This window comes from Rissa tridactyla, chromosome 5 (genome assembly GCF_028500815.1).
Source record: "Rissa tridactyla isolate bRisTri1 chromosome 5, bRisTri1.patW.cur.20221130, whole genome shotgun sequence".
NCBI lineage: Eukaryota > Metazoa > Chordata > Aves > Charadriiformes > Laridae > Rissa > Rissa tridactyla.
This window is the reverse complement of record NC_071470.1, coordinates 41308705-41375573: the sequence shown is the minus strand read 5'-3', so window position 1 is coordinate 41375573 and position 66869 is coordinate 41308705. Positions and strand designations below refer to the sequence as shown.

Below are 66869 nucleotides of genomic sequence, written 5' to 3'. Positions count from 1 at the left end.
AGCGTGGCCAGCTGGTCAGGGGAGGTGATTCTCCCCCTCTACTCCACTCTCGTGAAACCCCACCTGGAGTACTGCGTCCAATTCTGGAGGCCCTACTACAAGAGAGATATGGACGTGCTGGAACGTGTCCAGAGAAGGGCCACCAGGATGATCAGAGGGCTGGAGCACCTCTCCTATGAGGACAGACTGAGAAAGTTGGGGTTGTTCATTCTGGAGAAAAGAAGGCTCCCAGGAGACCTTATAGTGGCCTACCAGTATCTTAAGGGGGCCTACAAGAAAGCTGGTGAGGGACTTTATAGGATGTCGGGTAATGGTAGGACCAGAGGGAATGGATTAAAACTAGAGATGGGACGATTCACACTGGACGTTAGAAAGTTTTCACCATGAGGGTGGTGAGACACTGGAACAGGTTGCCCAGAGAGGTGGTGGAAGCCCCATTCCTGGAAGTTTTTAAGGCCAGGCTGGATGGGGCTCTGAGCAACATGATCTAGTGGGAGGTGTCCCTGCCCATGGCAGGGGGGTTGGAACTAGATGATCTTTGAGGTCCCTTCCAACCCTAACAATTCTACGATTCCATGATTCTATGGTTCTAACTGTCAGTACTTTGTACAAATACATTTTTAGTAAAGACATCAGAAACTTGTAATGATGTTTAATAACTTATGAATATATTGATAATGAATCAGGGCAGCCCAAAGCAACAAAAAGCAAAGCCAGACCAGTGAGAAAGTGTTCAAGGGGACAAAGTAACACTTGGTGAAACACTTGCTGGGTGCACTGCCTTCTCCTGCCATGATAACACCGCCATTTCCCTTGTGAAAGGTGAAGAAAAAAATCAACTTCCTGCTTTTATTTTATTTATTTATTAAAAAACCAAACCCTAAACCTGTCTAAGAACCTTTCCTATCGTCCTGTTGCACGTCCTTCCCCTCCTTTGTAAATCTGAGCTGATGACGGTGCACCATCTCGTCTCCAAAGCCTTGCTGCCAGACTGCCTTGCTCACACTCGTCTGTGCGGGGCTATTAGTCGCCCCCAGCCCTCAGGAGGGGTCCAGCCTCAAGGACTGCTCTGGTCTCCTCCCCTTTCTTTCTCTGGAAAGTGCAACGCGGTTAGGGAAGAGCTCCCTGGGGAAAGGGCAGCTTTAGCATGCCCTGGGAGGGGGATGACACTGTTCTCCAGCACAGTCTCCTCTCATCTGCCAGCGGGGCCTGCCAGGGCCAAGAGCAGCTTCAAGGTCCTCTGTCCCACGCCTTGATGGGCTGGGGACATGGAGGTGGGCCGGGGATGTGGAGATGGGCTGAGACATGGAGATGAGTGGGGACGTAGAAATGGTTTGGAGACGTGGATATAGGCTTGGACATACAGACAGGCTTAGACCTGGAGATGGGTGGTGGACATGGAGATGTGCGGGGCTATAGAGATGGGCTTTGACATTGACATGAGCTGGGGACATGGAGGTGGGTTGGGATATTGTGACAGGTTGGGACATGGCAATGGGTTTGGTATGTCGAGCTTGGCTGAGGCACGGAGATGGGCTGGGAGAGGGAGACGGGTTGGGAGACGGAGACAGGGGGTCAGACCCAGCACAGGAGCAGGCAGGATGGGGCATCCCCATCCCTGGAGAGGTGTGCTGGTCCTGGATATGCACACCCATGGGACACACAACCTCAGCAAACATGGACGCCCACCCATGGGACAAGACACCAGGGGACACGCAGCTGGCACACAGGGACACCAGGGACACTCACACCCATCATGAGATCATTTCAGATTTATTGATGGAGCCAGGGCCGCGGTGGTGCAGCGGCGCTGATGCAGTGGTGGCCGGGGCTCTCAGGGACACTGGCTCCACAGACGACCAGCGCTGGGTCCAGCTCAGCGTCGGCTTCGGCGCGTCCCACGCCGCCGGCGGCTCCCATACCGGCGTCGGCTCGTCCTACGCCGGCGTCGGCTCCTCCCGTACCGGCGTCGACGGTGGCTGTGGTGGCGGCTGGGGCTTTGGTGTCGGCGGCGTCGGCTCCTGCTGCGGCTCCTGCTGCGCCGGGCGCGGGCCATGCTGGTGCTGGACGAGTGCAGTGTCCGGCCACCCCGTGCTGCTGGGGGTCACGCTCTGCGCCCTGCTTTATAGGGGTGCCGGGGCGAGGCGCGTTACCTGCCCAACCTCAGTGACATCACAATGTCCCCACGGTGCCGCCTGGCTACCCGTGGCCTCCATGGCTACCGGCCTGCCCCAGTCCCCAGGAGGAGGACATCCCCCTGCACCAGCACCAGCCCCACATCACCGCCACATGGGCTGGGCTGGTCGGGCAAATCCTGCCCCCGGGACAGGAGCCGGGGGCTGAGCCGGGCTCGGTGGGGTGAATTGTCGCTGCAGGGCTCTGGACCAAACTGGGAAGGAATTTAAAAGGAACGGGAACTGTCAGTACTTTGGACAAATACATTTTTAGCAAAGACATCGGAAACTTGTAATGATGTTTAATAACTTATGAATATATTGATAATGAATCAGGGCAGCCCAAAGCAACAGAAAGCAAAGCCAGACCAGTGAGAAAGTGTTCAAGAGGACAAAGTAGCACTTGGTGAAACACTTGCTGGGTGCACTGCCTTCTCCTGCCATGATAACACCGCCATTTCCCTTGTGAAAAATGAGGAAAAAAACCAACTTCCTGCTTTTATTTTATCTATTTATTAAAAAAACCCAAACCCTAAACCTGTCTAAGGACCTTTCCTATCGTCCTGTTGCATGTCCTTCCCCTCCTTTGTAAATCTGAGCTGATGACGGTGCACCATCTCGTCTCCAAAGCCTTGCTGCCAGACTGCCTTGCTCACACTCGTCTGTGCGGGGCCATTAGTTGCCCCCAGCCCTCAGGAGGGGTCCAGCCTCAAGGACTGCTCTGGTCTCCTCCCCTTTCTTTCTCTGGAAAGTGCAACGCGGTTAGGGAAGAGCTCCCTGGGGAAAGGGCAGCTTTAGCATGCCCTGGGAGGGGGATGACACTGTTCTCCAGCACAGTCTCCTCTCATCTGCCAGCGGGGCCTGCCAGGGCCAAGAGCAGCTTCAAGGTCCTCTGTCCCACGCCTTGATGGGCTGGGGACATGGAGGTGGGCCGGGGATGTGGAGATGGGCTGAGACATGGAGATGAGTGGGGACGTAGAAATGGTTTGGAGACATGGATACAGGCTTGGACATAGAGACACACTTGGACCTGGAGGTGGGTTGGGGACATGGAGATGAGCTGGGGACATGGAGATGGGTGGTGGACATGGAGATGTGCGGCGCTATAGAGATGGGCTTTGACATTGACATGAGCTGGGGACATGGAGATGGGTTGGGATATTGAGACAGGTTGGGACATGGCAATGGGTTTGGTATGTCGAGCTTGGCTGAGGCACGGAGATGGGCTGGGAGAGGGAGACGGGTTGGGAGACGGAGACAGGGGGTCAGACCCAGCACAGGAGCAGGCAGGATGGGGCATCCCCATCCCTGGAGAGGTGTGCTGGTCCTGGACATGCACACCCATGGGACACACACTCCCAGCAAACATGGATGCCCACCCATGGGACAAGACACCAGGGGACACGCAGCTGGCACACAGGGACACCAGGGACACTCACACCCATCATGAGATCATTTCAGATTTATTGATGGAGCCAGGGCCGCGGTGGTGCAGCGGCGCTGATGCAGTGGTGGCCGGGGCTCTCAGGGACACTGGCTCCACAGACGGCCAGCGCTGGGTCCAGCTCAGCGTCGGCTTCGGCGCGTCCCACGCCGCCGGCGGCTCCCATACCGGCGTCGGCTCGTCCTACGCCGGCGTCGGCTCCTCCCGTACCGGCGTCGACGGTGGCTGTGGTGGCGGCTGGGGCTTCGGTGTCGGCGGCGTCGGCTCCTGCTGCGGCTCCTGCTGCGCCGGGCGCGGGCCATGCTGGTGCTGGACGAGTGCAGTGTCCGGCCACCCCGTGCTGCTGGGGGTCACGCTCTGCGCCCTGCTTTATAGGGGTGCCGGGGCGAGGCGCGTTACCTGCCCAACCTCAGTGACATCACAATGTCCCCACGGTGCCGCCTGGCTACCCGTGGCCTCCATGGCTACTGGCCGGCCCCAGTCGCCGCAGCAGCACTGGCCGCATGTCACCAGCACCGTGTTAAAAACCTGACACCATAATGGGAAGAGATGTCTTGAGCACGGGTATTTTTTTAACTATCCCATTTTATGAAAGTGAATAATCAGCATTTTCTCCACTGTTACAGATGTCGTGATGCCCCAAGTGCAGCTTTTTCAGGGGCTTTGCCTGTCAGCTCTCATTCCCTGCAGTTAAAGCCCTGACAGTGCTTAAGAAAAGGCCCATTTAGAAGATGTCCTTCCAGTCAGGAGTTTTCCAGGGTCGCTGCCGAGTACGTCAATACCATCATCTGACTCCTCCACTCCATTATTGTGAGACACCACCTGGAGTACTGCATCCAGCTCTGGGGCCCTCAACATAAGAAGGACATGGACCTGTTTGAGCAAGTTCAGAGGAGGGCCACAAAGATGATCAGAGGGCTGAGCCTATGAAGACAGGCTGAGAGAGTTGGGGCTGTTCAGCCTGGAGAAGAGAAGGCTCCAGAGAGACTTTGTAGAAGCCTTCCAGTACCTAAAGCAGGACTACAGGAAAGATGGGGAGGGACTATTTACAAGGGCAGGTAGTAATAGGACAAGGGGTAATGGCTTTAAACTGAAAGAGGGGAGATTTAGATTAGATATCAGGAAGAAATTCTTCACTCTGGGGGTGGGGAGGCACTGGAACAGGTTGCCCAGAGAAGCTGTGGATGCCCCATCCCTGGAAGTGTTCAAGGCCAGGCTGGATGGGACTTTGAACAACCTGGTCTAGTGGGAGGTGTCCCATGGCAGGGGGGTTGGAACTAGATGATCTTTAAGGTCCCTTCCAACCTGAACCATTCAGTCCCAAAGTTTATTCAGAGGTTTCGATTGGACGTCACAGAGGGTACCTAACTTTGCATAGCATGTGAAAAGAAAAAATGTCTTATGTGTTCTTTTGCAATTGCTCACTTAGACATAAGATAGCAAAAAAATATAACTTCTGGGCCAAAGTCGAGTGAAGAGTCTATCCCAAACTAACCTTGGGTCATTACAATGCTAAAATACACACCCTGTTGTGAATAATGAGCATGCTAATCAGGTAACCTCTCTAAAACTTTTATATGCGAGCTTGGCTGCATATGTATAGTTAGGCGTGGTGAATGAACCATTATTACCCAATTGGCTCTATTTTATCCTTATAAATATTGAGCGGTGGGAAACCCACTGTGGCGTGCTGGCTGCTGTTAAATGCCCGGCACCCAATTCTGCAGAACTGAAATAAAAACAAATATCTCGGCTTGGTGTGTCAATTGGCTCTCCCAGACCGGGTGAAGAACTCTCATTTAGGGATCAAGAAGGGGAACCTGGGCATGCTGGACCCGTGGGAGCTTGGAGGCTGTTGGTGATGCTGGGCTTGCACGCTGCTGGCAGGGGGGTGGTTGGGGCCACTGAGGGCTGCGAGGGGCACACATCACCCCAGAGCTGGGAAGGAGCCCCAGCCATGTCTGTCCCAGGTGCCCGTCGCTGCCTTGTCCCCCTTTTAGAGGGGAAGGAGCAACCCCTGGGCACCATCCCCAGCTCCTCCACCCTGCCCTGGGACGGGAGGGAGATGGGGGTCCACTTCCATGCTGCCCCCTCCCCACACCCTGCCCTGTTCTGCGAGGGCTGGGCACGGGATGGTGTCCGGGGCCGTGCAAGGGCTGGGGATGACACATGGAGTCCATGCAAGGGCTGGGGTGGGACTGGTGCATGGGCTGCATCCCGCAGCACCCACTCATGCCCCACAGCTCCCCCTTGGCACCGCACAGCCGCCCCTGGCCATTGGCCTCTCCACGTTACTGGCCATGTTGCTCATCGCAGGGACTTGGTTAGAAAAGTTTTACACTACAAGTGAGTTAATAAAAGTCTTTCTTTCCCCCGCCTGCCCCGCTGCAGCAAATGGTGATAAATGGCTTCCATATGGTCCCCATAAAGGCAGCGAGTGCCACATGCCTCTCCCCTCTGCCCCAGCCGTAAGCAAATAAATTAAAGCAATTACTGCTGCAGCTCGTCTGGCTGTTAATGAGCCGCAAGGAGCGGCTGAGAGCTCCTGACGCGTCCCGAAAGCTGGAAATGTCAGCATCGCTCTTAAATGCAGCGCTGTGAAGGCTGCCAGGTGCTGGAGCCCCCCAGGGCTATGGGCTGGTGGCTGGAGGGGGAGCGGGGTACTCTGTGGAAGGGGAAAGGGGTGCTCTGGGGAAGGGGAGCACGGTGCTCTGGGGTGTGAGAGCTGGCTATGCAGAGTGGATGCTCCCGGGCTGGGCCAGGTTTGTTCCCCTGCCAGCGTTGTTCCCAGCCGGGAGAGTCCCCAGACCCCTTGGTCCCTCTGTGGGAGCCAGTCGAACCCCTTGGCTTCAGGGACCCAAAGCCGTGTATGTGCTGGGGTGCAGGGCTGGGGGGCAGGTTGGGACACGTGGCCAGGGGTGCAGGCACCAGTGCACGGTCAAGGGTGCGGGATGGGGTTCAGGGCCGGGGGTGCGGGGTAGGGATGCACGTTGGTGCGCAGGAGGGGATGCATGTCGGGGTGCTGGGCCAGGGGTGCAGGCAGGGGTGCAGGGGAGGGCAGAAGTGCAGGTTGGGGTGCAGGGCCGGGGGTGCAAGGGCAGGGATGCATGTTGGGGTGCAGGGGCATCATCCGCGGCCCGCGACAGCCCTCTTGTGGTCCGGTGCGGCCGAGGCCGGCCCGGGACCGCTCTGCCGGTGCCGCTCCCGGGGACCGGCTGTGTACGGGACCGGGACAGTACGGGGACGGGAACGCGTCCCCGTGGGGTTTGAAGCTCCAGCTCGTCCCCGCAGCGGAGGGTCACTCCCGATGCAGCCGCTGGGGGGGGAGAAGAGGGGCTCGGCGGGCACCACCGGGGTCCCCCAGCCCAGCTGCGTCCCTCCTTAGCCCGCAGCAACAAGGGGGTGCGTGTGACGGGCACGGCGGGGGTGCACATACACACACACACACACACACGCATGCGTATGGACACACAGCAATGGGGTGCTCCCCCCTGCCCCCCCCCACCCCGCACTGTTGAACGCCGTGTCTCAGCACAGAGCCTGAGCAGAGGCCAGAGGCCGGGGTGATGGCCGGGCGCTGGGCGAGGGGGGGGCGTGTGGTGACCATGTGGGAATGGCGTGTGGGGCATCGGGTATGAACGCAGCGCCCGTGCGAGCAGGGTGTGCGCAGGGCGCCGGCGTGAGCGCGGTGCTTGTGCAAGCAGGACGTGCGTGCAAGGCACCCATGTGAGCGGGTGAGTCGCGAGGGCGCCGCTCGTGCAAGCAGGGGGGCACGCGCGGGGCCCTGTTGCGAGTGCGTTGCGTGTGCAATGTGTGTGTGTGGGGGGGACGGGGACCGGGGTTGCACGCGCAGGGGCACGGGTGCAAGCGCAGCGCTCGTGTGAGCGCAAGGTGCCCGCGGGGCATGGACGTGAACGCGTTGCTCAGGCAGGAGGGGTGCAAACGCAGGGCGCCGAGGCCAGCTCGCGTGCTTGGGCAAGCAGGTGCAAATGCAAGGCACCGCTGCAACGCAGCAGCGCAGCGCGCATGCGTGCGTGCGAGGCACTGGTGCGAGCACACGAGTGGGGCGCGGGCGCCGGGCAGGCGCGCGAGCGGGTGGTGTGCGCAGAGCGGGATTGTGAACACGGGTGGGGTGTGCGCGCAGGGCAGCAGTGGGAGCGTGCGAGCGTGCCACCGGCACCGCCGCTGCAGCACGCAGGGCCCCGCTGCAACCGTGCGAGCGTGCAGAGCGGCATTGCAAGCCTGCAGGGCCCCCACGGCAGCATCCGGGGTCGCAGCCTGCAGGTGTACCCTGTTTCTTGCAAACCTCGGAGCAGAGCGGGAGAGCAGCAGCAGCTGGGCCATGGCTGGGTCCCTGCCCGGAACCCCATCCCCACCCAGACCCCCACATCCAGCCCTATCCCAGGGCCTGGCCCCGGTGTCCCTTGGCTCCCACAGCCTGGGAGAAACCTGGGCAAAGGCCCCGGTGGCAATATGTCCTCGAGGATTATGGGACAGGCCCGGGTGGTCCTGGGGGGGTGCAGACCCCCATAGCAGTGTGGTGCCCCTACCCTGCTCAGCCGAGCCCCTCGCTGGCAGCGGCAGTGGGTCCCAGGGAGGTGGCAGGAGGGATCCGTGGTGCTCCGTGATGAGGGGCCATGGCGGGCACATCCCCCACTCTGCTCCAGCTCTCGCCCTGCGCCGCAGCTCCCTCCAGTGCAGCCTGAAGAGTCATTGAGCGCTCGCTCGCCGTGAAGTGCCAATTCCGGCACCAGCTGCACCACGGTGCTGGGCCAGGCGCCGGGAGGTGGCCGTACCCGCAGCCTCCGGTCCCTCCAGTGACATCTGTGGCCCCCAGCAGGTCATGGCCACCCCTGGGGGATGCCTTGGCTGTGGGACAGGGACCCCTGTGCGGGCAGGGGGGCTCCAGGACAGAGTCCCAGCACACAGCAGCATCCCGTGGCTGTGAGACCCAGGCTGGCCTCGAATGCAGGCCACATCCCGTGGGAATGTGGCACGTCCCCAAAGGGGCCATGGGGATGAAGTGGCCCCAAACATGTGTCGATTGCCCGGAGCGTTGCCACGCTGGGTGCCACCACCCTCCTGCACTCACTGGCTGCAGGAGGGTCCTGGCAGGCAGCGGCTGCCCCCCGTAGGCAGGGGCTGCTGGTTTGCCGTCGGCATGGGAGCCAGTGCCCGGTGCCGGCTGTGCTGTGGCTGCCGCTCGCCGAACGCTCCCGCTCACCCTGGGCTGCGCTGGCACCCGCCGCCGCTGTACGCACAGGCAGCCTCATTAACCTTTCTTGATTAAGGCAATTATTTCCAGCACATTATCCTCTAATCTAAACATCGTGGCTGCGCTGCTCCGGGGGGGCTGGCGGGTGGGAGCCGGCACCCGCAGACGGAGGGACTGCGTGCCATGGGGAATGCCAGCAGGGCAGGGACTGCGGGGGGTGTCCCCAGGGTCCCCAGGTGGGGTCCCCTCCCTGCCCTGCCCTGCCCTGTCCCAGACCCGCGGGCAAAGAGCTCTGTGCAAAGAGGTGGGATGAAATAGGGGGCCCAGGGGGTCCTTGGGGCGACCATGGCTCATGGGAGCCCCCGGCCCTGCTGCTCCCCAATGGGGGCAGTCCCCCATATTCCCCAGGGGCCAGAGGATACCCCTGTGTGGGGCTGGGGGCTCCAGGGGGGCTGTGGGGCTCGCCCTCCTGGTAGTGTGGCTGGGTCCTGCGTCCTCGTATGGGATGCCCCATCTCCACAGGTGGGAACCCCTGGCCGAGGGAACTGGGGGGAGCTGGGTGAGCTGGGGGGGCACCCTGGGAGCTGTCGCTGGCAGCAGGGCAATAAATATTTATGGGTGTTAAGGCAGATGCTCTCAACATCGGTGGGAGGGGAGGGGGCTGTTGGCACACCGTCAGCATGGCCGTGCACGCTGTCCCCAGGTGTCCCAGCACCTCTGGCACTTTCACGTGCCAGGTGAGCCTCCGGCAGCCCCAGGCCACTGGGACAAAATGGCAGCAGGGAAACGCCAAAGCCCAGAGCCTGGTGATGCTGGGTGACCCCCCGGCTCCCTGCCTGGCCCTGGGGCTGCCCCATGGGGTCACTGCTGTTGGGAGACCCTTGGCTGCACCCCCTGGCTGTGGTGGGTACTTAGGCGTGCACTGGTGGTCTGCGTGGGGGGGGAAACCCAGACAGGAGGGAGGGGAGCCCCAGGCTGGGAAGGGACTGGGGAGGGCGCTGGGCATGGTGGGGCTGCCTGGGTGGTTTGGGGTGTCAAGGGCAGCCTGGGAGGGGGGTTTGGGCTGGGCTGGAGGGTGGGGTCTGGAGCCATGGGGACACCAGTGGTGACAGAGGAGGGCTTTCCCAGGTGCCAGGCAGTGGCTCCGTAAGGAAAATGGGTGCTGGCTGGCAGCGCTCGGTGGGTGTGCATGTCCCCACCATGTGTGCCACGTGCGTGTCCCCATGGCGTTGCCATTTGCATGTCCCTGTCACATGTGCATGTCCCCACCGTGTGTATGGCCACGTTCGAGTGTGGACCCCCCCAAGGCAGCTCCGTGCCCCTCTTACTTGTGCCCAGGGCATGCTGTCAGGCTCAGCTATGGTGGCAGAGCCCTGCCATCCCGTTGCCAGGTGCTGCTGTGTTGGTGAAACCCTCCTGGCAGGGCTGGAGCAGCGGTGCCAGCCAGAGACCCCACGGCTCAGGGCTGATGCTCCTTCCTGCAGGGCTCTGCAGGTGGCAGGGGCTGGGATTTTGGGGTGCCCTCCCCACCTCCACATGCCAGGTCCTATCAAGGGCATAGCCCCCTGCCCACCCCACTCTGCTCAGGGTGCCTGGGTAGGGGCAGGCCCCTGTTTTTGGTGCCCCTGTCCTCCCGGAGCCCTCCCCCCCGAGCCATCCCTGCCCATGTGCACAGCAATGCTTTCAGAGGGGGGGCTGTGCCCCCTGGCCTGCCCTGGTTTCGGGGCCATGGGCAGTGCTGCTGCAGGCATTGACTGATGCCCCCTCCCCTGGGACAGCACCTCGGGGGGGGTCTCCACCTGTGGGCTTCAGAGCAGGCTGAGGCGGGGGTTGGGATCCTTTGGGACACGCAATCTCAGCTGCGCTATGCTGGCCCCAGCTATGGCCGGGGGGGTGTCCCAGTCCCTGTTTGACCATGTGGCAGCACCAGGGGGTGTCTGTTCACTCCCTTGGCATGCAATGAGCTGCAAGGCCTCGGCTGCCTTCGAGAGGGGTCCCTGCAAGGATGCTGCCCACCCGGGCAGGGCTGGATGGTGGCAGCGGGGGGCCCACGGAGACCCCCCACTCTTACTTGGTTGGGATGCTGGAGCCACGGCATCTCAGGTCACTCCCATGGCCAGGCAGGTGCTGGCCGGGGCGGGGGAGGCGCGGGGAGCCTCATCCCACTGTGGTACCCCAAATTTGCATGCCGACCCTTGCTGAGCATGGCCAGGCCGGGGTGACCCAGCTGCACCCAGCCAAGCTGCCCCGAACGGGGATGGACAGCCAACCCACCCCCCCCAGCACGGGGTGCACCCCAGGGTGAAGCATCCAGGGTCCCGATAGCCCACCCCATGGGGCCACCCCAGCTCCCACCTGGTGAGTGGCCGCGGGCTGGCAGTGGGGTGCAACGGGCAGGGGGGACACATAACCCCATGTCCCCCTGGGGGTCTGACGCCACAGGCCATGGGGGTGGGGGGCAGCTGCCCAGGGGTCCCATGGGTCTGGCGTGGGAGTGAGCGCCACACCCACATTTCCAGGACTCCGGCAATGGGAACAAGCTGTGGGGGGCTGAGGCCGCGCTGAGTGTTTCCAACTGGGGTGGGGTGGGCTGGGACCACCGCTGGCACCCCGAGCTGCCCAGGGTGCGGGGCAGGACCCCAGGGGGCCATGGGGAGCAGGGTGGGTGCTGCCAGCCTGGTGCTGGGAGTGGGACGTGAAGCACCCCCATCCCCTCTCCCTGGGGCTGTCCTCGGCACCCCCACGCACTCCTGCTGCTGCGGGGCCGGTGTCACTGTCCTCGGGGGTGTCCCCACGTGCTGCCCCCTCCCCGCTCACAGACCCCCGGAGCCGGTGCCCTTCTGCAAGGCCTTTTATTTCCATGTCAGAAAGGCCCCTGCTCTGAGGGACCCCGGCATCGTCGTCCTGCACCACCACCACCACAGGGGGACCAGGACCCTGGGGGGGCACCCTGTCCCCAAGGGCAGGTGGGAGGCTGCCGCCAGCCCTGGGACCCCCATGGTGACCCCAGCCAGGGGCTGGAGACCTCAGCTGAGGACCCAGCACCAAGCGAGGGGCAATGGGGGCTGCACAGGGGGGACACTTGCTGACACTGAGAAGGGCACCGTGGCATCACCATCCCTGCGGCACACAGCGGCACAAGACACAGCGGGGGACACGGGCCACTCCCATGGGTGGGATGCGGGCATGGGGGGAGTAGTTTGGTTTTTTTCCCTTTTTCTTTATTTACAAAATTCCTGGCTGCTCCCTCCCGGCTGGGAGGACAGGGAAAACCCCAGTGGAGGGAGGCAGTGCCAGGGCCGGAGGTCTCCTGCCCACCCTGTCAGACCCCCTGCCCGCTGGCTCGCCTGCTGCTAAAAATAATAATAATAATAATATTATATTAATAATAATGGTGATATTAATGAGAAAAGAGCTGTGGTTGTGTCCTGGCGCAGAGAGCCCTGGCAGCTGATGGGGCCAGGAACCGTGCCATCCCCATGGCAGGGGCTCAGGTCGGTGGGCTGGGACAGCTCATGTCCCCCTGCCCGGGCGGTGCCGAGGCCCCCATCCTTCGCGGGGGCACAGGGCACAGGCAGAGATCCGGCTTCGGCCGCCCGGGAGCTGCGGGTGGGCGGCTCCAGATGTGGAGCTGCACATCTGGGGAGAGAGTGCTGGCCAAGGTGGTGAGAGAGCCGGGAAGTGTGTGTGTGGGGGAGCTGGGTCCCACTGGAGCAGCCCTCCCGCCCCCGAGCATCCATCCTGCCTAGGAACATTTCCCCCATCCTACCCCGGAGCATCCGTCCCACCTAGCAATATTTCCCCCATCCTGCCCTGGAGCATCCATCCCACCCCAGAGCATCGCTGCTGCCTTGGAGCACCCATCCTGCCCCAGAACATCCCCCCATCCTGTCCCGGAGCACCCCTCCTGCCTTGGAGCATCCATCCCTCCCGCCCTGGAGCATCCATTCCTCCTACCCGCGAGCATCCTGCCTGCAGCTTCCGCTGCCCCACACCCCCACCAGTCTTTCAGCATCTTTCTGAGGCTAAACCCAGAGCGTTTGGGTCTTTCCCCATCCCCAAGGCCCCTCTCTGACCTCAGGAGGGGCTGCCTGGCAAGCTGAGCCATGCCAAGCCACGCCGGTGCTGGCCCTGGCCAGGGTCACCCCACTGCGAGGGAGATGAGCTCCATGGGGCCGGGCTGGGGCAACCGCAGGGCAGCGGGGCGGTGGGTCCCGGAGCCCTGCGTGCCCTGGAGCAGGTCAGAGGGGCTGGCACTGCTGGGCTGCGAGGCCACGCTCAGTCCCAGTCCATGTCACAGCTCCGGCTCACATGGGTGGCATGAGGTGGCCGGGCACGGCTGCAAGGGAAGGCGAGGGGTGGGCACGCCGAGGCAGGGGGGTCTCTGCCCTCCTTGGCCCCGCTCCCCCTGCCCGTCCCAGCAGGATGGGGGGTTCCGGGGCTGGCACGTCCCAGGACCTACTGCGCTTAGGAATAGGCCAGTCCCTGGAGCGGCCGCGCAGGCGTGTGGAACTTGTCCGAGTCCTCGAAAGCCGGGTCTGGGTGGTGGGAGAGAGGGAAAGAGAGGGTGAGCCAAGGCAGGGAGGAGAGGTGGACACGGAGGGACAGGGACGAGGGTGGCATGGTGCACCCCTCCCTGCAGCGCAGCCCCAGCCATGCCTCGGGTGCAGGGAGGAGGCACGGAAACGGGCAGGGGTGCAGGCGGGAGAGGGCAGGCAGCCTGCGGGAAGGGATCTGCGAGGCTGCAGGCAAGTGCCCTGCAGGCACCAGGGTGGGCACGGTGACACCGGGACCCCCCCTCCCCCTCTGTCAGGCAAGAGGGACCTGGGGGTGTGCTGGGGGGGGGCAGGTGGGGGCAGCCCTGCCTGCGCTGGGCTCACCTTGCAGGCTGCTGCCGCTGGTGCTGGCGCAGGCGGGCGGCGGGGAGGTCTGTGGCCGCACCACGGGGGCGAAGGCGCTTTTCTGCTTCACCGCCGAGATCATGTTGACGGGCGAGAAGGAGAAGACCCCGGTGGGGGTGGAGGCGTTGGTGCCTGACGGGAGGGTGATGGAGGAGGCGCCGAGCGGGGGGCTGGCGGGCATGACTGCGGGGAGAGACCCACTCAGGCCGGGCAGAGCTGGCAACGGGGCATCGCTCCCCATGCGGGATGCCAACACACCCTGGTGACATCGCATGGGACCCAGCTTGCCAGAGCTGGGGCTGGAGCTTTCTCAGCTCAGGTCACTGTGTTCCTGCTCCCCTTTGCCCTCGCAGACAGCTTTGGGGAAACCCTGGAGCTGGTGTATGGCTTTGGGGACATGCCAGGGCTAGTGCATGGCTTTGGGGACATGTCAGAGCTAGTGCCCGGCTTTGGGGATGCCTTGGGGCTGCTGCTTGGTTTTGGACGATGCCTTGGGGCTGATGCATGGCTTTGGGGACGCCCCAGGGCTGGTGCACAGCACTGGGGACTCCCTGGAGCTGGTGCATGGCTTTGAGGACACCCCAGGGCTGGTGCACAGCGTTGGTGACTCCCTGGAGCTGGTGCATGGCTTTGGGAACACCCCGGGACACCGACTCACTGGCATAGGGGGAGTTGGCGGTGGAGCCGTTGAGGAAGCTGGGGGAGCCGGGCACCCCCAGGCCAGCCATGGTGCCGCCGCCGTAGCCATTGATGCCGGCGGCACCGCTGTAGCTGCTCTGCTGCGGCGTGGAGCTGGGCACGTAGCCCCGTGGCGAGACGCTGCCCGTGTTTCGGGAGTAGCCTGTGGGCGAGAGGGGCCGGGGGTGGCACAGGGCAGGCAGGGACCCCCTCCCGCCGGCCGGCACAGCCCCCGGCCCACCTTGCTCGGTGCCCTGTGGTGAGTCGCCGATGTTGACGGCCAGCTGGCTGCCGAAGGAGTTCACCCCCATCATGCCGGCGGGGCCGTGGGTGCCGGCCAGCGAGGAGAGCTGGCTGGGGTTGCGGGGGACGCTGTACAGTGCCTCGGCGATGTCTGCCGCTCGCTTCAGGATGATGTCCTGGGATGGGGAGGGGGACACACATGGGGACGGTGTCACCCCATGGCATGTGGAGCCTGGAGTGACCCCTCTATGGGGCAGCGATGGGGCAGGGAAGGGCTGAGACCGCCCCAGCTCGTGTCACCTCCCAGGGCGCCTGCAGCCCTGAGTGTCCCCGGGGCGCAGGACGGGCTGTGCCGGGCAGCAATGGGACAGGGGGATCGAGACCCCCCAGCTCGTGACGCCGGCCGGGAAGGACGTGGGAACAAAGGCAGCTTTGGAGGCGCCAGCCCTGCAGCCTGACCTGGCGGCTCCCCTTCCCCTGCAGGTGGGGGGCTCGGGGGGGCCCACAGCGCTGACTCAGCGCCCGAGGAATCCTGATGTGAAGCAGATGTGGGGCCGGGAGGCCGGGGCCGGTGTTGTCCCAAAGTACATCAACGGCTCCTGCGTCCTCACTGCAGCGCTGTGGGCTCGGGGTGCAGACCCCGCCAAGCGGGCAGGGTGGGGGGACGGGGGCAGGAGGGTGGGATGAGCTCGGGGGGGGATGGCAGGATGCGGGTGGGGGGGTGTCATGGTACCTGGTTGCTGTGCGGCATCCCATAGAGAGCCTCCACCAGGTCGGCCGCCCGCTTCAGCAGGACCTCCTGGGCAGGGAGCGGGATGGGGATTGGGGGGGGGCCCACACCCCCACCCCAGCCCCACCTGCACACGGGGGACATGCAGGCACCCTGCCCTGCCATGTCCCCATGCTGGTGACACATCCCCACCTCCCCGAGGTGCCATGCGATGCCCAGAGCCCCAGCCCAGCACCCCACGGGGCCCATTGCACCCCCGCCCTTGTCCCTCCCTGTGTCCCTCCATGGCCCTCTGTTCCCATGGGTCTGCCGGAGACGGGGAAGCAGCATGGACCCCACCACACAGAGCAGGAGCTGAGGGTCAGGGAGCCAGGCCAGCCCGTGGGCTGCACCCAGGGGCTCTGTGTCCCCCTCCCTGTCCCTTGGCCCTCTGGCACTGCCAGGGAAGACCTCTGGGTCTGGGTAAGGTGGTGCCCAGCACCCATGGGTGATGACGTGTCACTGCCCGCACCCCGGGGGTGTCACTGGGCACGGCAGGGGGCACGGCACAGCATCTGCGCCAAACCCAGGCCAGGAGGTCCCTACCTTGGGCAGGCGCTCAGGGTCCCCGGGGTGCCGGGGGATGACCTTCTGCAGCCGCTGGAACCCGTAGTCGATGGTGGGCTCGTTCAGTGCTGACGAGAGAGGGGGGCTCAGCGGCTGCTGCGTCCGGGGCCACCCTGTCCCCCCCCTGCCCCGGCCCCATGGGGAAACTGAGGCATGGGCTGTGGGGTGCAGGGCTGGAGCATAGTCGGGGGGGGGGGAACCCCACATCCCACACAGACACCCCAGCTGTCCCGCCTGTCCCCCACCCGTGCCAGCAGCCCCTGCGCCCCTTCCTCTCCCAGCCCCTTGTCTGGCAGCCGCAGCCCCCAGCACCACCGCAGGCGTCCGGAGGGGACTGGACGGTGCCGGAGCGGGGCAGGAACTGGGATGACATGCCCAACCCTGTCCCTGCCAGCAGGTCCCCCCCAAGTCAAAACCCTACCCTGCCCCTAACTCTATGCCCTGCCCCCCAACCCAACGCCTTCCTGCCCCAAATCCTTGCCCTACGCCCATCCCCTCGCACCCTGCCCCATCCCCTTGCCCTAACCCTGCAGCAGAGCTGCCATGGTGGGGGGCGGGGGGTGGTCCCAGTCAAGGTAGGGCTGTCCCCAGGGGCTGGCAGCGGGCACAGAGATGCTCTGGGCACCATCCTGGGGGTCTCAGCCTCCTTCCACGGGGGTCTGCGCCCCTCACCGGTGTAGACGAAGCGTCCTGGGGCGCCCTTGCAGAACTGCTTGGACTTGTAGGAGAGCGTCACCTCCACCACGCCGGGGATGTGCCGCGGGGGGGTCTGCACCCGGATGGCGTGAGGTGTGATGAGCTGCGGGGCGAGACTGGGCTCAGCCTGCAGCCGGGGAGGTTGTGCCAGCCCCCCAGCACCCCTCCCCGCTATCCCCTACCTCGCTCCACACCAGCATGGTGCCGAAGACGACCTGCAGCCCGTCGAAGAAGTTGTCCCCGATGACGATGACGGTGGCACCTCCTGTGGTCCAGCCCTCGCTGGGGCTGATGGCTTTGATGCAGGGGGTGGCTGCTTCGGGCGGGAGGGGAGAGACAGGGCAGCAGTGAGTGTGGGGGCACGCGGGGCGGGAGCGGGGGGCGCCGGGGTCGGGGCCGGGGACGCGAGGCTGGGGGAGAGAAGGCAGAGAGGGAGAGCAGAGGCAGAGAGTGAGAACCAGGCAGTGGCGAGGGGCAGGGGACAGACACAGGTGGCCACGGACGCACGGACACGGACAGACGCCAGGCGGGAGCAGGGGAGGAGGGGGACTGGGTGGCTGGCACCGTGGGATGGGGGGAACCAGGCAGACGGGGACAGATGGGGACGGTGGGGAGGGGATAGTGAGGGAGAGTGCGGGCAGGGGATGGAGGGGGAGATGGAGAGCATGCAAGGGACAGACAGACAGACAGGGAGCAAACAGGTCAGACTGGCGGACAGGGCACGTATGCACTGGACAGAGGGACACAGAGAGATGTGGTGGGTGCACGGAGGGACAGAGGGGGGACGGACAGAGAGCACCCAGGAGGGCAGGGCAGCCTGCGCGCACGGGACGGACGGAGGGACGAAGGGACAGACAGAAATCGCAGGTGCACGGCGGGTAGATGGAGAGGCCGTGTGCGCGCGCTGGGTGGATGGACAAACGTACAAGGCATAAATACGGGGCTGGGTGACCACCTCCAGGGCTGCCTGGGGTGCCTGGGGGGCCCGGCAGGGAGATGCTGGGGCTGGGGGAGCTGCAGCCTCTGAGCGGTGTGGGGCAGAGCTGGGCACAGGCGCGTCCCCCGCGGGGGTCCCAGCATGGGGACACGGTCTCTGGGGCTGCCCTGGCACCGTGGGACACACACGGCTGTGGGGCTGGCTCTGGCACAGCCTGGGCAGGGGATGCCACGGCAGGAGCAGCACCCACTGGCATGGACACGTGTCTGTCCCTCCGCGTGGCCGTGCACACGCATGTGTGTGGGGCACGTGTTCCGTGTGCGTGGGCACGCCGGGCAGCCGGCAGGGACTCACCTTCGGAGGGGTCGAGGCGCCGTGCCCGCCGCCCATGCTTGGAGTTGTTGTGGACAAACATGTTGTCGGACACGGCCAGGACGTGGCCGTCCACGTTCACCGTCGTCGAGACGACCACCTGCGGGACAGCCGGCTCAGGGCCACCGTTGTGTGTCCTCCCCCGCCCTCCCTGGGGTATGTCACCTTGCCCCCTGCTCGTCTCTAGTGTCCCACCGCTCCCCTCGGCATTCTGGGAGTGCCATGGGTGCCCTCTGGACCCTCCGCGCCTTGGTGGCGACACGCGTGTGCAAATCTGCACCTGCGTGGGTGTGCACACGTGTGCGTGTGCCCGGGTGCGTGTGCGTCTGCACGCGTACGCGGGCGCAGGAGCGCTCGTGTGCGCACGCGTGTGCCCCCACAGCCGCACAGCACACGGTGCCACGGGACCCCCAACCCTGGCGCTGCCCCGGCGTCAGCACCGGCCCATCACCGTGTCACCAGCCTGGAGGAGCCCGGACCCCAGAGGACACACCAGTCCATCCCCTGTGTCACCGGCACAGGGGACCCTGGCCCCCAGGGGACACCCCAGCCCATCCCCTGCATGCCCCCCTCCGCCCCCCTTCCCCCCCCCCCCCCCCCCCGCACCCCGCTCTCCCCCTCCGGCGTGGACTTGGCTGCTCTCCCGGAGCTGCTTGGCGCTATGCAAATTGGATAGGTCGTTAATCATGTAAAAATGTCACAATTATCATATCTTTACGAGAGGCCCTAATGAAGGCGCCCGTGCTGGGTGGGGGACGGGCCGGACCCCCCCCCACCACCGCACTCTGCTCCGCTCCCCAACCTCCAGCTGCTGCGGGGAGAGCTGGGCTGTGGGCTGGGGACACTTTGGGGGGGGACACAGAGTGGGGACGAGGGGAGACGGTGGAGGGGGCTACGAAGGGGGCGAGGGGAATCAGGGTTTGCAAATTAGGGTTTGTGAAGACATGGGGGGGGGCGGAAATCAGAGTTTGCCCGTTAGGGTTCGCAAAGGGGGGGAGGGGAATTAGGGCTCACAAATAAATAAGAGTTTGCGAAGGGGACGAAGGGAATTGGGGGGGTTGAAAAGGGGCTCCAGGGGAATTATTAGGGTTTGCGAAGGGGTTCAAGAATGAGGGTTTGCGACGGGAGCGGGGGAAATCAGAGTTTGCAAGTTAGGGTCTGCAGAGGGGGCATGGGGAACTGGGGTTTGAAAATAAATAAGAGTTTGCAAAGGGGGGGCGAAGGGAATTGGGGTTTGCAAAGGGGCTCCAGGGGAATTATTAGGATTTGCAAAGGGGTTCAGGAATTGGGGTTTGCGAAGGGAGCAGGGGGAGTTAGGGTTTGCAAATCAGGGTTTGCAGAGGGGGCATGGGGAACTGGGGTTCGCAAAAGGGTCCAAGGGGAATTAGGGTTTGCAAATTAGGGTTTGCAAATTAGAGTTTCCAGAAGAGGGGAGGGCAACTGGGGTTTGCAAAGGGGTTGAAGGGCAGTTAGGGTGTTGCAAAGGGATTGGGGGAAATTAAGAAAGAGTTTGCAAGTTAGGGTTTGCAAAGGGGGCATGGGGAATTGGGGTTTGAAAATAAATAAGAGCTGGCAAAGGGGACGAAGGGAATTGGGGTTTGCAAAGGGGCTCAAGGGGAATTAAGGTTTGCAAAAGGGGTCAAGGGGCATTGGGGACTCGAGTCCCAAAAGGGAATCGAGTTCCTAATTCCCCTGCAGCCCTTTGGGAAAATATATGAGGTCTCCAGACCCATCCCCGCCCCCCGCAGACCTGGTGTGTGGGGCAGGGTTTGGAGGCGGGGGTGCCGGGTGCTCACCTGGAAGCGCCGCATGTCCCGGGGGTTCCCCGCGTTCTTCAGGCAGTTTTGGTTGCATTTGAGGAAAAACTTGAGGAAAAACCTGGGATGGAAGGAAAGATCCCAACAGTTGATGTTGGCAAACTGGGGTGGAGGGGGTCCCAGAGACCCTGTGATGTCTCCTTCCACCCCATCCTGTGGTTCCTTGGCGCTGGAGCAAAGCTGCTCCAGGTGAGTGTCACCGCTGTCCTGGTGTCCCCAAATGGAGGTAGCCCCCTACATGTCACACCATGCGCCGGAGATGTGTGTGGGTGTTCCCCATGGTCTCCCGCGCACCCCCCAGTGACACACAGGTGTGCACGCACCGTGCAGAGGTGTCCACAGCCGAAAACACACACACACGTGCGTGTACACACACACACGCACACACACACACGCACTGCGCGGCCGCAGGGACCCTGGTGCATCCTATGAGCCCCCCCTGCTGTGCTGGGTGCTGCCTCTCCCTGCCCATGGGGGTCCGGCGGGTGCCAGGCATCATCCCCAGTGGAGGATGGACGGGCAGGAGGGCGAGCTGCTCCCGCCACGTCCCGGCCTGCTGAAATATTCAGGCTGCTTGTCCATGGCCCCGTAATCAGCTTCCGCCCCTCAATAATTAATGGGCAGCAGCAGCAGCGCTCACGCTAAGGGCTGGGACGGGAGGAGGGCACGTGGCCACCATGGTGCACACGCGTGTGGATGGCGGTGTGCGTGGATATGCGTGGGGGAGCACAGATCCACACCCAGGGGATGGCCAGACGTGGTCCCCAGGACCTGGGTGCACACCGGGATCCCACCCTGCGCACTTTTGGGCATCAAGGTGAGAGACCTGGTGTCCCTGTCCCCAGCTATGGACCACCCCATGGGTGAAATGGGCTACCTGCATGGTCACCCACGTGCCCACGGGCACGCTCACCCTGCACAAACATGTGGTGCGCGCACACACGCACACATTTGCTCTGCTCCATGCCCAGCCATCACGCTGCGCCAGCTCACTTTGCCATGGCAGATCACCGCGCTGCGCCAGCTCACTGCACCGGCCCCGGTGACCGCACAGCGCCAGGCCACCGCTGTGCCAAGTCACCACACCACCGTAAGTCCCCGAGCTGTGCCAGGTCACCCCTCCATGCCAGGCTACCGCAATGTGCCAGCTCGCCGCACTGTCTCAGCTCACTGTACCACGCCAGGGCACTGTGCCACCCATGGCCACTGTGTCGTGCCAGGTCACTATGCCATGACAGACCAATATGTCCCTCTGTGCCATCTCCTTCCCTTGGCCTGGTATGGGTTAACTCATCCCCTGGTCCCCTCCCTGATGTGCTTGGGCTCTGCCCTGCCCACCACTACGAAGCCCTTCAGCAGGTCCAGGGCACTGCATGGGGCTGGTGCACCCCAGTGCCCCATCCTACCCCATCCCACTGTGCCATCCTGACCCACCCCAGTGTGCCATCCTGTCCCCCATCCCAGAGTGCCATCCTGCTCCCATCGCAGGGTGCCATCCTGTCCCTGTCCCAGTGTCCCATCCTGACCCCTCTCAGCATGCCATCCCGCCCCTATTCCACTGCGCCATCCTGTCCTCCATCCCAGCGTGCCATCCTGCCCCCATCCCACTGTGCCATTCTGTCCCCACCCCAGAGTGCCACTTCCTGTCCCCACCCCTATGTGCCATCCTGCCCTATGCGTGTGCCATCCTACCCCATCCCACTGTGCCATCATGTCCCCATCCCACTGTGCCATCCTGATCCCCATCCCTTCTCGGCAGCCTGTCCTGGCATCTCATCTGAGCACCTTACCCTGAAGTCCCGTCCCAGCACCCTGCCTTCGTATCCCACCCCAGCCCCCCACCCCAGCCCCCCGCCTCAGCCCCACCAGCCACCTCCCTGAGCGCTGCAGTGGGGCTGGGGAGGGGGATGTAGGGGACAGAGGGGTGGGGAGGGGACACGGGTGCCCAGGGGGATGTTTCCCACAGCCCGTTAGGTGCTGGTGGAGGCTGGAGGGGAAGATGGGACCTCGGGGGATGACGGGGCACCCAAGGACACGGGCACCCCTGGGACCCCCTGCAATGCGGGCACAGGGACAGGAGCGGTGGCCGCAGCCTCCCCAGCCCCAAACCCCTCCAGCCCCATCCCTGGGGGGAATTGGCCAGGGGGCACAGCCCCTGGGGCCATTGGGGGCCCCCCAGGGGACTCTGGGGACCCTGTGGGACCACTGAGCAGAGAACGCACCTCCAGACTGTGCCACCCCAGGGCCTCCTGCCGTCGGCCGGCGCTCACGGAGAGGGGCCCCCACACTGGTGCTGCCGGGATGCTGCCCATAGGGGATGGTTTTCCCGGGCAAGGAAGAGGGGGGACCCCCCCGTGTCCCCCCATCACCCGCCACCCGGCAGGTGGTAATCAGAGGAAGGAAGGAGCTGGAAGACGGCAGGAAAACTCCACACACACCCCCGCCAGGAGATTGACAGAGGCCGTTTGAGGCTGGGGGGGCGACCCCCCCGGCCCCCCCGACTTCCCCCCCCCCCCCCCAGCCCCCCAGCCCCGGCTCTGCGCTGCTGAGGGGGGGGCTAATCCTGAACCCCAGGTCGGCCTCGTCCCCCCCGAGCGGCAGTCGTGCATATGGGCCGGGGAGTTAAAAATACAGGCGCTGTGCATGCATTAGCATCCCTAATGCACAGCGCTCCCCATTTAATATGCAAATTCCCGGCGCTGCTGCCGAACACCTTCTGTTCCGAGCGCATAAATTTGAATTTGCAATTAGAATAATCTTGTATAATTAATGAAAAGCGTCAATTTTAGCTCCTAAGTAATTTGATTAACATGTTGATAGGGCACTTATCTGGCTCTCTAAACCAGTGGGGCTGGGCGTCGGGCTGGGGAGCGGGGCTGAGGGGGGGATGCTGAAGGGGGAGCAGGCGGTGGGCTGGGGACTCGCCTGGCCCCGGGTGACCCCCGAGGGCCCTGGGGACGGAGGAGGACACAGGGGCACGGGGGAAACCCCCAGCTGCCCTCAACACAGAAGAGGGATGGAGTTGCCACCAGCCTGGGGGTGTCACCTCCTTGGGGCAGGGCCCTGAGGGGTCCCTGGGGAGAAGGGGGCTGGGGTGGGCTCAGGGGACACTTGCCATGGGGGTGATCACCCCACAGGAACCCAGGGCTGGGCTCAGCCTCAGCCTCCAGCACGGGAGGGTCACAGGGCACCCTGGGACACCCTGCGCAGCCTAAAACCACCAGCACGGGGTGCAGCACCCAGGACACCCACGGGATGAGGAGGCTGAGGGGACAGGGGGACATGGGGATGCTGTTACTGGCAGGTTTGTCTTGGCTGGGCTGCGGCGGCTGCGTCCCATGTCCGGGCTGGGAGTTCCGGGGGCCACGATCCCCACGGCTGGCCAGGGCACAGCTGGCCGGGGGCGGCGGGGGGGGCGGCACAGCTGGCTGGCGCTGGCAGCTCCGGGGGAGGACAGGGGTCAGGGACCTGCTGCAGCAGGTCCAGCGTCACACTCTGGGGGGGATGGGCCGGGGACTGAGGGGGTGCAAGCAAGTTCTGTGCCACCCCCCCAACCTCAGGGACCCAGGCATCCTCCAGCACCTCAGGTCTCGGCGCAGGGGGGAAGCCACTCACAGGGACACCCCAGGACCAAGGGACCCCAATTGCAGGCAGGGGGAGGCAAGGAGGGTGCACAGCACTGGCCAGCCCCTGTCCTCCCCGCCACGTCCCCCAGGCGCCAGTGCTGAGGTGACCGAGCCCTGCAGAGCCAGACAGGGTCCCCAAATGCCCCAGCACTCCCAAAGAGCCCCGCTTCACTTGGCATCACCAGGGAGGTGCCACCATGCCAGGAGATGCGTGAGGACCCCTGCATGGAGACAGAGGGGTGGGGACGCGACACGCTGTGTGGAGGGACAGAAGGGCAGATGGATAGACCTGTGGGGTCTGGGGATGCTGTGAGATGGAGGGAGGAACAGCTCAAGGGCTGGTGAAAGGGGTGGAGAAGGGAGGGAGAGAGGGAGGAAGAGTGGACAGGTGAAGGGATGGATGGATGGATGGATGGATGGATGGATGGATGGATGGATGGATGGATGGATGGGTGGGTGGGTGGATGGGTGGATAGGAATGAGGGATGGATGGAATGAGAGATGGGTGGAGGGAAGGATGGGTGGATGGAGGGAGGTGGGCTGTGTGCTGTCCAGGGAGGGCAGAGGGTCGGGGCTGCAGGCAGACAGACAGACAGCCCAGTGCCAGGAGGACACGGTGTCCATGCCCACACCAGCGAGCGCTGCCTGCGCTGGGCTGGGTTTTCTGCCTCCCCCAGTGCTGTGCCGTGGGTCCCAGACCAGCAGGGAGGATGGGGGCATCCTTCACCTGAGGGCATGTACCCGGCCCGTGTCATGGGCACACGCCTGAGGACACAATGCAGCCCCGGGGTGTCCCTGTGGCACGTGGCCGAGGAGCTGGAGCGGGGCTGCCACACGTTCCCTGTCGCTTGCCGAAGTGGCTGGATGTTGCCTGTATTATTTATTTGTTTGATGTGCGTCGGAAGTGCCGCGCTGACGGCAAACGGCGCTTTCCCCATCTGTCACGGCTGGTTGTCACCGCAGCCCGGCACGGGGCCCGGCAGCCACCGCAGCGTGCCGGACCGGGGGGCACCGCGCGCCCTCCCGGCCCTCACACGCTGCTCCCCCAGCTCATTAGCGCTAATGAGGCAGTGCTAGTACCTGGTCCCCAGCCCTGAGGACTCCCCGCCTGGGCTCCCTGGGGGACCCCCCTGCCGCTGTCCCCCTCCCTCAGCCCCAGCGAGGCACAGGGGGGCATCTGCGCCCGGGGCCGCCGGTACCTGTCGATGATGACGGGGTCGGAGGGGGTCTCGTTGCGGTTCCCGCAGCTCTTCTTGTCGCAGCAGCGGCTGGGCACGGCCAAGGAGAGGAGCAGGCGTGAGGGGAGCTGGGGGGCCGGGTCCAGCCCCACACCTCCCAACCCCCAGGGGAAAACCCACCTGACCCCCATTTCCCACCCCTGTGCCCCCCCACCGTCACCCAGCCCTGTGCTGCGGAACAGGGGGGTCCTGACCCATGGCGGGATGGGGCTGGGGGCAGAGGTGCAGACGGGACAGGCGGGTGCCCCGCAAGGGCCCAGAGTGCTGGGCTGGGTGGGGGACACCCCAGGACAGGGACATTTTCTGTGTGATGCCAGGGCATGGGGGGTCGTGGCAGAGAGGGCACCCCTGGGGTACCCACCTTAGCCACCCCATGCTACTGCCCCACATCATGGGGCTGGGCTCCAACTTGGGGCTCTCTGGGGCTTGGGGTGCACCCCAGCCTTGGGAAATGCTCAGTGAGCCAAGGCGGGGGGTGGCCTGAACGGGGGGTGACCTGGCCCCGCACCATCCCTCGGTGGCTCCACGTCACCCACGGGGGACACCCAGGGCTGGGCTCGTGCCGCCGCCAGCCGACAAACACGGCAGTGCTGGCCCCGGGGAACGCAGCGGGGAGGGGGGACCCCGGCCCTGGCATCGTTAGCGTGGCTCCTGGAGATCAATTAGCCGCGCTGGCACGGAGCGCTAATTTGCACAAACACCAAGCGCGAGGGTGGTAAACAAGAGCGGGGCTAATGGGGCACGGGGGACCCCGCGCTGGCAGCAGGCAGCTGGGGCAGGCAGCGCTCGCTGCCCGTCTGCCCAACCTGGGACCCCTGGTGCTGCCGGACCCCCCCGGGACCCCCACCAGACCCCCCCCCCCACACACACCAGGACCCCCCACTGAGACCCCCACCTACCTGCACATGATCTCGTGGGTGAGGAGGACCCGGCACATCTCTGGGTTCTTGTCTTGCCCCTCGTAGATGATGGCCTGGGAAGGGGGGGGGCGGAGAGAGCACGCGGGGGGGTGCCATCCCCTCCCAGCACCCTGCCCATCCCCTGCCACCCCTCCAGCCTGTCCCCAAACCACAGACCCTCCCTGGGTGACCCCAGCCAGGGTGGGTGACCCCAATGGCAGCTGGGGTGGGGGGAGCGGGCGGGAGAGGGGCTCGTGCCTGCCTGGCGCTCTGGTGTGCGCAGATGGCCCCGGGGGCTCGCTGGCTGATGGGGTCGGGGGCTGCGGTGCCAGGGGGGGTTAGCCCGCACCCCAACCATCCCGCTCCGTCGTTACCTGCTTGGACATGGAGTCGATGAGGCGGACGTAGAGGTCCTGCTCGGTCCGGAGCCCTGCGGTGAGAGGGAAGGGGTCAGCCCTGCCCGTGCCCCCCCATAGCCCCCTGGCCCTGACACCCACCGTTGCTGTACAGCAGCTGGAGCCGGTAGTGGATCCCGTTGTTGGTTTTCTCTCCGTTCTGCTCCTGGGGGGAGGACAGGGGACATTACAGCCCCCTCTCGATGCAGCCCTCCACCAGCCCCAGCCTGGCCCGGGGCTGCAGAGCTGCTCGGGCAACTCCCCACATGTGCAATGAGTTTGGGAGAGGTCTCAGCCTCTGCAGCACAGGCTCCAGCGCCCCTCCAAGAGCAGGGGGGTGGCTGGGCAGAGTGACACCATCCCCACCACAACCCCATCCCCACCACAAGCTTGGCCCCGGGGCAGAGGGGAGGTCTCACCCGCTCCTTCTCCACGAAGTCGATGAAGGAGGTGCGCTCGATCTCCACGGGCTGGCCCTGCCGGTCGTACATGGCCAGGACGAAGTGGAAGAAGTTGGATTTCCGCAGGTTGGAGGGGGGCTGCTTCTCAAAGTGGGCTCGGGCCAGGCCCACCCCGCTGCCAGCAGGAGGAGGAGGAGGGGGGATTAAGCACGGGGCGGCTGCCGGGACCCCCAGCATCCCCTTCCCCAGGGCCACCCCATCACCAGCGGAAGGACTCAGTGGGAGCTGCCGAACTCCCCCACGGCGGGCGGCGATGCCCCCTGGTACCCCAGGGTGCTGTGGACCAGGATGGAGGCAGCACCCAGGACCCCCACCCTGCCCCATGGCCAGGACGTGCCCATGCCCAGCGCATCCCTGCCATTTGCAGGGCTTGTCCCCGGGGGAAGCGAGCCCGAAGTCAGCCCCGGTTCCCGGGGAGGGGACAGTCCCTGAGGCAGCCCTGGTGCCAGGGGAGGGGAATCGCCCCCAGGGCACTGCTGGGGCTCAGCTGCCGGCCCTGCACCCTATCATGGGGGTGGGTGTCCAGGGTAGGGGTCACAGCTCCTCGGGCTGGCGGGGGGACACAGGATGAGACATGCCAGCAACATCCCAGGGGACGTGCAGCAGCATCACTTGTCCTCAGCTCTGCCTACACCAGGGGCAGGCACCGGGGACAGGAGGGGACAGGAGGGGACGTCCCTGAGCCTTCTACACCCGAGCCCAGCCCCAGAGCATCCCGCTGCCAACCCGCAGAGCCACCTCTGGGCTCGCTTGTAGCACTGGCCGCTCCGAGGGCCACCACTGCTGTCCCTGCACGGACACCCAGGGTGACAGGATGGTGACAGCACAGGGGAGTGTGGCAGAGCCATCCACAGGGACGATGGCTTCAGCACTGACCAGTCCTCATCCTGGTCACCTCGTACGCAGCCCGGCATATGGTCCCGGTCCCCAACCAGTGCCACCACCGGTGCTGCGGCAGCCAGCGCGGCGTCAGCGTGGGGGGCCGCGGGAGCCAGACCAGCCCCAGCGCGGCAGCCGGCGAGGCGAGGGGGCCAAGATAAACACACGGATGTAAAAAGTTCCCCCCTTTCATGATTAAAAACACATCAGGCAATGGACAGGGGCGGGGGGGTAGGTTTGGCTCCCCCCTCACAGATCTCAGCAGGGCTTAAGCTACTGGAAGCAGCTCCCATGCTGTGCTGGGGACAGCCCCTGCGCCCCATGGTCACCCCAAAGACCTTGCAGATCCTCCCCCCGCCCCGGAGTGGGGCAGGACCCCACACACCTTCCAGCCCCCCACCAAGTATGGAGCAGGACACCGCAGTTCCTGCCGTGCCCCACGGATCCCACTGGTGTGGGGGCAGCCAGGGCCTGGGCAGGGGTCAGCACTGGGGTGCAAATGCAGGGGGGACACACAAATATGCGGGGGGCAGCCCCGCTGGGGGTCCCTGCCTACCCCGGCACCCCCAGCCCTGCTCCTGGAAGCCCAGCCAGGGCCACAATTTGTGGGGCGATGGGCTGGGGGCCAGGTATGACCCACCGATTGCTGGTCCAAGGTGGTGCCCTCTGCAGGGTCCCTCTGCCACCACTCCTGGCCATGCTGGGACCCAACTGTCACCTGATGGGTGGCGTGGGAATGGCGCAGGGTGGTGGTGGTGTCACACCCAGCCCCCTTCCCGCAGCACCCCACCAGAGCGACCATTGAGGAGAGGAGCCCCGGGGTGCAGGGATACAGTGCCTTGCGCCCAGGGGCATCACTGGCTGCATGGGGATGTGGGGACACAGGGACAGGGGGACACAGGGTCCCACACAAGCCACAGCCACCAGCATCTCCTCCAAAAATGAGAAGAAATCAGAGATTCGGCCCTTTTACCAGTGACCTGCTCCTGTGGCTTGTCCCAGCAGCACCCAGGAGCCTGGGGCAGAGCCAGCACAGGGTGGGGAGGCACCTTCACCTCCCTTAATGATGCTCCTTTAATTACCCCCCTGGCATTGCCCTCAGCCCCAGCCCCGACCCCAGCTGTGGGCACCAGCCAAGGCCAAGTGTGAAGCCCGGATTCTGAAAGCCTTGGGGACACTTCTCTGGCGACACTTTTCCGTGATGGAGGAAAAAGCTTGTTAAGCTGATCGCTGGGGAGCCGAAACGTCCCCAGTTGGCAAATGCTGGGGTACCCGCCTGGCACGCTTGCCTGGCACGCGTGTGCCTGTGTGCATGGCCAACATGTGCGTCCGGCCACATGCGTGTGGACAGACGTGCACACACTCGTGTCCCTGGTCACTGCTGATGGCCGTGTCCTGGCATACCCTGTGGGTGGCCCTTGTCCCCTACCCCAGGGCTCCAACCAACACCAACAGGTTTGCTCTTGGGGCCCATCCCCATGGCATCTGGCCCCACAGCATGGGGTGCCGACCCCACCCGGACCCCACATCCTCACCAGACACCCTCCCCCTGTACCCAGCCGTCACTCCACTCAGCTCCCTGAGGGAGGGGGACCCCCAGTGTCGCGGGGACCTCTCTGTCCCCCAGCAGCATCCCTGGCCCTGCCGCGCTGGAGCCCGGCCACGGGACTCCCAGCTGATGGGAAGGTGGCACGGTGCCGGCAGGGCGGCTGCAGCAAGCCAGCACCCCCCCGGCCCCCCCATTCCCCTCCGCCCCCAAAAAGCTTCGGCCCTAGAGTGCTTGGGGGGGAGGGCAATGGAGCCGCCAGCCCGGGTGGGTAATGGCTGCATCTCTGCTCCCAGCACTGCCGAGACCCTAGCGCTCCGAGAGCCGAGCCTGGCTGCCATTAATTATTAAAGGCAATCAGAGCATTTCCTAGCAGAGGAGCCCAGCGAATGTCTCTTACAGTAAAGCAGCATCTTCCCTTGGCGGAGCCGCCAGGCACCCGGGGCACCGCACAATTACGCAGCCCTGGCTCCCCGGGCGGCTCCGCCAAACGGGGGGCAAAGGAGGGGGTGGCCAGACCCTGCATGGGTAGCCGAGACCCCGCATGGGCTCATCCCGCAGCCCCCAGCCCCTCTGCCTTGCCCTGGGACCCCAGCACCCCTGAACCCAGGGACACGCCATGGGTGATGGCTGGCATCACCCGGGGAACGTGCGGTGGCCGCAGGGTCCCACAGGAGCGGGGGGGTCTTTGTGGGTGGTGGTACAAGCCCCCCCGGCCAGAGGTCCGAGAGGGGTGCGGGATGCAGGGTGAAGGCAGGCTGGGTTTGGAGGTGATGAGCACCCCATGAGCATGTCCGCACGCATGTCACGGCCGGCACATGTGGCACATGCCCATGGGATGGGGAGGAGAGCGGGGTCTGGAGGACACCACAGGCTGCCCAGCACCCGGCTGGGCAGGGGCAGGGGTGGGCAGGGGATCTGCGGGCCCCATCCTTGCGCACTGGGCATGTGGCACAGCAGGATGCCGTTGGCACATGGAGACACACGGGCAGGCGCGTCCCTGCCGCTGGGCAACATCGCTGTTGGAGCTGCTGCAGCCGTCCCAGCCCTGTGTGTGTGTGTCCCCTGTCCCCCTGTGCTGCCGGAGCCGGGGACGGGTGGGAGGGGGGGCAGATTTCACCCCCCTTTCTCGCAGCCCCGCTCTGGGGCACGGGGAAGTTTCTGGGAGCGCAGCAGGAAGGCCAGCACCTCCCTGCACCGCGGCACCTCCTGCACCCCAGATAGGACACCGCAGCCCCCCACTGCGTCACTGACCCCCCCCAGCACCCTGGGGCCAGGTGGGACCCTCGGTGCAGCTGTTCTCCAGGGTGTCTAGGCTGGGCTGTGGCAGTGGCTGTCCCCCCCAAGCAGTGTCTGCGCTGGGATGGGACTGGGGTGGTTTTGCTGGGGTTGGCCAGGGGAACGCTGCAGTTTTCAAGCATCTCGGAGTATCTGCAAGCACGGCAGCTTTGGGGGGGGACCTCAGGGAGCCCCCGGGGCTTCAGCCGTGGGTCACAGCCTCCAGCGGCGCAGTCACAGTCCCCAGTAGAGAGTCAGCAGCGGAGCTGACATGGTGCCTGGGGACCCCAAGCTCGGGGCCGGTGCACACAACCGGACAATCTAGCCCACGGAATGGGTCGGCTCTGGAAGTGCCAGGGACGTCCCACTCCACTGGAGCCCCACGCAGAAGGGACATACACCCCCCAAACCTGCTGTTCCTGGCTGGGCAGAGGGCATGGGGCACCCCAGGAAGGCAGTGCCCAGGCTGGCCCAGGTCCCCTCACCCGTCCATGCTGTGGGGCACTGGGCTGAGCTGCAGCATTGCCTGTCACCCCTGGACAAAGCTGCAGCACGCTCCAAACACAGCTCCCCCCTTACCGCCCCCCCACCCCCAAACCCCACAGTGCACACAGTGGGGGCAGCAGGAGCTGGGGGCAGCAATGAAGGTGTCCTCCAGCCACAGCTGGGACCCCTCCAGGCACAGGGTGGAGAGAGAGCAGGGACCAGGGTACATGGACCCCCCCCAGGAAGGGATGAGCATGGGGTGCAGAGAGCCCTGAACCCCGCCCAGGGAGGGCAGGAGATGGGGACAGGGCACATGGAGCCCCCGAGGGAGGGAAGGGAATGGGGCCAGCTGGGGGACGGGTGGGCATCGGGCTGCGATGCGGTGATCCCGGCGGTGCCAGCTGCCTGAGCAGTTGCAGCAGTCGTTCCCCACAGCTGATAGCCACCAGCCCTGCCCGGGAGACAGGGATGGCACCGCTGTCCCAGCTTTTCCCAGCAGAGAGGGGGCTCACGGTGCCGGTCCTGGTCCCGGTGGACACACGGCACGGCACAGCACAGCACGTCACGGCAAAAGATCCTTGCAGCTCCAGCAGCGGCTCCTGCCCCACAGCCAGCATCCACTGGCCCTCCCAACACACGGGAACGGGCCTGGCATGCACGGGGTGCCAGGGGGCTTGGGATGCCGCAGGTACCCGGGGGTGCTGAGGTCTGCGGGGGCCCCCAGGATACCCGAGGTACGCAGGGGTAGGGGATACCCGGAGGCCCAGGGAGCCCAGGGCGTGTGGGGCACCTGGGGTGCCTGAAGTACCTGGGGGGGTATGAGGCACCTGGGAGGCTCAAGGCATCCAGGCTGCCCAGGGATCCCGGGGTGCTGAGGGTATGGGGTGTCCAGGGTGCCCAGCGTGCCTGGGGTGTGCAGGGCACCTGAGATGCCCGTGACACCTGTGATGCCCATCGTACCCAGGATGCCCACAGTCTCTGGGATGTTCACAGCATCCGGGATGCCTGTGTAGCCCGTGGTACCTGGGATGCTTGTGGCACCCGGGATGCCTGGGATGCCCACAGTGCCCAGGACACCTGCGGTACCCAGGATGCCCACAGTGCCCAGAATGCCCATGGTGCCTGGGATGCCCACAGCGGCTGGGATGTCCGCAGTGCTCAGGATGCCTGCAAAGCCTGGGATGCTCATGATGACTGGCATGCCTGCAGCACCTGGGACACCCGTGGAGCCTGGGATGCCCGTGGAGCCCGGGATGCCTGCAGTGCCCAGGATGCCCACAGCACCGGGGATGCTCACAGAGCCAGAGATATCTTCATAGCCCAGCATACCCACGGCACCCGAGATGCCCACTGCACCCGGGATGCCTGCAGTAAACAGGACGCCCGCGGAGCCCCTTACCTCTGTGCCGCCGTGCTGGCGTCCAGGATGCCGGTGCCCTGCAGCCAGCGGACGGAGGGCAGCCCAGCGGTCAGCGGCTCTTCCTTCATGGGCAGCCCCCCCCGGGGCAGCGCCTCCTGCACGGAGAACATGGCAGGGGCTCAGCGACCGTCCCCAACTTTCCTGCCCTGGGCCCGGCAGCAGAGCTCAGAGCCGGGCAGGTGCCGGGGGCCGCCGTCCCGGCCGCCGGGGAAGCGGCATCTGCGGCGGGTGGCCGGGCGGGAGCCGGGGGGAGGCTCGGGGGGGAAGCTCGGGGGAGGCGGGAGGCGGAGGCAGGCGGAGGCAGGGCCGGAGAAGTTGGAGACGGAGGCGACCAGCAGCCAAGTGCGGGGACCGGGAGGGGAAGGGGCGGGGGGCGGCGGGGGGGCGGGAGGGATGGGGAAGGCAGGGGAGGAGTGGAGGGAGGGATGGAGGGAAGGAGAGGAGGAGTGGAGGGAGGGATGGAGGAAGGCTTAGAGGACTGGAGGGAGGGATGGGGAAGGCAAAGGAGGAGTGGAACGAGGGATGGAGGGAGGGATGGAGGGAGGCTTAGAGGACTGGAGGGAGGGATGGAGGAAGGCAGAGGAGGAGTGAAGGGAGGGATGGAGGAAGGCTTAGAGGACTGGAGGGAGGCAGAGGAGGAGTGGAGGGAGGGATGGAGGGAGGCTGCGAGGACTGGAGGGAGGGATGGAGGGAGGCTGCGAGGACTGGAGGGAGGGATGGAGAGAGGGAGAGGAGGAGTGGAGGGAGGGATGCGGGAAGGCTGAGAGGAGGAGTGGAGGGATGGAGGGCGGAGGAGGCCGGAGAGGGGCGCGGGAGGGGGCAGGCGCGGCCCGGGATGGGGCGGGGGCGAGCGCCGGCGGGGGCTCGTTACCGGGCGGGCGGCGGCGGCGGGCGCGGCGCGGGGCGGCGGTGGCGGCGGCGGCGGCGGCGGCGGCGGCAGCGGCAGCGGCAGCGGCAGCAGCAGCAGGAGCGGGCGGACGGGGGGGGCCGGGGGGCGTCGGGGGCCCGTGGGGGCCGGAGTGTCCGGGGGGGCCACCTCCCCGCCGCCGCCCCGCGCCCCGGCCCCGCCGCCCCGCCGCCGCCACCAGCACCATCAGCACCAGCACCCGCCGCCGCGGCCCCGCCGCCCCGCCGGCCCGGGCCATGCCGCCGCCGCCTCCCCGGGGAGGCAGGGCCGGAGCCGCCGGGGGAGGCGGGGGCCGCGGCCGGGCAGGCTGACATCATTCCGGGGAGGAGCGGTCCCTCCCCGCGCCGGCGGAGGGGCTCCGCGGCCAGCGCCGCACCGGCCGCGCCGGGGGAGGGGGCGGCGGGCACCGGGAACCCCGGGGACAACCGGGACGGGATGGAGCGGAGAGACCCCGCGCTCCCCGGGGCGGCCGGGGCGACCGCTGTGCCTCCTGGCCCGGGAGACCCCAGGCAGGCCCGGGGGGTAGCCCGGAGGACACCCCGCTGTGTCCCCCAAGGTGCCCTGGAGAGACCCCGAACAGGTCCTGGTGCTACCAGAGAGCAGCCTCACTATATCCCTGCAAAGACCCCAGGCAGGCCTCAGGAGCACCCTGGAGGACACCCCACTGCATCCCCCGAGACACCCTGGAGAGGCTCCAAACAGACCCGAGGGACACCCAGAGGAGACCGCATGGCATCCCCCGAGATGTCCTGGAGAGATCCCAGCCAGGTCCCAGGGACACCATGGGGACACCCCAAATGGGCTCTAGAGATAAGCCAGAGAGACCCCAGGGACACCCTGGAGGAGACCCTGCTGCATCCCTGGAGACAGCCTGCAGCGACCCTCCCCTGCATCACAAGGTGCCTTGGAAAGACCCCAAACGGGCCCCAGAAAAAGCCAGCTGAGCTCTGGAGACAAGCCAGCGTGACCCCTCTGCATCCCCCCGACACCCCAGAGAGGCCTCAGGGCATCTCCCAGGGCTCCTCGCAGAGACCTCTCACAAACCCTACATGACCCTTGTGCCCGCCTGCGTGCCCAGCATGACTCCAATGAGACCCTGGTGCCACACTGACCCTGTTTGGGTCCTCTGCACCCCGGGATCCCCACACACTGGCCACCACTTAGACCCTCAGACCACTTGGAGTGACCCCAAAGAGTCACCAAGCACCTCAAAAACCCCAGTGTGACTTACCGGCCCCCCTGAGGTGCCCCCAGTGGGACCCCTGCACTCCAGAAACACCCCAGGGTGACCCCTGTGTCCCTCAGCATACCACAAAGGCGACCCCAGAATCACCCCTGATGCCCCACGTAAACCCGGCTGACCTCTGGGGCACAGCACGTCACTGTGCCCACAGCAGACCCATGGCAAAGGGGACATGTCCCCATCCCCTCCTCACTGTGCATCCCCGCCAGGCAGGGTATAGTCAGGGAAGGGGGTGCCAGCCCTGCACAGCTGCCTCCAGTCCGCATCCCAAAGAGGCTGGGAATCCCGAACCCCGACCGGCTCTGTCTCTCCTCTGCCACAGGAGGGGATGCCGGCCCCGCGGTGGGAGTGGGGAGGTTGGTGTCCCTGCCTGGGCAGCCCCTTGTCACAGGCAACATCTCTGGCACAGACTCTGCAACCTGTCCCCCAACGCGAAGCCATGCTGTGCCCTTTTCCCCCTGGTCACGCAGCCGTGGGGCTGCTGCAGCACCTACATGGGGCTCTGCACACAGACCCCCCCCTCAGGGCTCGGTAGCAGGGGCCAAGCCCACCCAGCACCCCCCACAGCTTCCCAAAGGTTGGTGGGGCCACGATGGCTCCTGCAGAAACCAGGTGTCCATTTATCCGTGTGCCTGTCCATCCCAACATCCACCCATCCATCCTAGCACCCATCTATCTATGCCCCCATCCATCCCAGTGTCCATCCATCCATGCTCCCATTCATCCAGATATCCGTCTGTCCATGCCCCTGTCCATCCCAGCATCCATCTGTCCATGCCCCTACCCGTCCACCCCAGTGTCAATCCATCCATGCCCCTGTCCATCTCAGTGTCCAACCATCCATGCCCCTATCCCACCTGGATACCCCAGGGATGGGCACCACCGAAGGGACCCAAGCTCCTGCTGCAGGAGGAGCAGGGGGCAGTGGGGGAGACCTGCTCCCTGCCCCCTCCCCATCTCCCATTTCCAGGCAGCGCTGGGCTGAGCTGTGCCAGGGGACGTGGCTCCCTCCGCTGGGACTGGCTCCGTGGGGAGCCGTGTTCCCTGGTGTGGCTCTGGTAATGGGTCCTAATGGAGGCAGTGTGGCCAAGCGCCGGGGGGGCCGGCAGCGCTGCGGGGGCTGCACCCACTCACAGCTGGGGCTGGAGGGGTATACTCAGGGCCCCTCATTACAGCCACCCCACAGCAAACCCCTGTGGGGCTGAGCAGTGGGGTGGGGGCTGCTGCGCCCCCACTGCCCAGAGGCACCTGCAGGGACCCCCACGGTCCCCCTTGCCGGCTGCTGTGCTGCAGGCACAGAGGCACTGGGGAGGGGGCTGGGACCCTAGGGCAGCCGGGCTCCAGGGGCTTTGGGAGCGGCAGGGAGGACTGAAGGATGGAGGTGTTGGGGAGGAGGGGGAAGGGGTTCTCGCCCCCGCTTGCCTCCCCCCAGATGGATTTTATGGACCGGCTTCTCCTTCCCTCTGGCTAATGGGCTGCAGGACCCATGGGAGCCACTGCGTTAGGGTAAGTGCGGGGTGGGGCCGAGCTGGAATGGGGGGAGCCCATTTACCACCTCCCCAGGGACCCCCCTTTCCCTGCGGGCAGCACTGGTGCTGCTGCAAGGGCTAGGTCCCCCCTGCAGCGGGGAGCTGGGGACCCACACACAGCCGGGATCCTGCCCCCAAACCTCCCCTCCCGTGGGGCCGGGTCTGAGCAGGGGGAGGATGGGGACTCTGGGCAGGGCTGGGCCCTGTTCCCAGTCTCTCCGGGGCCGGAGAGGGGCATCCCGGTCTCGTCCTGGCACACGGATGGGCACAGGGAAAGGGATTCGGCAGCAGAGCTGGGAAAGGCGACCCACGCCAAGCCCGTGTCAGACCCACACCAAGCTCCTGCCAGATCCACACCAAGCCTGTGCCATCCTGTGCCTGACCCACGCCCCCCCACACCAGATCCATGCCAAGCCCAGGCCATCCCCCTCCCAGGACCACCCCCAAAACCCCCCAAACTCCCCCGCTGCCCACGCCAAGCCACCCGGCACGTTCCACCCGTGCCATCTAGTGGGATAAGACTAGAAGGCAGCCTGGCACCCACCGTGCACCCATTGGGTGCCCACCCTTCCTAAACCCCACAGCACCCCTGGGACACGCTGGGCACATGCCACCGTGCTGGCACAGGGCACTGTCCCGGCATGGGGTGGGTGAGACGTGCAGCCCCAGCCCTCGGGCGCAGCCGCATCAGCTCCGGCTTTATTGCAAAAAGAGTCTGTAGGGATGTGGGCACTCGGGGACGCTGGTGCCACGCAGGGTCCCGGCCCCGCTCGCTGCTGGGGTGGCCCCCGCAGAGGGATCCCAGCACCGGGGGCGGCAGTCTGTGGTGCTAGGAGGGGTGGTGGCCGCTGTGGGAGTCCCCGCTGTCCTTCACCCCGAGCTCAGAGCTGGCAAAAGTGTCCAGGCTGGTGGGTGAGGGGGATGGATGCTGCACGTCCTGGACACTGAGGCGATGGTCCCCATGGGGCTGTGGGATGGCACCCGCTTCTCGGTCCTGGAGGGTGGAGGCGTCGGGATGAGTGGGGTGGTGGGGGCCGAGGTCCCCAGTCCCATCGTTCTGGGAAGCCCCACTGTCCCCCTGGGCTGGGACCATGCCGCGCAGCCGGTCCTCCTGGGGCTGAGCTGGGGCTGGGCTGGTGGCAGCTCCTCCATCCTCCGGCACCTCGTCCCTGCTGGCCGGTGCTGGCCGAGTCACCCTCTCGATGCCAGGATCCTCCTCAGTGGCCACCGGTGTCACTTGCTGGTGGCACATGGGGCACGTGTCCTGCACATAGAGCCACTTGCGGAGGCAGGCGGCGTGGAAGAAGTGACTGCAGGGGGTGATGACGGCCACCTGCATGTCCTGCGGGCAGGAAGAAGACGTCACCCAGCAGGCAGGGGACCCCTGGGGCTGCCCAGAGCAGGGTCCCCTGGCGCTGCAGGGGTGCCGGTGAGGGGAAGGGGCCAACCTGGAAACAGATGGCACAGACGTCGTTGTGGTCCCGCAGCTGCCCACCCGTGGCCCGGGGCAGGGAGTTGATCTTCTTGGCAGCCTCGCGGCGCAGCAGAAAGCTCCTCCAGCCCGACTGAGCGCGCAGCCAGACGTTGAAGTAGGAGTGGATGATGATGACGGAGGCGCCCATCCAGCTCCACTCTCCGAAGAGGGATTCCCAGGTGCCGTAGCCCACCACGCAGACGGCCACCAGGAACTCCAGCACTCGGCTCACTGCGTTCACGCAGTAGATGATCTCGTCCATCCGCTCCAGCGGCGTGTCCTGGAGCAGCTCCACCATGAAGAGTGCGTAGATGAAGAGGGTGCCCATCACCTGGCAGGCAGCAGGATGGCGCCTTGTTGACAGCGGCCGGATGGCAGATTGCACATCCCCACCCAGTGTCATCAGTCGAGGCTGGGAGAGGGTGACTGGGGCAGGGTTGTAGGCATGGGATAGACAGGGCCGCCTACTCCAGGGTGCCAGCGGGAGCGGGAGCTGCCATACCTGCAGAGAGGTGAGCATGCAGCTGGAGACCAGGATGAGCAGCCAGAAATCCAGGTGAAAGAAGTGGGCAATCTTGTAGGCCATGAAGCAAGGGAAAACCAGCAAGAAGAGGCACATGCTGACGCCACGGAAATGCTTCCAGGGGCTCCTAGGGGAGGCACAGCTCAGTGGGGCCATGCCCACCCCAGGAGCAGCACCCACACCCCCAGGAGCCCAGGCTCCAGCTCCCTCCTCTGGCACTGATTCTGCCCAAAAACGGGCAGTGAGGACCCGAGGTGGAGGGAGCACATGGAGGGCGTGGGACACAGCCTGGCTCTTCCCCAGCGCAAGGTGGGGAGGACCCCTGCCACTCCTCCCCATTGCCCCCGCAGCATGGGGGGCCGGATCCCGCTGCGCTTCCTTCCACCCGGTACCTGTTGCGGGAGGCTCCCAGCGCCAGCACGATGGGATCAGCTATCTCGATCATGGACTGCAGCGTGGAAGTCACCACAATGAAGAGGATGATGCTGAGGAGGAAGGTCCGCTGGAGGATCTGCAGGTCGAGCAGCCCCGTCTGCAGCGCCAGCAGCAGCAGCGTCACACCCTCCGTCACCCCCCTGCCAGGAGTGGGGCGTGAGGCCGGCAGCCGCAGGCACGTGCCACATGGCACCGCATGCGCTGTGCCTTGGTCACCCCCCGGGGACATGACCCTGTTCCTAGATCCCTTGCGACACCCCTGTCCTCCCTACCCTGTGCTGGGCTCTTGCAGGCAAACTGGGATGGAAGGAGGGATGCCCGCCCGTGCCCCCCGCCGCGGGCTCACCTGTGCATGACGTTGCCGTTCTGGAAGGCACCGAAGCCCAGCAGGTAAAACTTGCAGAGGTTGAGGACGCCCAGGGCGAGGTAGGAGACAGTGAAGGTGAGTCCGACGAGGGAGTAGGGCGTGCTGCAGCACTCGGCCGCGCTGCAACAGAGCCCGGGGTGAGCACGGGTGCTGGCAGGGGCCAGATGGCACCAACTGGAGCCCCAGCCCCTCCTCATCCTCCTCCCACAGCATGAGCTCCTCCAGCTCCTGCCTGCCCCCGTCCCTACCTGCTGAGGAGGAGGAAGAGGAAGCCCTGCTGTGCCAGGGGACTGCTAGAGGAGGTGAGGAAGGAGGAGAGCCGGAGGGAGAAGAGCACCAGCCAGAAGACGAGGAAGAGGAGCGGGACTGCCAGCTGGCTCCAGAGAGACACCGCCAGCGCGACCAGTCGGTACACCTCCAGCGCCTGCAGGGACAGGATGCTCAGCAGGGCTGCCCCCATCCCACCCCACATGTGGGGGGCAAGGAGGGTGCGGGGGAGCCCGGCCATGCGAGGGGACAACCCTGCAGCCAACCCCACATCAAGGCAGGCTCAGCATGGGAACCCCCATTCCGCAGCCCCCCATCCCACAGCCCCCCATCCTGCAGCCCCTTGTCCCACAGCCCCTCACCCTGCACCCCACGCCCCACAGCCCCCCACCCCACACCCCCTTACCCTGCAGCCCCCCCATCCCGCAGCTTTCCATCCTGCAGCCCCCCATCCCACATCCCCCCGCCCCACAGACCCCCATCCCAGAGCCTCTCACCCTGCAGACCCCCATCCTGCAGCTCCCCCCCTTCCCACTCACTTGCACGACCTCCCGGCAGGCGGCGGCAGCCAGCTGGAAGGGGATGAGGACATGGGAGCCGAGGACGTAGACCACCTCCAGGGCGGTGACAACGACGGCGAAGGTGTTGAGGACGGGCAGGGCGTGGAGGGGGAGGCCGCAGAGGCGAGCCAGCACCGGCAGCAGTGGGGCCCCGAACAGCCATGGTCGCCTGCTCCTCATCAGGAGGGAGCAGAGGGTGCACAGGCAGAGCTGGCCTGCGGAGGGGACAGGGGACGCCTGGGCACAGGGAAGGATGTGGGACCCCCCACCGTGTCCCCTCCCTGGCTCCCCCGGCACAGCCACCTCGTACCAGCAGCTGGGCACCGGCACGCGGAGCAGTGACAACGATCTGGCACAGCCATGCCATCGTCACCCAACACGCTGTCCCATGGGTGATGGCTCCCACAGCCAGGTCACCACAGGAGACCCTCACCCTGCTTAGTGCCACATCCCCCCTCTGACATCTGGGGACGTCTGGGGAGGCTGGGACACCCCCCCCCCCCGGCTCACCTGCGAGGGCAGTGGCGAGGCGGCCAAGCGCTGCAGGGTCACTGTATACGGCGCCCTGGAAGCCATACTCCAGCTCGCGGCGGACATAGTCCCTGCGGGGACAGAGGGTCAGCCCCTGGCCACCCACTCTGCACCCCGCCACAGCCCCCCCCGGCCCCCCCCGGGCTCACCTGGCTGCCGTGTGCCCCGCGGCGAGCAGCAGGGCCGTGAGGAGGTGGAGGTAGAGCTTCACCAGGGACCGCACTGGCAGCATCAGCACCACCACGCACAGCAGGTGGCCTGCGGAGGCGGGGGACAGAGGGGTGAGGTGGCCCCGCTGAGCCCCCCAGCTGGCCAAGACCCCCCCCTCAGCCAGGCAGCCCCCGGCGGTGACGCGACTGTCACCACGCAGTGCCGGGGCGGCGTGGGCAAGATGGGGCTGTGCGAGGGGCACCTCCTGGCCCCAGGGCTCACAGCTGTCCCCCGTGCCAGGGGACAATGCTGGGGACAGAGTGCCCACCAGCTCTGGGGACAGCTCCACGCTGAGCGGGTGTCAGCGTGGGCTGGGGTGGCAAGACCCCAAATAGCCATCCCTTGGGGTGTCCCCTCATGTCCCCAGCCTGGCCAGGGCCTGGGTGTTCCCTCTTGTCCCCAGCATGGCCATTCCTTGGGGTGTCCTCCCCATGCCCCCAACCTGTCCATCCCTTGGGGGACGTCCCCTCATGTCCCCAACCTGTCCATACCCTGTGTGTCCCCTTGTGTCCCCAACCTGTTCATGCCTTGGGGTACCTCCTCATGTCCCCAGCCTGGACAACCACTGGAGTGCCACCAGCATGTCCCCAGCCTGGCCATCCTTTGGGGTGTCCCCTCTTGTCCCCAACCTTGTCAGGCCCTGGGGTATCCCCACTGTGTCCCCAACCTGGGCATTCCCTGAGGTGTCGCCTCATGTCCCCAACATGGCCATGCCCTGCGTGTCCCATTGTGTCCCCAGCGTGGCCGTCCCTTGAGGTGTCCCTTCATCTCCCCAACTGGGCCAGGTATCCCCACTGTGTCCCCAACCTGTCCATCCCCTGGGGTGTCCCCACCCTGGCCATCCCTTGGGATGTACCTTTATGTCCCCAACCTGGCCATGGCATGAGGTATCCCCAGCCTGTCTGTCCCCAAGGGTGTCCCGTCATGTCCTCAACCTGGCCATCCCTTGTGTCCCCAACGTTTCCATCTCCTGCATGTCCCATCGTGTCCCCAACAGGGCCATTCCTTGAGGTGTCCCCTCATGTCCCCAACCTGTCCATCCCTGGGGTGGCCCCACTGTGTCCCCAACCTGGCCAGGGCCTGGGGTGTCCCCACCATGTCCCCAGCCTGTCCATCCCTTGGGATGTCCCCACCGTGTCCCCAACTTGTCCGTTCCCTGGGGTGTCCCCACCCTGGCAATCCCTTGGGATGTACCCTTATGTCCCCAACCTGGCCAAGCCATGAGGTGTCCCCAGCCTGTCTGTCCCCGAGGGTGTCCCCTCCTGTCCCCAGCCTGTCCATCCCCGGGCTGTCCCCGGCCTGTCCCGCCCCGGGGGACCCCCGCGTCCCGCCGCAGCCCTCACCCAGGCAGTAGGCGCCCCGGAGGGCGGGGGGCCGCAGGACGGGGGGGTCCCCGCGGCGGGGCCGCAGCAGGTCGCCCAGGGCCGCCGCGTCCCAGCGGTACAGCAGGTCCAGCAGCGCCAGGCCCGGCACCCGCAGCGCCACGTTGGCCACCGCCTCCAGCCGCGCCATGGCCCGCGGGGCGGGGGGGGTCCCCGCGTCCCGCAGCCCCCCCCAGGGGGACAGGGGGGACCCCCCGGCGCTGCCCCCGCCGCCTCCTCCGGCCCGGCAGGGGGCGCCCGCCCCGCGCCCAACAGGGGCCTGTCTGCCCAGCAGCCTCTCGCTGGGGGGCTGACCGCCTCCCGCCGGGGCGGGCCCCGCTCCTGCTCCCGCTCCCGCTCCCGCCGCCGCCGCCGTTCCGGTCCCTCCGCCACTTTCGCTTTCTCCCGCCCCGCCCCTACGCCCAGAGCGTAGCCGAGAGGCCTTGCGCCAGGGTGCTGCGCTGACGCCGCGGACGCCATCTTGGAAGCTGGCGCAGCTCTTGCTCTTCTTCTACGCCATCCGCCATTTTGGATAAGGGCAACGCGGGGGCCGCGAGGAGGAGGACACGGACATCTTGGAGAGGGGCGGGGCCCTCCGCGGTGACGTTGCTCCCGCCGCCCCGCCCAGCCCCGCGTCAGCCATCTTGGGTGCGGGCAGGCAGTGAGGGCAGGCGCTGACCGCCATTTTGATAGGGGAATGGCGCGGGCGGGGGGCGGGGGGCTGCAGGGCGCTGCGGGAGGCGAGGGTCCCCGGGGGAGAATGGGGTCCCCTGCCCCCAGGGGGTCATCTGGGGGCCTGAAGGATTGTCTGGGGTCTTGAGCTGAGATCCCTTGGGTTCAGGTGGGGTCCTCAGGGGTCAGCTGTGGCCCTTTGGGGTGAGGTGGGGTCCGCTGAGGTAATCTGGGCTCAAGCGGGGCCCTCTGGCACCGGGGGAGGTCACCTGGCGGGGGGTGGTGTCCTTTGGGATCGGCTGGGGCCCTGGGCGTCAGCCGGGGATGGGGGGACCCCCTGGGAATATCTGGGGTGCTGGGGGGTCGGCTGGGGATGGGGCGGGGGGGTGCCCTCAGGCTGAGCAGCAGGATGCGGCCGGGAAGGGGTGGACGAGGCATCCCTGGATGTCCCCATGCACAGGGGACCCCAGACTGCCGCAGGGAGACCCCCTGAGACCCCAGGCTGCTTTCGCATGTGGGTGCCCACGGCCGGGTGCCGTGGGCGCTTTGAAAACCTGTCTTTAATCATAAATTTCAGAAGAAAGGCGGGAGCTGAAAGCGCACGGGGGGTCCCGGTGCGGAGCTGCTGCCACGGCACGGGGACATCCCAGGCATGTCCCGCCGTCGTCCTCTCCCGGCTGCCCCTCCGCCGATGCTGCTGGGGGGGTCTGGTGCCCCAGGGAATCTCTGAGCCCCTCGGGTCAGGTTGGGACAGGGGTCGAGCAGAGACGCGTGTCCCAAAGGGCGAGAGCGTGTGTGCAGCTCCCTTCACCGGGGGGGACGGTGTCTTTTTGAACCCCAGGGGTCCAGCCTGCAACCCGGAATGCTTTTAGCAGCAAGCCTCCCACGGGTGAAGCTGATTTTCCCCCGGCTCTAGCGGGAAGCAGAGCTGCAGGAACAGCCCACGCCGCTGGAGGGGGTGCATGCCCCCCCATGGGGCTCTCCTCGTCCCAGTTCAGCACAGGATGGTTTGAGGTGCAACACCCAGTTTGGCCCAGTTTGGCACTTCCCTGCTGGGCATTTTCTAGGTGGACTTTTGCCGTTAGAGACAGCAGCTGGGCACCCCCCACTTTGGGTTCATCTCTTCCCCCTCCTTCCTTTTCTCCCTGGAGAAAAGGACGGGACTGGGACAGACCTTCCCAGCAGCAGGACCCCGAGCCCCGCTTCCCACTGGGATCCCACCCCAAACCTGGCCCATTTCTTCTGGGGCGAAGGGAGCTGCTGAGCAGGCATGGGCTCCTCCGTGCACCCAGGGGACCCCAGCAAGCAGTCAGACCTCGGAGTTAATAAATGAGCTCGGGTAATAATTGCAAGGGTTTTCTAAATTACTCCTTCCCCGGCGTGTGCGTCTGCACAGCTCCTCGGGGACAGTCATCAGGGCCAGCTTATCTCTGGGGATTGCCTGTCACCCGTGTTCGGTGACATCCTGAGCGGCGGTAATTGCTCACTTAATGGAGCTGGTGGCTCTGGAGGAGGGGACTTCTCCCCTGGCTTGACTCGGGGCTGAGTTTACCAAGACAGCAGATCCCGCAGACAGCGCTCGTGAGAGAGCCTGGTTAGGGAAACCTGGGGGACCAGAGCAGTGGCTGGCAGCAAGAGCTGCCCTCCAACTCTGTCAGTGCTCTCCGCTCCCTCGGTGACCCCCAGATGCTCGGTCTGTGCCTCAGTTTCCCCATGGGGCAGCTCCTGCATCCTGCCTGCAGGAGGGGACGTGCTCTTGGTGCCGGGGCTCCTGGAAAGAGCCGGGGCTGGCAGTGCCTGTGGAGGGACCGTCCTGCTCACAGCGGCCGCGGAGCTGCAGGGCACGTGGCTTCTCCAGGGATCATTCCTGGCCAGTTAGCAAGTGTCCCTGAGTGCCACTGCGTGTCATTTGGGTCTCACACGCTGGGTCCGGGTCTGACCCCATCCCGGCTGCTGGGACGTACCTTACTCAGCCAGCATGACCCAAGTCCCACCGCCTGGCACTTGTCACTGTGCCTTGGCCCCAGGATCGCCGGCTGCACTCGCCTTCACTGGGTTGCCCGGTGCCTCCCAGGAGTATGGGCACTGCCGGGCCTTTCGCTGGGGAATGGGCGGCTGCAGCTCAGCTTGGCAGAGGTTGAGTGTATGGCAGTGTGCTCCTGCAGGGACTGGTGGAGATGCAGATGGTCCCATGGACGCACAGATGGACCAATGGGCACAGGGATGGTCCAATGGACACACAAGTGGTCCGATGGCACAGGGATGGATGGGTGGGCACATGGATGGACCGACAGGCGCATGGATCAATGGATGGTCCATTGGGCACACAGATGGACTGATGGGCACGTGGGTGGTCCAGTGGGAACATGGATGGACCGATGTGCACACTGGTGGACATCCACACCACAGAGTGCCCTGGTGCTCGCAGGGGACCCCCCCCATCCTGGGTCCAGCTGTGGTGGGCTGGAAGCGGGGACTTGTCCTGCTCTCAAGGTGTTTCCTTGGTGCCTGCGGTCAGCAAGCAGATGGGTCCCCCTGCACCAAGACGGGGTGAGAGGGTGCTCATGGCGAGGGCAGACGGCTGGGAAGCTGCCAAGGAGAGGGTGAAGGGGGAGGGAGAAGCTCCAGGCAGCCCCTTCCCAGCCCAGGGCACCACACGGGAGCATCCCTGCTCAGAGCAGCATGAAATTGCCTCCCCAGTCTCAAAACAGCCCCACCTTACAATAACTGGCTGCATTGGTTCCAATCCCCCACCCTCCCCAGCTCCCAGGTCTGCACCCAGCCAGGTCAGAGCACCCTCACTGCTTCGGCTCCCACCCCATGCTGTGTGGTCCTCCCACCAGAGGGAAGGCTGGCTGGCTGGCTGGCTGGATGGATGGATGGCTGGATGGATGGGTAGATGGCTGGCTGGCTGGCTGGCTGGGTAGATGGCTGGCTGGCTGGCTGGCTGGCTAGGCACAGGGGTGCTTAGGGTGCAGGTGATCTTCCCAGCAGAGCCCCAGGACAAGGTTTGCTCCTCCAGCTCCTCGTCAGAAAGAGGGCTGAGTCAATTTGGACTGGCTGGGCTGGAGGTGGGTGCAGGCAGAGGGGGTACATGAAAGGTTTGGGGAAACCCCGCATGCAGAGAGGGGCACGGGGTGAGGAGTGTGCCTGGAACTCTCCTGTTTGGGGGCGGCACACGGGCACCATCCTTTTTTGAAGGAATTTTTTGCTATTTGGCATTATTTGTTCTCTGTTTCGTGCCCTGGTTTAGGTCTGTAGCCTGCAGTGAGGGCTCCTGCCTGCAGCCTGGGCTCCTGCAAAGCTGATCTTGAATCACTTGTGGGTTTTCTGCTCCCCAACAGGTAGACAGACCCTTGCCCGGACAGGAGCTGTGCCCATTTTGGGAAAAGCCCAGGGAATCTCCTGCTGACACAAGCCATCTCTGGCCATAACTCCTGTGTCTCCCTGAGAGGCTGCCCCTCGGTTGTCAGCCCAGGGCTGCTCCCTGCCTTCAAGCCTGCCTGGAGGTGCCTGCTGCTGTCACCGATGGATAAGGGATGGGGACACTGTCCCAGACTTCAGCATGATGCTCCTCAGCAGGGACCATCCCTCCCCTTCCTGCTGCCTGATGTTATCATATAATGTCATGATATCATGACGGTATCATGATAACAGCTCTTGATGCTATTGCGGAATATCCCTCCACTATTTTTCAGCAGTCTTGGCAGTCTGGAGGGGGCCCAGTTGTCTGGAAGCTGGCAAATGTTGTCTTAGATTTCAAGAAGTGAAAGAAGGAAGACCCTGGTAATTATATCCTATCAGTCTTGCTTCAGTGCCTGGTAAAACAATGGAGGAGGTTGTTCTGGGAGTGACTGAAAACCACTTGAGAGACAACTCAGTCATTAGTCACAGCCAGAATGGGTTTATGAAGAGAAAGTCCCGCTAACCAACTTAATTTCCTTTTATGACAAGGTCACCCATCTAGTTGACCCAGGGAAGACAGTAGATGGGGGGGGGGTGTTGGATTTTAGCAAAGCTTTTGACACTGTGTCTCGCAGTATCCTTCTGGACAAAATGTCCAGCGCACAGGTAGACAAGGCCATAATACATTGGGTGATCAGTTGGCTGATGGGTTGGGCTCAAAGGGTTATAGTAAATGGGGTCACATCAGGCTGTGTGGTGTGGGGTCACCAGTGGGGTTCCCCAGGCTCTTTAATGTTTTTATAAATGACCTGGGTAGAGGAATTGAATGTACGTTAAGTAAGTTTGCCGATGACACTAAGCTAGGAGGAGCTGTGGAATCCCTTGAGGGTAGAGAGGCCTTATAGAGAGATCTGGACAGGCTACAGAGCTGGGCAATCCCTGCTCCTCTCCCTGCTCCTTGCAGTGCGATGGACTAGATGATCCCCATGGGTCCCTTCCAACTCGAGATATTCTATGACTGAATGATTCACCACTTGTGCAACATGAAGGTGAACTGGCTTCCTTCCTCTTCCCCACAGTTTCATCTTCCTCTGGACACTTCTGCAGCATCATCCAGCTGCTTGGTGATGGGTGTTGGGGTGGTGTTGTCAGCCCTGACTCACCCTGTTTCACAACACTGCAAAATCCAGCTGCATCCTCTCATCTCCCGAGGTCCCATCAGCTCCAAATGGGCGAGCGCCACTGTCCAATGCCGCTCACGGATTTGGTGGTGCCGTATCCCTGGGAAACTTTATGAAAATGTAGGTAGGAAACAAAAGACTCAAGGCATTGCATCGAGTTGCATTGACTCGAGGATCGAGTTGCATTGACAGAGATGCAAAGTGCAGCCCAATAAATTAAATGTTATTGTTATGTCAATACGTAGAATCATAGAATAGCTAAGGTTGGAAGGGACCTATAAGGATCATTGAGTCCAACTCCCTGCTCCTTGCAAGACTACCTAAAACTACCCCATATGAATAAGCGTGTCATCCAGATGTTCCTTGACCGCTGACAGGGTTGGTGCCATGATCACTTCCCTGAGGACTCTGTTCCAGGGACCGACCACCCGCTCAGGGAAGAACCTTTGCCTAATGTCCAATCTAAGCAGAGAACCTTTATGGCCTGGAAGCCCAGCTGAGAAAGGCCGAGTAGAGCTACCGCATTGGTGAGCGGAGAAGGATGCTGACAGCGTCTACAAAATGCCAAGGAATAACAGAGAAGCTGCAGGTCTCTGCCAGGGCAGTAAATACAATCGCAGTAAGGGGAGAATTCAGTTAACCTCATAGAGACTCACAAATGTGAAACCAGCTTGGATGTGGAAATGATGCTCGAGGTCCCACATGGGACCTCTTCCTGCACCGTGTCCACCGAACTAAAGAGAAGGGCACTTTAATGGGAAAATGTATTAAAAGGAAATTAAATGGAGCAGCTGAAAGGGTGAGGGCTTGCAGGTGAGGTGGAGAACTTGGAGAAGAGCCGAGTGTGGCTGCAGGGACCCTCGGCCATGGCCCCTCGCTGCCCACATGGGGCTGCCTCTGATTCAGTGCTGGCAGCCGGCTCCAAGCCAGATGGCAACTCAGCTGGAGCTCAGGGGGTGAGGGACATGGGGACGGCACTGTCACCGCAGCTGGTGGCGGCCAAGCTGGGGGGTGTCCGTGCCCTGGGGAGGGGGAGCGGGGAAGGGGAAGAGCAGGGAGGAGCAGGAGGATGAAGGTCTGCCCATCACAAGGCCACTGGTGCAGCCCCGGGGGACAGACCCGTGCCCAGGGGGTGCAGGGGCAGCTGGGCAGAAACGCACCCCTGGGCTTTTTGGCAATTCCTGCATTTGCTGGAAAATCATTGTTGCTGCATGTTTGAAGCTATTTCTGGTGTCTGTGTTAAACACGATGATGGTTTGGGCCAAAATGGGGAAAAAAAAAACAACAAAAAACCAAAAACCAGAAGTTATGAAATACCATATCTGGGTGTTTACGGAGCAGAGCGCGGGCAGCTGGGGGCCTGGGGAGGTCTGCGCCACAGGCGGTGGTGCCAGGTGTCCCACCGCAGCGCCCGGGGACGGTGCTGGGAGGAGCTGGGCGGCCCCGAGCAGACCCTGTGGCAGCAGGCACCGACCTCCCCTTTGGGGTTCCCCGCCGGCAGGGAGCTCCTCCAGCCCAGGAGGGTCTGGGCAAAGGCTGCTTCCCCTGGTGCCAGAGGGCAGCTCCCCATGCCCGATTCTGCATGGATCCTGCCGGGATGGTGCCTGTCCTGGGCATCCGTCCTCACGCCCACTGTGCGGCTTTCCAGCCAGGCAGAGCACTGCCCGTGCACATCACTAATGTAGTAGTGATGATGATGATGATGACGATGACGACGACGACAACAGCCCTTCTCCTCATTTATAACAGGCCACTGCCAGCCCCATTTGAAGGCTGTCTGCTCTCCTGGCAAATAAGGAGGATGAAGGCTGGGAGCCCCCTGCACCACACCCGGCACACTGGGTTGGGCGCATCCCCCCCTGCCCCCGGCACCGAGACCAGGTTGCTGGTTCCCTCCTGGGATTCAGGGGTTCCCCCAGCATTTCTGCGTCTGAGGGTGGGAAACACTAATTGCAATTGAGACGAGCTTTGGGACAAAACCACAGGGTCAGTGGTTGGGGCAGGAGCTGGCCATGGGCTGGGGGTCCAGGGCTGGGATGTGGCTGCGTGCCCTGCATCGAGGATTGTCCCCAGATGATGCCGCTTGGGGCGGGAGGACACGTGTGACGCCCTGGCTGTCGTCAGGAACCGGCACCCACAAGCTGTTGCGAGTGCCTGGCTGCCCGGTTCCCTTTCCTGGCACTTCGGGCTGCCCTTGCCGGCGTGTGCCAAGGCTCCGGCAGGAAGCAGCTCCTTGAGCCGGGCTAGCTGCCGGGATGGTGGAGGCAGAGCCAGACCTGTATGAGAGACTGCAGATCCGTTACCCACCCAGCCCCACTCGAGGTAAGCCCTATCCCGCTGGGATGCAGGAGGAGCAGCTGGCTGACCCCCTTCCTTCCCCATCCCGGCTCCTCTCCTAGGCATGCCAGGGTCCACGGGGCTGGCTCAGACCTGACTCAGGGCACCTCCGGATTCTCTCCCGCAGTACTGGCACCTGGATCTCCTCCGGCTGCATCCCGCTGGACGCTGGGCACCGTCCTGGCCATGGGCATGGGGGTGGTCCTGGTGGCCACCCTGGCAGCCCTCATCACCCTGTGTAAGTGCTGCCAGGGGGATGGGAGCCGGTGATGGCTGTCGGGAGCTGGTGATGGCTGTCAGGAGCCGGGAGCGAGCAGGAGCCCACGGGCAGCCCTGGCACAGCGCTGACCCACGGCCCTGCCCTCCCCAGACGTGCAGGGCCAGGCGGACCTGCGGGCAGCACGGGCAGAGCTGGTGGCCATTGGAGCCCATCCGCTGCCTGACCCTGATGGTGAGTGGGACGCTGGGGCTGCCCCCAGTACCCCATCCCCTTGCCACCCAGCCCCTGTCCCAAGCCCCTGCCACCCGGCTCCTGCCTTACAGACCCTGTCCCCAGATGCTACTGTCCAGCCCCTGCCCCCAGCCCCTGTCCCCCAGCCCCTGCCACCTGGCTCCTCCCTTCCAGCCCCTGCCTCCAGCCTCTGTCCCCCAGCCCCTGCCTTACAGCTCCAGTACCCCAGCCCCTTGCCACCCAGCCCTGCCACCCAGCTCCTGCCACCCAGCCTGTCCCCAGCCAGCCCCTGTCCCTTTCCCCTGCCCTCCAGCCTCTGCCCAAGGCGGTGGGCACACCACTGCTAGCTCCTCTCCCTAACCCCGTGGCAGGTCCCTTGAACCCCAGTGAGAGCCCGTCAGCGGCGCAAAGGCGGAAGGAGCAGCTCGGTAACGTCCTTGGGGAGGCTGCGGGGTGTTGGGGGGGGTGACACCCGGCCCTGGGCTGCCCCGGCCCCTCTGGCCCTGGCAGCTGGCACCCCGACCCCACGGCTGCCCACTCCCCAGGGCGGTGGCTGCAGGGGCTGTCCCTGGGATGGCGGTACCACCAGGGGAAGATCTACTACTTCTCAAGGGAGCCGAAGCCCTGGAGTGAGGCAGAGGCCGCCTGCCGCTTCACCCACTCCTACCTCACCTCCATCACCAGCCTTGAGGAGCAGGTAGGTAACTGGGGCTGCAGCGCCCATCACCGCCCTCTCCTGCCTGCCCTGCCCTGCTGCTGCCTGCTCCTGTGTGTCCTCCTGCCTGCACATCCTCCTGCCCATGAACCCTCCTGCCCATGCATCCTCCTGCCCTCCTACTGTCTCCTACCTGTTCCCCCTGCCCACACCTGTGTCCTGTCCCACAGGACTACCTGGCGCAGGAAGCAAGGGGAGGATCCTACTGGATTGGGCTGACAGCCACGGGCCCCGGGGGCTCCTGGCGCTGGGTGGATGGAGCTACCTACTCCCAGGCCCAGAGGTGAGAGCAGGGCTTGGGAAGGGGGCGCCCGGCGCCCCCAGCACCTCCCTGCTGACCCCGCTCTTCCCCGGCAGTTTCTGGGCACCGGGGCAGCCGGACAGCACGGACCACGGGCAGTGGGGCCAGGAGGACTGCGCCCAGATCCACCCTGTGCGCAACGGCCTCTGGAACGACCACAACTGCAACTTCACCTTCCCTTGGATCTGCAAGAGGGACCTGAGCATGCCCTGACGCCCTGCTGACAGATCCCCTGCGGGCACGCTGCCGGCCCCGCTGCCAGCCCCCTCACCCCATGCAGCGTGCTGGATGAGCCCCCCCCGGCACCTCCGCTCCTCCCTGAAGCAGGGCAGATCCCCGGCCAGTGCCCGTGCCACGACACTGACGCCACCGCCGATGCTCCAGACCCCAATGCTACCCCCTGCACAAAGAGCCCTGATTGAACTTCTCCTGCTGCACCTCCCCAGCTGCCTCTTGCCCCCCCCACCCAGTGGGGGGTTGGCTCCATCACCCCCACAGCCCCCGGCAGGCAGCGAGGTCCCCTCAGCCCCTCTACCCTGCCCTGCCCACCTTGGGGACCTTTGCTGGCATCAACCATGGTGCCACATCTCTCATGTCATGGGCCTCCCATTAGTGCCGCGGGAGGGACAGATCCGTCCCCTCCCTTGCCCTGTGAGCGTGGTGGGAGGGGGTACCGGGACCCCTCTGTGCCTGCAGCCCCCAGCAGCGTGCCTGGCCAGATCCCACCCAGCATCATGTCCAGAGAGACGCACCATGGCTGAAGCCCGGCACCACCAATGCCCAGCGCCCCTCCCCAGGTTCTTCAGCTTTACCGGCGCAGTTATGGGGGGAAACATTTTGGGGTCCACCCCTCCCAGGCAGCCCCTCTGCAGGGACAGGCAGCACAGCCCATCTCCGGCATGCCGGCAGTGGCGAGAGAGCCAGGCACGATGGCTCCTGGCTCCCCGGCTCTCCTGGCACCCAGAAACTGCCGGGGCAGGACCTTGCTCACTGCTGTACCCTGTGGAGCCGGGAGGGTGGGTGCCAGCTCCTGCCACCTCCCAGGGTGTCACAGATGTCCCCTCCACCCCAAGCACACATCTGGGGACAACCGACCCCCCATGCTGGGGGCATGGCCGTGTCCTGCCTCGCTGCCTGTTGATTAAATCCTCCACCCCGGTGAGCGTGATGCAGCAGGGCTGGTTGCACACCCCCTCGCTACCTTGTCTGCCCTGGGGTCCCTCCTGTCCTGAGGTGACAGACCCCCATCTCTGGTCATCCTGTCCCACAGCAGAGGGACCTGAGCTGCCCATGGCTGCTGCTCCCCCACTGAGGACCCCCCACCTGCCCCAAAGCATCCAGACAGGGAAACCCCAACCTTCACATGGAGGGGACGGAGGCCCCCAGCACCCATCCATCCTTCAGGCTGGCTGGTGAGAGGTTTGCAGAACCCCCTGCGGGAGAATCACCTCTTTTTTAACGTCCATTTATGGCCCTGCAGAGCCATTGCCTGCGGTCCTGTGCACGCAGAGCTGTGCAGGAACATGGTGCCATCCCAGCTCCGGATGGATTTTTACGGGGATGGCTATTAGCAGTCCCCAGGCCTCCCAAGATGGTATCATGGGGATAAATGGATTAAAAACCTGCTCTTTGCCGGCTCGTTGCTCTTTATTCCTGAGCCACTTTTCCTCTCCATCCCACTGGGGCTTGGCGACCATCTCGGACCCCTCCCTTGCCTCTCCCGCCCCGAAATATCGGGGGGTGCCGGGCAGGGATGCCGGCTGTAGCTCAGCGGGATGCTTTGATGCCCATCTCCCGGTCCACTGCCTGGAGGAAGTGTTCGTTGAGGAAAAGCATCTGCCCGTGGGGCAGGAGACGATCGAGGAGGACGTCAGCGGCCTCGGGTCGGAGCAGGACGTCGGCGCCGGGGCCGAGGAGGCGCAGGGAGGCGAGCAGGCGGGGGGCCAGGCGGCGCAGGGTGATTTCGGCAAGCGATACATTCTCTTGGGGGTCACAAACCAAAGCGAAGGCGAGGGCCACGACCGACAGCCAGGCTACCGTCACCCGTTCGGGGAAGGGGTCCCCGGAGGGCAGCTGGAAAAGCCCCCCCGGGGCGTCTTGCAGCGACATCGGCTCATCGGGGAGCTGGGGGAGTTGGGGGGAGGACGGGCGCCCCGAGGATGACTGAAGCAGCTGGCACTGGGTGGCCACTTGCCTGGGAGAGAAGGGGGGACCCTTGTGTTAAGCCCCCCCCCCTCCATCCAGGGACAGGGTGACCCTGTCTATTGGGGGGACAGGGCTCGGTGGTGCCACGGCCCTGGGGGTCCCGCAGAGCCCTGTCCCCCCAAAAGAAGGCTGTCATAGCTCTGGGGGTCCCACTGAGCACAGAGCCCCCCAGGAAGGGGGTGTCACCACCCTGGGGGTCCTGCAAAGCCCAGGAGCCCCCCCCAAAAAGGGGGGTATCATGGCCCCAGGGGTCCCACTGAGCCTGGAACTGTCAGAGGTGGGGGGGTGCCAGAACCCTGGGACCGGCCAGAACCGGGGAACCGGTCCTGGGGGCCCTACCGAGCCCAGCATCCCCAGGAATGGGGGAGTCCCATGGAGGGGGCGTGTCCCGGCCCCGGGGGTCCCTCCGAGCCCAAACCGCCCCCCCCCCGCCCCGCCCAGGGAAAAGGGGGTGTCCCGGGTACCTGGCCACGGCCAGCAGCTGCTCCTTGCGGCGGAGGCGCTGCCGGGAGGGGTCCCCGGTGCCGGGGGGGGTGTCGGTCTCGGGGGGAGTACCGAAGGCGCGCGCGTACAGCACGCGGCAGGGGGCGGGGCGCGGGGGGCCGGGGCCGCCCAGCGCCAGCAGCACGAACGCCCGCACCATGGCAACGCCGCCGCGACCCCGGCCCCCACCACCGGTCCGCCCCGCCCCTCCCGCCCCTCCGCCGGCTGCCATTGGTCAGCGAGTGTGACGAAGGTCCCCGCTCAGATTGGCGCAGGGCGCGGGAGGGCAGAGATTGGCCGATGCGGAGGGCAGCGGCGGCGGCGATTGGTGAGTCCAGAGAGGGGAAGCTTGGCCCCCCACACGCTGCACTTGACAGGACCGGGCCGTGATTGGCCAAGGCTACGCGAGCGGCGCGCTGATTGGCGCATAGTGGGCTGGTGGGCGGGCTGGCGGAGGGGAAGAGGAAGTACGGCCTGGGAGGGGTGGCAGGGCCTGGGGGACAGCAGAGCCGTGGGCAACAGGGTCACCCCCGGGGACACAGGATCAGCCTGGGGATGGCAGAGCCTGGGGGAACGAGAGGGTCATCCCAGGGGCTGGAGGAGCCCAGGATCACCCCGGGGGCAGCAGGGCCGGGGGGGACAGGATTGCCCCGAGGGAGGGGGGGACAGGGAAACACAGCATCACCCGGGGGTGGTGGTGGGGCATGGCCTGAGGGACACAGGATCACCCACGCCAGGGGTGGCAGGGCAGGGGTGCCCCCCTCAGGTAGCTCTGCCCTGGCTGCAGGACCCCCCCCCCCCCCCCCCCCCGTCACCCCTCCAGCCCCACCCACGCATGGCCCTGAGGGGGGGCCCACAGCCCCTGCCCTGCAGGCCCCCCTCCATGGCCAAGCAGGAGTGGGGCAGAGCTCTCCCATAACCCAGCTGGGGCCATGCTGCCACCATCCCACTGTGCAGGGACAGCATTAAACAGGTCAATATTTGTCCCTGCCCCAGCCACTATCCCCCCAGGGAAGCCCCCAGCGAAGCCATTACCCCAGCCCTCTCCACCTCACCAAGCCCTCACACAGCCTGCCCCCCGCCAGCCTTTGCTTTGCATCAGTCACAGACAAGAGACACAGGTTTGTTCTTCCTCCTTGAGGAGTTATTAGCCAGGAGCGTAAAAAAACCCCCACGTATAAACATAAAAATGAATGAGACACATGAGTACAGCGTGACAGCGGCAGCTCCCGGCCAACGAAATGCTTCCCACCCTTCCCCAGGTCACAGGCAAGTGCTCAGCCCCGTGCCGCGGTGTCCCTGAGGTGCCACAGCTTAACCACTGCCTGGCTCTGGGGTCAGGGTGAAGCCCCTCCTGCCCCCCGCTGTTAGCCACAGCTGGCTTAGAAGAGGAGAACAAACTATTTTAAATAAAATGGGGGGGGGGGGGGCACCCAACAACAAAAAACCCCAAAGCAACCCAGGCTGATGCAGTCAGTGACTGCACCCACAGGGTGCGCCCCCCAGGCACCTGCCCCCACCCGGAGAAGGGCTGCAGAGGAGGTTTAAGTGCTTTTCTGCCTCAGTTCTGGCAATTAAGCCCCAGGCAGGGTCTAACCAGCTCCATGCCCTCCCCTCCCAGGGCTCAGCTGCAGCCCCATGGCTTTCCCAGAGCTGGCACAGGTGCCCTGGCCCAGGGTGCAAGGGAGGGGGGCTGTCACTGGCTTGGGGGGTTGCCCCACAGCCCTGGAGCCCCATTCCCTGCTCCGAGGGAGGGGAGAGCTGGGGGAGGCAGCCAGCACCCGCTACAGCTCTGCCCCCACCCCGGAGGCCCAGAGGAAGGTTTAACATGGCAGTGACTTATGGTCTGGGCTAGAGGGAGCAGTCCCAGACATTTCCCCCACACCAGCCACAATTTAGGATAAAACCTAAACCCTTTTTACCCTTTTCTAGGGTGAAAAGGGCTAAAAACCCACCCTGCTGCTGAGGTCAGTGATCCTGTGCAGGGCACCCGGCAGAGGAGGGCTGGGGAAAGCTAGGTTTTAGGGCTGGGAGATGTTGCCGGATGGCAGCCCCAGGGGGGCAGGGTGGGGGGTTACGGGGGTACCCCCAGAGCCATCAGAAGTTCTTGAGGCGACTATAGAGCTCCTGTTTGCTGCGCTCGCCCGCCCACGTGCGGCTCTTCAGGCGGAACTTGCGCAGGTCCTCCTTGAAATCCTCATGGTGCATGGGGCGATAGTCCTGGGGCTCGCAATGTGTCTGGGCACCCACAATGTGTCTGTCAGCACCTGCAGTGCAGCCCCTGCCCCCCACCCACGGGAAAACCCAGTACCCCAGGACCCTCAGCACAGACCCTTGCCCCTTGAAATACCATCCCCATGGAGGATGCTCAGCGCCAGACCCCTCTCTTCCCCCAGCAGGGCAGGGTTTGGGAAAGGGAGAGGGTGTTCCCCATGCCCCACCCCAAGCCCTCCCCTCCTGCCACACAGTCGGCAGAGGTGGGGGACTCACCTGGTACTGGGGGAAGAACTCCCGGTACCCCCCCTTCAAGACATAGAGCTCAGGGTAGTGGAGGTGGGGGTACTCATTACAGGCTCGGTCCTTCTCCCTGACGAACCGGCACCTGCGGGACAGGGGAAGGTGATGGGAAGGGGCTGCGGCAGGGATTGTCACCAAGCCAGGATCCAGCCGTGTCCGGGGAGGGTCCAGAAACCCCAGCATACACACACACACCCCCCGCCCCAACTCACATCCTGGGCCCCCTCTCAGAGGAGAACTCGCAGTGGAAGATGACGATCACCCTCTTGCTGGCGTCAAAGGGCACGATGGGCTTCTTCAGCAGGAAATCCTCCACATCCTGCTCCATCGGCAGGTTGACTGCACCCTGGGGAGGGAGACGAAGCACCTTCATCCCCCCACCTCCCATTTCATCAGGAGGAGGGGGGTCAGTACTCTGCCCGCAGCCTCCCCCATCACCCCCCATCTACAGGGGCACCATCACCCTTCCCCCCCTGCCAGTTGTGGCTCAGGACCTTTGGGGAGGGCTGCTCGACCCCTTGGGGGTGGAGGGGGGGGTGCTCAGGACCTTTGAGGGAGCCCAGCCCCTCTGGGATTTGATGAGTTTGAATTTCCCCCACCCCACAGGGGCCCCCCCACCCCACCCCGGAGGGGTGCAGCAGCAGTTCTGACCTTGATGTGGCCTCCCTCGTACTCGTAGGGGTACCTGCAGTCCACGATCACACAGCTCTCAATGAGGCTGCTGAACTGCCCTGTCAGCACTGCCACCATCTGCAGGGAAAGCCTGTCACTGAGGGGAGGAGCGCGGGGGGGGCCAGGCAGGCAGCCCCACAGGGGCAGTTCAGGGAGAGGCTGCTGATCCCTTACCGTTTCAGGAGAAATGTACTTCAGGTCCTGGTGCTTCCCTTCCACCGTCTGCAGCAGGTAAGCCTGGAGGACAGAAGGTGTGCTGTGTTCAAGATCCATCCCAGGGAGACCTCCCAGAGCAGAGGCTGTCTCCTGCTTCCCCCGACCTTGAGGACTGCTCCCCCAAGGGAGCCACAGACACGGCATGGTGCTGGCACTAGAGGAGCAGTGATCAGGCTCTCTATGCGTTACAAGGTCTGCAGGCTGGAAAGTCACAGCCCCAAGTCCCCAAGCAAGGGCCGCCACAGCTGGATTTGGGCTCTTGCACTGGTGCAGGGCTCTGCCGAAAGCCCCTCTGCTTCAGGAGGAAGGGGGCAGCACCCCCAGACCTCCAGCATCCCTGTGGCCCTACCTTGGAGAAGTCCCCAATGAGCTCCTGGTGGTCATTGGCCAGCAGGTTCTCAATCTCCTCATGGGAGAAGGACCTGGAGCGCAGCAGCCACGCTTTCTGCAGAGACACAAACCAGAGACATCCCCTCAGCATTAGCAAGGGCTCTGGCAGAGCCAGGGCATGGGCCAGTCCCACCAGCGAAGGGCGGACCATGACAAGGACACCTCGCCCCAAGGCTTCCCCATCACCCACCGGCTCTGCTGCTGCCTCCTCACTGGGGGTACCAGCCACGCTCCTCCGCCGCTTGGTCTTGACAGGGGTGTCCCTGTCCTGGGGCCGGTCTATCCGCTTCAGGATGGGCCTGATGACGCTGCTGGGCATTGAGGGTGAGCGGAAGAGCTGCCGGCACTTGCTACGCTTCGTGGGACGCTGTGTGGGGAGAGCCAATGTTGCTGCCTGGAGGTCTGTCATCCCCTCACATCATCCCCCCCAGCTCCTACCAGCACCGTGAGAGTGGGGGGACAAGGGTCCCACACTTTGGTGGCCACACACAACCCAGAAAGAGCTCAAAGCCCCCAGGCTGGTGCTGCTCACCAACCAGCCCCTTTGTGAGGGACCCTCACCCCCAGATTCCCCTTGGAGATGCTGGGGGGGAGGCCTGGGTCTCCATCCACCCCCCTGCCCCCTGGCCAAGGCTCCCACGTACCGGCTCTGCCTCCTCCTTCCTCACCAGCGGCGCAGTCAGCAGATTCTCCATCCCCTGTGGCACATCGGCATCGCTCTGCCAGGGCAGCAACCAGGAGGGCCATGGGGAGAGGTAGAGAGGAGCATGAAGGGGCCGAGTCCCACTGGCAGCTTCCCAATCCCCCTAAGCAGGGATGGACACCATGCCCAGGGCCCATCCACCCCCACAGACATCGGAGCCCTCCCTACCTTCATCTCCTCCTCATCCAGGATCTCCATGAAGCCATCATCTTCATCCTCAGACATGGAGGAGGTCAAGGAGCACCGGCGCAGTATGATGGGGCTATCTCCCTGGGGGAGATTTTCCTTCTCGGGGGTGTTGAACTGGAGAGGACATAGCCCACGGCTCAGGAGTGGGGCCAGCCCCACACCAGCCCTGTTTCAAAGCAGGATATCCCCTCCCCAGGCTGTAACTACCCCTTCAGCTCCCACATCCACAGATTTCCAGGTCAAACATGGAGGTTGGAGCACCAGGTCCCAGCTCAGCAGCTCCTGCAGCAGGAGGATCCATCCCCAGTGTCCCCCCGGAGCCCCCCAGTCCCTCTCACCAGCAGTCCAGGTGCAGAGACGGGTCTCTGGGCGAAGCGGTCCCTCCCCGCAGCCCCATCGCCAGCGGGCAGCCGGCTGCGCTGACCTGGCCTCTGAGGCTTCTTGAAGACAAACCCCTCCTGCAGCAGGGGGGCACAGCATTAGCATCCACCTGCCCCTTCCCCAGCACCACCTCCCTTGGCCTCACTGCCCCCCTCACCTTGTCCTCGGGCTCTCTCCGGCCGCTCTGCTCGACAGCCCTGTGGCCATTGAAGTCCCGGGAGTGGGAGATGTTCTTCAGGACCGGGCTGGCCCCCAGGAGCTCTGGCTGTGGGGCAGGCAGAGGGGTAAGAGATGCTGCACGACCCCTGCCCTCTCCAGCTCCATCCTCCTCCTCCTCCTCCCAGCTCAGCCAGCCAGGGGCACAGCAGGACCCGGCTTCCCTCCACTCAGCCCCGCAGAGCCCTCAGAACTTACCGACAGCGAGTGGATCCTCCGCATAAGGAGCTTATTGCTGCAAGAAACAGGGAAAGGAAAGGATTAAATGACAAATGGTGCCCTGGATCAGCGGTGTCCCACAAAAGCTGGCGTGGCCCACCCCCCCATCCCCCGGGTCCCCGCAGCAGGGTGAGACCTCTCCAGAGCTGTCACAGCTCCCAAAGGACCCTGGGGCAGCAACTCCCGCAAGCACAAAGCGCCACCCATACACTAATCCAGACCCTGGGAAGGGCACAGAGACAGCCTGGCTTTCGGGTCTGGGCACAGGGACAGAGCCCCTTCACTTACTCTTTGAGAACTCTCCCGGACTCCAGGATTGCTTTCTCAAAGCTGCATGGAGAAGAAAGCCAGGGTTAGGGGAAATTGAACCCTGTGCCCCAGCCCAGGAGCCCCGGGGACGGGCAGCCCCAGCCCTTACAGTGTCCCCAACCCCATTCAGAGGCTGGCAGCGCCCCAGGGAGAGCAGCCCAATGGCGGGGGCTTTCAGTCCCACAAAGGGTTAAAGCCCCATCTGGACATTGCAGGTTTCAGACCGGGGACCCCAATCCGGGGCTGGGGGTAGATGGGGGGGAGGGCAGCACGCCGGGGTGGTCCAGGGCACCCCAATGACCTCGCTCCGCGCCCAGACAAAGCCGGCAGCAGCGGCGCCCGCTCTCCACCTGTATGTAAATCCGCCCGCGGCAGGGATGCTGGCCGGCAGCCATATGGCCATGCTGGCGGCACGCTGTGGCAGGACGGGAACCGGCACGTCCCCCACAGCTGAACACACCCAGCCCCATGGCTGCTGCCCTGGCCCCACCATCTGCCCCCAGTTACTCATTCACCCAGCACATCTGCTAGAGCTGGGCTCTGCCAACGGCTGGGTGAAGCCACCAGCACAGCAAAAGCATGGGGGGTCTCGGGTGCACCTCTCCAACAAGGGGGACTGGCAGCAGGTACAGTAGGCAGAGCCCCTCACCCCCGCACAGAGAGCTTTGCTCTCAGCTGAATCCTACACCCCCCCAACCTGCATCCCCACCCCATGGGGCCAGTGCAACAGCACCCCAAGGCAGGGTGGGGGGAGGCGGGGGGGCTGTTGGGAGCCCAGGGGGGTGTTCAGCACCCTTGCTCCGCTGCATGGCAAGGCAGGGAGCTGGCAACCAGCCGTCCCTGCCAGTGCAGCCCGGAAGAGGATTTGGCCCGGCCGCACCAAGGCAGCACCGTGCGGGCTTCCTGCCTGCACCCGCTGCCAGAACCCTGCCTGCAGCAGGGCTGTGCTGAGCACCGGCGCCGACGTCCCCGCTCTCCCTGGTGCGGGGTGGTTTCTCACCCCTCTAGAAGTAAATTTTGTGGGGGGTGCACAGTTGGAAGCACAGCCCCCCCCCAGCAAGGCTGGGACCAGGCACTGCAGGCAGCTCAGGGCAGGCAGGGCCTGACACTGCCTGCGGGAGGCAGGGGGAGGGCGAGGGGGGAGCCCTGGGGGGAAAACAGGGAGCACTCACACTTCCTCCAGCACCGCGGGGTCCTCCTGCGTGGGGGAATCCAGCCCCACTCCTGTGGGAACAAGGGGCAGGGGTAGCACCGGGGGAGAGAAATCGGGCCCCGCTGGGGATCGAGCCATGCCCTGCCCCGGGCCCGCTTCGGCACAGCGCCGGCTCTGCTCCTGTGGGGCTCTTTGCAGGAGGCAGCCGGGCAAAGGAGCGCCCCCACATCCCGGCTGTGCTTCCCCACTGCTCCAGCCGGTGCTGGGGAAGGGGTCAAAGCCAGTGGTACCCACTGTGTGCTCACAGAGGGGCCCTCGCCCACCCCCCCAGTGTGGCAAGGGGGATGGCACTGACCCTTGAAGCACCCACCCTGGCCAAGATGTCCCACGTCACCCCGGCCAGGGACCCCGCTGGGGTGGTCCATGGCCAAGCCCCCAGGGAGCAGGGTGGGGGCTCTTGGCCATCGTCCCCCACAGGGAAGGGATCGAAGTCGGAAGCACCAAGAAGGAAGTCCCAATTTGAAGCTGGCGCGGGTTAAGTGCCTGGCGGGAGTGACTCAGAGCAGGGCCGGGAGCTGGGAGCAGAGTAGGGGCCCAGCTCCCACGTGCACCCCAAGAAGCCCCCAGCCTCAAACCCCCTCCCTGTCTCGCCAGCCACATGCAGGGGGCCCCTGCCCACGCATCCTCCACCCCACTGCCAGGGGACATCCCCCCACCATGCCACAGCTCCCTGTGCACGGCCTCAGTCCCTGGGAGAAGGGGGGGGGGGGGGGGTGCAGCAGCGCCCATCACTCACCCGCATCGGAGGACTCGGAGGAGACTGAATCCCGGGAGGAGTCGGAGGCCACCGACTCTTGGGACAGGCTGGACCACTGTCGCTGGAGGACCCCGGCGACCCTCCGCTTTGGGGTATCCCAGTGGCTGCAGGCAGAGCGGAAGGGGGATCAGACCGCGGGAACGTGGCACCCCGCGATGCTCCTCGCCCTTTCCTTGGGGGTGGGGGGGCAGGGTCAGCATCAGGGGCTAAGCGGGTGGCCCAAAACGCCTTAACACCCCCCGCCCCCGCCCCGGCAGGGTGCCACCGGCGGGCTCAGCACAAGCTGCCCTCAGCCACGCGTGTCCGGCAGGGGGAGCCACGCATGGGGCACCCCCCGGGGCCAGCAAGAGCCACGCGTGGGGCAGCCCACCCCCCTCCACCCCCCCCCGGCGCCGCTCACCTGCCCAGCCCCGCCAGGTTGTCCATGTCCAGCGCCAGCGTGGTGACCGGGGACATGCCCGCTCGACCCGCCGCCAGCCTGGGCATCCCACGGCGGCCGGGGCCGCCCCGCGCCGCCATGCGGGTGCAGGAAATGAAGCTAAAAATCAATTAAAAAAAAAAAAAAAAAACCAAGGATGCCTATTTTTCCCGCGGCGCCGCGCCGTGCCCGCCGCCCTGTCCGGTTCGGCGGGGCCCGGCCGGGCGCGCGCCTGCCGCCGCCCCTATTTATATTCGAAAAATAACAGGGGAGCGGCGCGGCGGCAGCCAATGGGGAGGCGCCGGCCGGGCTCGCGGGACAAGGACCCGCCCCCCCGGGGGGGGTTGGGGGGGGCCACGGACCGGGGGGGGTGGGGGGACACGGGGGGACAAGGCCCAAAGTGGGGGCAAGACACCGCGGGGGGCGGGGGGGGCGCAACAGGGAGGTGGGGGGTGACACACATGGCTGGGGGGGACACGGCCCAAAGTGGGGGCAAGGCACCGGGGGGGGGGGCAGAATCGGGAGGTGGGGGGTGACACACATGGCTGGGGGGGGACGCAGCCCAAAGTGGGGTCAAGGCACCGGGGGGGGGGACGGGGCACAATCGGGAGAGGGGTGGCATATGTGGTTGGGGGGAGCATGGCCCAAAGTGGGGGCAAGGCAGTGGTGGGGGGGCATAACGGTGTGGGGGACGCACACATGGCTGGGGGGCATGGGGGGACATGGCCCAAAGTGGGGGCAAGGCACCAGGGGGGCAGAGCCGGGGGAGGGGGCGGGGGGACATGGCGGGGGCTTGATGTACCGAAGCTGGGGGAAGGGCACAGAGGGGGTGCATGGCCAGTGTGGTACATGGGGGGAGGCATGGCTGGGGGGGGCATGGGGGTGGGGGCATGGGGGGGGACAGGGGGACATGGCTGGGAGACGTGGAGGGGCACATGGCTGGGGGGAGTATGGAAGGGTGTGTGGCTGGGGGGACATGGAGGGGGACGTGGCTGGGGAGACACAGAGTGCTGTATGACTTGGCGGGGGGGAAACACGGGAGGGATGCGTGGCTGGGGTGGGAGGGGAGGAGGATGCGTGGCAGGGGGAACATGGAGGGGAGCATGGCTTGTGGGGACATGGAGGGCTGTATGGCTGGGGGTGTGGGGGGGGGGCATGACTGGGAGGGGACATGGAGAGGTGCCTGGCTGGGGGTACACGTGGCTGGGGGGGACTGCATGGCGGGGGGCACGGCTGGGGAGGGTGAGTGGTGGGTCTGCGAGGGCAGGCATGGATCAGTGTCCCTGGGTGGTGGTGCAGCCCTGGGGGGTCCCGGTGTTCGGACACGGGACCCTCCTGGCCCCCCCCCGGCCCCCAGCCACATGCCAGCCCCATGGCCCAGAGCAGGCACTGGGCTCAGCCCCAGTGCGATCTGGGGTCATACTGGGGGCCAGCCCCACATTGGGAAGGGAAGGGGGCCAGGCTGTACCCCTCAGCCCCGAGCCCGAGGGAAGAAGCCGGAAAGTCAAAATACCCCTTCCCAAGCGGAGCGCACCCCAGGCTGGGGGTACCGGGGCTACCACTGCCCCTCACCCCACTGTACCCCCGGGGTCCTGGCTGGGTGCCCCCCCACTCCTCCCATGCCAAAGCCACGTGCCATGTCACCAGGCTTGAAACCCAAACCTGCTGCCCTGTTCCCCAGCCTGGTACCCCCCTCCATCCGTCTGTCTGCCTGGGGAGGGGGTCTCCAGCCTGTCTGGGGGCTTTCTGATGGAAAGCCAGGCAGGAATGTGCCGGACGGCTGCAGCCTGGGTGGCCGTCCTGGCCTGTCATCCATTGTCCCCGGCCCCATTCTTTCCTTTCAGAGGGGAAAAGAAAAGAGGAGGGGGTGGCCGGGGTGGAGACCCCTCCTCAGCTGGGGCAGGGCAGGGGAGGGAGCAGCTGGGGGAGCGTTTGACCCCACTGGCTGCCATGACACCCCCGTAGTGGCCAGATTCTGCTCTCCTGGAGCAAGTGCAGGGCACGGGGGTCCCGCATCCCACCGGCCCAGGGATGCCGGGCACGTCCCAGCACATCCCAGTACAGCAGCGGGGCTGGGGATCAGTGTTGCTGTGGGCTGGGGGTCCCCGGGGTGTGGGGAGCAGGGCTGCAGCACCCCGGGGTGCCCCAGGGAGGAGGACAGGCAGCTCTGGGGGGGGTCCCCAGCCCCCCAGCTGGGCGGCTGTGGAACGCCCTCCCTGGCCACCAAGGGCTTTAATTGCTTCCAGCCACCCGAGGTTGGGCTGGGGGCTGGGGGCACGGGGGGGGAGGGGGGGATGGTGCAGGAGGGGCTTCAGGGGCTGGAGGAGGCTGGCTCGCTTTAATAGCCGCACAGCAAGAGCTGCCATAAAGATTACTCTAATTAACGAGGGCGGGGTGGGGGGCTGTTGGCAGCGGCAGGGCTGGCTCGAGGTGGGGCTGGACCCCCCTGCCCCGCAGCCCCACGGCGTCCCACCCCACTGGGCAGCTGCAGGTGTCCCACCACCTCCCCAAGCCCCTCACCCAGCCTGGACTGCCGCAATGTAGGACCCTCACCTGGGGGACAACACACCCCCACACTTCAGGAAATAATCCCACAGCATCCCCTTTCCCTCTAGTTTCCTTCACAACCTGAGTGATCTGGGCAGGAATATGCACCAAAAATGCCAACATCTTCCTCAAGAGCATTTGCCTGGACATGGAAAACCTGTTTTCTGCCCCAAAAGGCAAAGCGTGCCCATCCAACTGTTTTTTTTTCCCAAATTCTTTATAGCTGTGGCTGGTTTTTCATGGGGGGCCCTCACTGCCGTGCATGGGGTGGCCATGGCAGAACCCCGGTGCTCTTGGTGCTGGCACCGGGGCTGGGATGATGCAGAGAAGCAGGAAGCCATGTATCAGTGCCAGCTCCTCGGCGCTGGCTCCAGGGGATCTGTGGGGCAGGGTCGGCCTCGGCCCCACACGTGGCGTGGCATAGCATGGCGTGGCATGACGGCAGGGGATGCAGGAGGAGGGTACCAGCCTGTGGCTCCCTCTCTGCTGGCGCCCTGTCATTGAGGGATGGAGCATCCTGTGGTCCCTGTAGTCCCCGGTGGTCCCCAAGCTCCTGTGTGGCAGCTTGCGGGCAGCACGCGCACCGACGTGGCTGGTGTGACCGTGGGCATTACAAAGCCACCAGCCCCAGCTTGGAGAGGTGGTGAGGATTATGGCAAGTGGGGGGGTGTCACCCGCCTCCCGAGCCGCGGGGCGTGTGGGGCTGTGGAGTGCCTCAGCACCAAAATACAGGATTTGAGAGATTTCAAAGACTTCAGAGTTTGATGAGCTAGAGGGGCAGAGTTAGGAGGAGGAAGAGGATGGCGGCAGCAAGATGCCGAGGGGCTGGCAGTGGTGGTGGCACTGGAAGTGGCTTTGCTGGCACATCCGGGACGCACAGCCATGGCGGAGGCTCTGGGCGAGGCTGCAGTTTCGGAAGTTGCGGCTGGAGGATCCTGGGGCTCCCCGAGCAAAACCTCCCCACCCCAAAGCATCCTTGGCAGTGATGGGGAGGAAGCTGCGGGGGGGGGCAAAGGGGCGTCTCCGTCCCCCCCCTTCCTGTTTTGCTGCTTTCTGCTCCGCGCACCCAGGGGAGGCTGCGACTGCTGCCCGTTCCTGCGACTCAGGGCCTGGGGACGGTGGCTGCTGTGATGAACCCTGCCCTGTCGTGGAGAGGGTGGTTCTGGTTCAATATGCCGAATTTGGTTCTGGTTTGACCAAAAATAAACCCTTTCAGGCCACTTTTATCTTCAGCGAGTACCAAACCATGAGTGAAACCCCATTAGCCCCCCCTCTCTCGCAGCTGCTGTGGCCAGAAGAGGCGTGGGGTAGGGAAACTGAGGCACGCATCCTGCAGGGCTGCTGGCGGCAGAGACGGAGCTCCCGTGTCCAGACCCTGCCGTAGCAAGGGAGCAGCAGGGACCGAGCAGGCGGTAGCGGCAGATAAACCGCCCCATCAGCGGGAGCCATCCCCATGCTGTCCCCGTCCCACCTCACTGGGGACCGAGCCACGAATGGGGCTTATCGCTGTGCCCAGCGTCTCACTCGCCCCTGGTATCACAGCCCTCAGTACCATAATCTGCCCATCCCTGCCCGTGTGCCGGGACAGCCGAGCAGCCCCACGGGGTGACAAGCCACGGCACCAACCCCGCACGTCCCGGCTTGGTTCGTGTCGCACTTTCAGCCGGCTCCTCTGCTTGGCTTTGCCCGGCAGGAGCCTGCAGTCCAGCTGCCAGGATCCATGGCTGGGAGCCTGGAGCCACGTGCGGACCTTGGAGGGAGCCAGGCTTGTGGACTACCACCAGGGCGACCAGGGAGTCCTGGCTACCTACACAAAAACATGGCTGGTTCTACTGGTAGCCCTGTGCCAGGGAGAGATGGTATTTGGGCCAAGTGTCTGTCCCAGCTGAGATGTCCACCCCAGCTAAGATGTCCATCCCACCTATAGTGCCCATTCCAGATAAGATGTCTGATCCAGATAAGATGTCCATCCCACCTATAGTGCCCATTCCAGATAAGATGTCTGATCCAGATAAGATGTCCGACCCAGACAAGATGTCCAGTCCCAGCTATGGTGTCCATCCCAGGGAATGGTCCGTCCCAGGGAACAGTCCATCCCTGCTAAGGTGTCCATCCCAGCTAAGATGTCCTTCCCAGCTACGATGTCCAGCTACAGTGTCCATCCCACCTATGGTGCCCATCCCAGATAAGATGTCCGACCCAGCTAATATGCCTGTCCTAGCAAAGATGTCTGTCCCAGCTAAGATGTTAGGATCACTGAGTGAGTGGGTGCTTGGTCCCTAGAACAGGCTCCCCAGGGAAGTGGTCATGGCACCAACCCTGTCAGCATTCAAGGAGTGTCTGGACAACACTCTTAGTCACATCACTTAGTTTTAGGTAGTCCTGCAAGGAGCACGGAGTTAGGCTTGATGATCCTTATGGGTCCCTTCCAACTTGAGATATTCTATGACTATATGATTCTATGTCCACCCCAGCTAAGATGTCCATCCCAGCTATAGTGTCCACTCCTGGGAAGCGCCCCCCCAGCGGCTGCCCCCAGGAGGGGATGGCAGACCTTGGACACAGGCTCGGGGTGCCCATTGCCAAGAGCACTACCTCGAGCTGATCTTTAGCCTGGGAGGTTGGCAGCTGGGGCCACCTGCCACATTGGGGTCCACCATCGGACCATCTTGGGATCCTCCTCCCTGCACCTTCCCAGAGCGGAGACCCCCCTTGCTCGGGGTCTTCCTCACTGGTGGGTGCCAGGGCTCTCTCTGGCCTTCCCCACTGCTTGTGCCCCCCCACCCTTGACCTGGTCCTGCTCCCCACCCCTTGCTCAGGGACCACTTTGCTGTGGTCTTAGCACCCCCAGGGCCTCCACGTTGCATGTGGCCCCCCAGGGCCTCCCCATTGCTCAGGGCCCTCCTCACCGTGGTCCTGGACAC

General features: G+C 64.9%; 5 protein-coding genes across 8 annotated transcripts; 1 reads left to right on the top strand and 4 right to left on the bottom strand.

Annotated features, from left to right (window-relative positions):
- Positions 1-11710: 11710 nt before the first annotated feature.
- Positions 11711-33186, bottom strand: EBF4 (EBF family member 4). The gene is given in 18 exon segments (XM_054202681.1): positions 11711-13371; positions 13714-13917; positions 14393-14575; positions 14654-14831; positions 15389-15454; positions 15971-16059; positions 16664-16790; positions 16870-17003; positions 17979-18096; positions 19793-19874; positions 24639-24707; positions 25577-25650; positions 25951-26006; positions 26074-26137; positions 26391-26547; positions 32021-32136; positions 32913-33027; positions 33029-33186. Coding segments are annotated over 18 exon segments (2061 nt in total). The 3' UTR covers positions 11711-13300.
- A 3188-nt stretch (positions 33187-36374) lies between these two features.
- LOC128910319 (RING finger protein 145-like) lies at positions 36375-41833 on the bottom strand. 2 transcript variants are annotated; one of them, XM_054203382.1, is made up of 10 exons: positions 41431-41833; positions 40027-40135; positions 39857-39948; positions 39326-39561; positions 38768-38943; positions 38499-38639; positions 38110-38292; positions 37697-37844; positions 37169-37525; positions 36375-37062 (listed from the first exon to the last, which is right to left on the bottom strand). In XM_054203382.1, the coding sequence occupies exons 1-10, from the start codon at positions 41597-41599 to the stop codon at positions 36550-36552; spliced, it is 2124 nt and encodes a 707-aa protein (XP_054059357.1). In that variant the 5' UTR covers positions 41600-41833; the 3' UTR covers positions 36375-36549. The 2 variants fall into 2 exon arrangements, with proteins under 2 accessions (XP_054059357.1, XP_054059358.1); XM_054203383.1 differs by having other exon boundaries at positions 38110-38202.
- A 6695-nt stretch (positions 41834-48528) lies between these two features.
- LOC128910320 (C-type lectin domain family 4 member F-like) lies at positions 48529-51936 on the top strand. Its single transcript, XM_054203384.1, has 7 exons — positions 48529-49028; positions 49171-49281; positions 49414-49494; positions 49866-49922; positions 50040-50191; positions 50380-50492; positions 50567-51936. The coding sequence occupies exons 1-7, from the start codon at positions 48962-48964 to the stop codon at positions 50721-50723; spliced, it is 738 nt and encodes a 245-aa protein (XP_054059359.1). The 5' UTR covers positions 48529-48961; the 3' UTR covers positions 50724-51936.
- Positions 51937-52136: 200 nt separating this feature from the next.
- On the bottom strand, positions 52137-53397 carry AP5S1 (adaptor related protein complex 5 subunit sigma 1). The gene is made up of 2 exons (XM_054203385.1): positions 53180-53397; positions 52137-52704 (listed from the first exon to the last, which is right to left on the bottom strand). Exons 1-2 carry the CDS (start codon positions 53356-53358, stop codon positions 52278-52280), a joined length of 606 nt encoding a protein of 201 aa, XP_054059360.1. The 5' UTR covers positions 53359-53397; the 3' UTR covers positions 52137-52277.
- A 923-nt stretch (positions 53398-54320) lies between these two features.
- Positions 54321-61609, bottom strand: CDC25B (cell division cycle 25B). 3 transcript variants are annotated; one of them, XM_054203676.1, is made up of 16 exons: positions 61381-61609; positions 60960-61084; positions 60183-60234; positions 58990-59031; positions 58681-58717; positions 58424-58531; positions 58224-58343; positions 57865-57999; positions 57638-57712; positions 57184-57360; positions 56953-57048; positions 56562-56624; positions 56367-56465; positions 55928-56061; positions 55689-55800; positions 54321-55436 (listed from the first exon to the last, which is right to left on the bottom strand). In XM_054203676.1, the coding sequence occupies exons 1-16, from the start codon at positions 61497-61499 to the stop codon at positions 55296-55298; spliced, it is 1635 nt and encodes a 544-aa protein (XP_054059651.1). In that variant the 5' UTR covers positions 61500-61609; the 3' UTR covers positions 54321-55295. The 3 variants fall into 3 exon arrangements, with proteins under 3 accessions (XP_054059651.1, XP_054059653.1, XP_054059654.1); XM_054203678.1 differs by lacking the exon at positions 56367-56465; XM_054203679.1 differs by lacking the exons at positions 60183-60234; positions 61381-61609 and having other exon boundaries at positions 60960-61036.
- Between the last annotated feature and the right edge of the window lie 5260 nt (positions 61610-66869).

Bases quoted from the DNA above. Each gene is read 5' to 3' on its own strand.
- LOC128910319 (XM_054203382.1), bottom strand. From the start codon at position 41,599: ATGGCGCGGCTGGAGGCGGTGGCCAACGTGGCGCTGCGGGTGCCGGGC. The intron at 40,136-41,430 runs GTGAGGGCTGCG...CCGCCTCCGCAG, and splicing joins CCGGGGCGCCTACTGCCTGG to GCCACCTGCTGTGCGTGGTG. The intron at 38,944-39,325 runs GTGAGTGGGAAG...CTGTCCCTGCAG, and splicing joins CCTGCCGGGAGGTCGTGCAA to GCGCTGGAGGTGTACCGACT.
- LOC128910320 (XM_054203384.1), top strand. From the start codon at position 48,962: ATGGTGGAGGCAGAGCCAGACCTGTATGAGAGACTGCAGATCCGTTAC. The intron at 49,923-50,039 runs GTAACGTCCTTG...CCCACTCCCCAG, and splicing joins AAGGCGGAAGGAGCAGCTCG to GGCGGTGGCTGCAGGGGCTG. The intron at 50,192-50,379 runs GTAGGTAACTGG...CCTGTCCCACAG, and splicing joins TCACCAGCCTTGAGGAGCAG to GACTACCTGGCGCAGGAAGC.
- AP5S1 (XM_054203385.1), bottom strand. From the start codon at position 53,358: ATGGTGCGGGCGTTCGTGCTGCTGGCGCTGGGCGGCCCCGGCCCCCCG. The intron at 52,705-53,179 runs GTACCCGGGACA...CTTCTCTCCCAG, and splicing joins CAGCTGCTGGCCGTGGCCAG to GCAAGTGGCCACCCAGTGCC.
- CDC25B (XM_054203676.1), bottom strand. From the start codon at position 61,499: ATGGCGGCGCGGGGCGGCCCCGGCCGCCGTGGGATGCCCAGGCTGGCG. The intron at 58,718-58,989 runs GTAAGTGAAGGG...TGTTTCTTGCAG, and splicing joins TCCGGGAGAGTTCTCAAAGA to CAATAAGCTCCTTATGCGGA. The intron at 57,049-57,183 runs GTGGGTGATGGG...GTGTCTCTGCAG, and splicing joins AGGAGGCAGCAGCAGAGCCG to AAAGCGTGGCTGCTGCGCTC.